This window comes from Apium graveolens, chromosome 4 (genome assembly GCF_009905375.1).
Source record: "Apium graveolens cultivar Ventura chromosome 4, ASM990537v1, whole genome shotgun sequence".
Lineage (NCBI taxonomy): Eukaryota > Viridiplantae > Streptophyta > Magnoliopsida > Apiales > Apiaceae > Apium > Apium graveolens.
Window position 1 is genome coordinate 312439397 of NC_133650.1, and position 72089 is coordinate 312511485.

Below are 72089 nucleotides of genomic sequence, written 5' to 3' on the forward strand. Positions count from 1 at the left end.
ATTTGGCTCAGGAATGTCTTAAGTTAGATAACAGGCAAGTACATTGGTCCTGTAACTATTTACATCGACAACAAATCAGCCATAGACTTGGCAAGGAATCCGGTCTTTCATGGACGCAGTAAACATATCGACATACATTACCATTTTATAAGACAATGCGTAGAACGAGGAGAGGTGGTACTCAAGCATGTTAGCAGCGAAGGACAGAGAGCTGATGTTCTAACTAAAGCCCTGGTTATAGTCAAGTTTGAACGAATGCGAAGTTTGTTGGGAATCAAGAATTTGTCAGAATATAATTCAGATTAGGGGGGAGAAATGTTGATTGTTAATCTGAATTATATTATAAATGGCTGTTTATTTTGTCTGATTTTCTTAGCACTAGTATTGGTCGTGCGTGACTGGGTCAAGTCAGTAGTTGAGTAGTTGTAGGATCGAGTTTAGTGGGTGAGGTGCAGTAGGAGTCTGTTACTTCTGTTCATGTTTCTTAGTATATGCACGTTTATGTAAGTCAGTATATATTTGATATTAAGCAATGAATAAACATCAGCGAGTTTGTCGTGCATGAGTTGTTTCTTCTCTGAACAGTTTATATTAAAACACATAACATATATATATAATCTGTGAGTAAGAATCCTAGATTCTTATATATAGCGCCCCCTAGTTTGTATCTGCAGGTTTTAAGTGCCCCCCAGGGAAATGCCAAAATCAAAAACTGGGGTTGACTTGATGAACTGTTCCTCGGATAATAGTCTTTATGAAGAAGGTGAGAAAGTTTGGGCTTCTTATAGTGACAAATGGTATGAGGCCAAGGTAAAACTTTGTATATTATCATGCATTTTGATGCATTTTAAAAATGAGATTTCTTGTGTCAAGTCTCATTTCCATTAATTTGTAGAAATAACTGTAAAATGGCTTTTCCTCTCTTTGTATCTTTGACATTCTTTGTGGCCATTTTTTCACAACAAAATGGGTAAAATCATGTTTCTTAATTTCTTTTATAGGTGTTCATGGTTGTTGAATCTAGCATGACAGCAAAGAGATATTTGGTTCATTATCCTGTGAGTATATTGTTGAGAGATTCACGATGCTTTAATAATGGGTTCTCTCTCTTTTAACAAGCAATAACTTATATAACTTTGGAAGTTTAATAGTCATAATCAAAATTTATTGATTTGGTCCCTTTATATGTGCAGGGTTGGAATAAAAGGCGAGTACATATATGTGGAAGCATGCTCCCTTGTCAAACATTGAATCTTGTTGAATTGTGTTTTTTAAGATTTTTTAATGGTGATTGTGTTTGTATATAACTTAAAAGAGTTGCACAATAAAAGAGCAGTGCAACCCATTTTTTGTCACTGGCAAGACATGGCTACTCGTCTTATATACTCAAACATTAAAAAACCTATTTACATAACATATGGGATGAATGGATTGGAACTGATCGTCTGATGATTGGCTAAGAACACTAAGTCTGGCCATAAGGGAAAAGCCAAGCAATCTAATGAAGATATTCAAAATCAGTTGGCTACGAACACTAAGTCTGGCGATAAGGGAAAAGCAAAGGAGTCTGAAGGTTAGAACTATTTGATATTTCATACATTTATACAATAAAATATATGTTACAAGAGTTCTCAATTTTAACTTATAACACGATCAAGTAGCTTGTGGGGATTAAATTTTGTTTTTCTTTTTTCAGAAATCTTGTTAGCCGAGGAGAATATGAATATTGAAATTCCAAGAATGCTAAAGAAACAACTAGTGGATGATTCTGAATTTGTAACTCGCCTAGGCAAGGTATTTCAGTCTTTCACTTTATAAATTTTAGATGTTTTTCAATTTAATCTCTGGGTTCAAGGTTCAATGAAATAGTGTTGTCGCTATTTTCATTTTTAGCATTCTCTAATGTGATAATGTTAATTATGGTATTGAATTGTCCTGTGTCGCCTAGCAGCTTGTTAAGCTTCCTCGCACCCCAAATGTCGATGACATATTGAAGAAGTACTTTAGGTTCAAAGTGAAAAAGAATAACATGTAAGTTGGTGTTCTATATTTGATGTTCCCTATATGTTTTTAAATTCCTGATGCCAGATTACCTAATTAAGTATTTGTATTTTCCTTTTTGGTTACCGTCATATAATATTTAAATGTCTTTCATGTAGCATTTTTTGTGCTAATGTGGATGCTGTAGTCATCCATCTTCTGACATGCTTTCTGGTAATAGGTTGAGAGATGAAATACAAGAAATCTTATACAGGATACGTTATTACTTTGACAAAGCACTTCCTACAATGCTACTGTACAGTAACGAGCGCAAACAATACGAAGCATTGAGTGCAGAGAACATCCCTCCTTCAGTAGCATATGGAGCTGAACATTTATTGCGTCTCTTTGGTATGATTGACTAGTGTTAGAGATGTTTATTAATTCAATTATTTAAGTAGATTTTATATTACATTCTTTTCATAACAGGATTTAATTTGATAGTATTAGAGTATTAGCATGCATATAATGTGATTACCGCATAATTTCTCACATGTTTCTATTTTGATTCTATCATCAAATTTTAAATTCTTTTATCTTATTAGAACAATTACCATAGTTATGCCACAATATTCTTTTTTTTGTTAATTTGATTACATTCTCCAATTATAGTAATGTTACCGGAGATCCTACAAGATGTAAATATTGAAGAAGAAATGCGGATGAAGCTCGAACATGAGATACTGGGCTTGATAAAGTATGTTTTTTCCTTCAAACTACTATGCAAATTTTTTTTTATATATTTCTGTGGTTATATATCTAGTACTTAACCATGTTGTTATGCAGGTTTTTGCAGGAAAATCAAAGTACTTTTTTCCTTTATACCTACCAGACCCCTGAAGATCTGGATCCAGAGAAGAAATAATGATCTAAAGCTATATCACGGCTATCTGGATGATCGGAAGGTTGATAGTTTGTTGGTGGTTCAGATCCTGCTTAGGTTAGATTTATATCCAGGGCGGGCCTAAAGAGTTTTACACTTTTTTGAATTACTATACCCTGGCCTATGTCATTATATATCCCATGTGTAAATGTTTTTAATAGGCTAAATTATCATTGAACTCATGACCAACATGCATCTAGGTCATTAAACTCAAAAAACTTGCTAACTGATCAATGTACTAGAATTAACTTGCTATTTAGTCCTTAAACATTAAACTTTTTGGGCAAAGGTTAACTCAAAAGAAGGAAAATCGACCAATGTGGGTTGGTACTTGGTTGGTTATGATTATAATTGCGATCGACCAACCATGTTGGATGGTTATATTCGATTGGAAATGAGGATAAAAATCAAAGGATACAGGATTATCATATTTGTGATGGTCTCTTATAGCCCATATTTCTTGTAGTGTTGCCGTAGATTATAAAAAAATATGTTATTAAAAAGCGAAAAAATAAAATTTGGTTCAGAAACTTGTTGAATTGGAAATAGAAGCCGCCAAATTTTCTACTGAAGCCTGTTATCTGAAAATTACTATTACCCAAAAGATACCTTTAAACAACACACCCAATACATATTATACCTCTTTCTCCATCCTTGAAACTCCGTAATAGGTAAACTCGAAGTTGAAGTTGGATTTAAAGCTTTCGTCTTTGGATCTGAATTTAGTTCGTTTCAAGCTTTTATGACATTTGTTTATAGTATGAATTCAATATCTTATTTGTATAATTATTAGTTTAATATTTGTAAACCCTCGATATTTGGGGATTCTTAATTATTTCAATAATTTTAAAATTCATAATTAATATTTGGAATTCACAATATATGTTAAATATGTCTCTTTGACATTATTTACGTCTTCTCACTTTTGTGTGTTTAATTGGGTTCTTATTTTTTTTTGTTAAATTATGTCTCCTTGTATGTGTATTTCAAATTCCGTGTTTTGTGGGTTTGTATTTCAATTGATTATAGTATGTTTGTTGGTTAGCTTAAGGAATTAGTTTATGTATATTTATTTGAGTTATTTTTCCGATTTTGTATTGTTATATGGTTAGTGGTGGAAGTTCACATGAATTCATCACATGATGATTCTGAATTGGGGTCTTTGCTTTTCTAGCATATATAAAAAAACACACAAAAATAAAAAGTAATGTCGTACCACTTTGGCTAAAATATAACATATCAGAATTAAATGTGTTGATTTTTCATATTTTAAAAACATGTCATACCAATTTGTCTCTAATTTCGGCGGAGATTTGCTGCCGAGAGTGCGTTGTCAGCATATGAATTACGATAGATTGCATTCTCCTTTTCAAGTGTCTATTATTAAAAAAATGAAATTCTTGACTCAAATTGTACTTAAAGGTACCAAAAAAATTGAAGTAAATGGTTACTCGACTTTAAGTCTACTTTATATATGCATGTTTATTAAGAGTACCCGAATTCCTTCATCTTCCCGATACTTCATCCATAACTTAGAATCATCAAATGAAATTTTATCCGACATGTTTTAATACTCGTCAGTGGCATATTTTTTGTACTGATTCTTCTTCACACGGGACTTTTGCACTCTCGAACAAGTATTAAATACTCCTTTTTATCCACTTGTTGCAGTGTTCAGGAATATCGTACCTTTCCTATAATGTGTCAAACATAAAATACATTATTTTGAAGCAAATATGAATAAAAAGGAATAGATTTTGGTAATAAAGTTTACTAGAACATAAAATTTCTGATACCTAGCTCTGGATCGTTTATATATCTCACAACCCTAAAGAGGGAAGGCGCATACATATTCGTATCGATTAATATGGTTATTTTTCGCATGTAGTAAGCAGTAGACAAAAATGAATTCATTATTTTAAATGAAATCATCCTTATAACCTCATACTAATTATACATCATAATCTTAGAGAACATTATTTTATAATGCTATCATACACAATAAGATTTAAATCAGAATTTTTACCTTTTACAATAGCTTTCTGGTCACCGGAAGTCTCAACTCACCCTTGCCCTATTATCCATAACGCTCTCCAAGCTCCTTTGGATATTCTTTGGCTGGATGCAGGAGTCCTCACACGGTCTCTTCCATATTCCTATTCTTCAAGGTATTATTTTTCTGAATCAATCCTGATTGTATATAATACATATAAAATAATCTTTTCTACTATTATGATATATTCTTAGTAGAGTTTATAGAGAGTGAAGAAGTTTAGCCAGACATATTCAAAGAGAGAGAGAATTGAACTTCAGAAATTTTCAGATATCCTTTACATTTCATGCATGGACTTATTTATAGTAGTCCTTCTATATGGTTACAGATTACCGGGATAACCGGTTTCTTTTACATAATTACTAATAATTCTTTTTTGCAGGTTTTTTCCAGGAATCTTTTACTTTCTTTGTCTGCCATTTCTTTGTCTGCCATTTCTTCTTTTGTCGTCTCTTCATATTTTCTTCATCTTTATCTTCTGTGTCTTCCATGATATCTTGCAGGATCTGTCATCTTTTCCAGGAAATCTGCTTTTTCTTTTCTTCTTTCTCCATTTTTGTCATTTTGCCTTGATATTTTTGTTGAAGGGAATCTCCTGGTAATATAACTTTTTTATATTTTTGGTTTTCACCATTCAATTTACAGTGTTTTGGTGTATCACACCATTTTTGTATCATGCAAAGGGATCAGAATTCCCTTTGTCATCATCTTTTAGACTGATAATAGGTCTCTTTCGAGGACCTGTTATTCTTTGATAATATTCAGTAGTATGTTTTGCATGATTATATTTCAGGTTTTCTATTTTATCAAGCATTATCTCTAATGCCATAGTACTTGAATTTTGTATAATATTATCATAATATAAGGTTATTATACTTTCGGTGAAACCTCCACCATGGCTTTCAGAAATGATTATAGCTTTCCGAGCTCGTAGTATATCTTGTATTTTGGACCTGAGGGTAGCTAGTCCAATGGCTCATTTTTCACATAACCATTCCTGGAATTTGTTAATATCACAGGGATTTGGCAATTTTAAGCTTTTGGTTTCTCCCACAATATCTGCCATATTCCTTCCCAATTTAAATAGTTGACATATTATTATGGGTTTTCCAACTAGATCTGTTGATGCATCAAAAACTTGTATTCCGTATGAGCCTGCTCCCATTTCCCGTACCATAGCTTCCACGGATTTGACAATTATACTTGGTAGCTTTGATATACAATACATGGTTTCATTTATTAAGATCTTGTCAACAAAACCATGTATAAATAGGTTATAGACTATGTCGGGTTTTGCATTTTCACAACAAATATATCTGGGATATTTTGTAGATTTTGTCAGTCTGTAAATATCAGGGTTAGATTTATAATCATAATATTTCATCATTTGCTCATATTTTTTCACTATCTCAGGTGAGTGTTTCAGCTTATCACTCATTGATAAATTTGACAGAGTAGTTGATATATTGGTTGAAGGTGATGGCATGGTTGCAAGCTTTGATGAAAATGTCATAGGTTTTATTGTAGGGATTGCAACTAAAGCTTGTAGAGTTGTTTTGTCTTTTATAGCTTCCATAATTTGTTTCAGAAAATGTTGGTTCTCCTGAACTAGGGTTTCTATCTCCTTTTGGAGTTTGGTGATTTTCTCATTATTGGTTGATATATGAGAAGTGACATCAGTGATATATTTCTCAAAATTTTCCATCTTTTGTTATCCTGCTAAGAACAACAGACAATTAAATTTTCCCTTTACAAAAACAAAATGCATGACATTCAATGGCATTTAATTTTCTAATAATTGATATTAATAATTCATCAATATACCTTCTATTAGGAGTGAAATAATAACCAATGTATTTTTCTATTTCTAGAAATCCTTTATATGCTTCTTCTAGTTTTTCTAGTATTATTTTCATCTAATCCTTCGAGAGCAAATTTTTTTATAAATTCTACAGCTTCTGAAGTAGTAGTCCATATTATTAAAGATCCCGATATTATTTTCCATGGTTGAGCTTGTCTTCTTGTATATTCTATTTTCATTATTTATTTTCTCAGTTAAGATAGTCAGCTAACATATTTTTTGTTCCTGATATATTTTTTATTACAAAATCATAACAACAGAAAAAAGATTGCCATTTTCTTCTTTTATTTAATTCTGGTAATAATTCTATTTTATTAGTAATAAAGGCTTTTACTTGAGTATTATCTGTTCTTACTACAAATTTAACAGGCAATAAATGATAATGAAACTTCTTAATCCCATATTTTACACCTAATAGTTCTTTTTCATTTATGTGGTAGTTTGATTCATTAGGTTTCCAAGTTCCTCCTGCATATCCACATATATGTGGCTTTTCTTTATCTATGTCATCCTTCTCATATGCTATTAGGACTGCTCCCCATCCTATATTGCTAGCATCAGTATATAATTCTAAATGATCCGTTTCTATGGGTATTCTATGTTTTGGTAAATCTTTCACCTTTTCCTTAAGAATTTTTATACAGTTTTCATGTTCTTTTGTCCATTCAAAAGGTTTATTTTTTGTTAGTTCCTGTAATGGTTTTCTTAATTTAGGTAACTGTTGTACCTCTTTTTTATTTTCTAATTTATCCTTAAAATTTATAATCTTTGTTACTATATGATCTTGTAATTGTATACATTCTTTATCTATTTTGTATCCTAAATATTCTATCTTATTCTTGAAGATTCCAGATTTCTTTTCAGACAATAATATTACATGCCGATTTATTGTTTTTATAAATTGCTCTAAATGTTTTATTTAGCTTTATTCTCATGTTTTTTGCTATTACATCTAATTCTTTCTTTTGTTCATTAAATCCTGATACCATAGTTCTATGTGCATTAGATTTTTCCCATCTATATGAAGCTAAAACTTCCTTTTTTACTAGACATAGATTTGCTCCCCTATCTATAAATATTTTTTGTTTTAGTAATTTATATTTTGTATATTCTACATCTGCTTCTATGTATATTGCTACCATTCCTCTCAATTGCTTTCACTAGATGATTCATAATTTATAAAGTTTATTTCATTATCAGTTTCACTAACATAAAACTCTTGATATTCATACCATCTATTGTCATCTTCTTTAATTTGTTCTATTTCCATTATAAATTGTGATGTATTTATATATTTTACTTTCTTTTCTTTCAGTTTAGGACATTTATTAGCATAATGTCCTTTTTCATTACAATTCCAACATTTACATTCACTTATATCTTTCTTTTTAAAAGGTTTTCTTTTAAACTTTCTCTTATTTTTATATCTTCTCCTATTTTCTGGTGTATTTTTAAATTTCTTAAATCTTTTTCTCTTATATCTGTTATATTTATAAGAATAATTATTTCTATTTTGTTTACTTCTATACTTATCATATGATTTTTTCTTATTATACCTCTTCTTATAGTTCCTATAGGGTTTTTTATCTTCACATCCAAATACTAGTCTTCTTTCAGTGAATCCACATATTTCTCTTAATCCTAGTTTTTTATCCTTTTTAACCTTCTGTTGTACCCTATATTCTTCACATTTTCTGATTAGATATCCTCTCAGTACTCTTATTCTTTCACCGAGAGTGTTCTCACGAGGTTCTAACTTATTATATTCCTTAGTTATCTCAGTATTATAAGGTTCTGGTAAATGATCATAATATAATTGTTGATATATATGTCCTTCTTCGGGTAAGAATCTAGATTCATAAAAGAATTTAGTAAAACTTATAGTATATTCTGGTAACTTGTTAATTTTACAGCATTTCATGTTATTTAGATTCATTATTATTTCTATTTTTCTTTCTATTAGAACTTGGTCTCTAGCTACTATCCAAGGTTCTCCTAAGAATTCTCTTTTTAATATCATATCAAATATTTGTAACATTGATTTCCAATCCGTTGCATACCTTAGTAATTCAGTTTTTAACTGATATTCTATGGATTCTATCCAATATGCTACCTTTCCAATTAACATTTTTGAGATCAAGTTATAAGTATATTCTAACTCATCTGTATGAGTGGAGTTCATTAATGCTATATACATTCCTAAATTCCAATCAGTTATTCTCCTACTAATTTCTTGTTCTTCATATACATTATCTAAGTCTAAAAAGTATCCATTTAAGTTTACGGCTTGTGACATTGATCCTATGAATTCTTTAAATTCATTATGTTGTCCTATTGGTATGTGTTTTGGTATCGTGTTCCTATATCTTGTTATAACTTCCATATTATGGTCGGTTACTTCTTCTTCTGGATAGTTATCCATCTCCTCATTTTTTATTCCTTCAGTTTCTATATCAGTATAATTATCTTTATCTTCTTGGTCACTATTCGATTCTTGTTTTATTACTGCATTTATATTTTTCATTCTTTCTAAAGCTTCTATTATATTTTTATTTTCTATTTCTATTTCAGAATTTTCCTCATAACTACTGTTATATTCTTCTATTATATTCACCGTTTTTCCTAAATTATCTTGTTCCGATTCACTAGTACTTGTATTATTATTTGTAGACACGGTTGTATCCTTTTTTTTCCTTTTAACTTATTTAATTGCTTTTTCAATATTTCTATTTCTTTTTTTATTTTCTTCTGTTTTTTCATTTAATTCCTTTTTTGCTTGTCTTAAATCTCTTTTTACCTCTTTTAGTTCCTTTTTAGTTTCTTTATATTTATTTTTATATTTTTATATTTTTCTAACCATTCTTTATTAGTATTTAATCGTAGTTTTTTATTCTCCGTTCTTATTTCTTCTACTTATCCTTTTGTTGTTCTAATTTTGACTTTAAATATTCTATCACAGTTGTATCAATCTTAAACTCAGCTTTACTTTCACTAGTTGTTTCCTTTTTTAATGGTTCATACTTATATTTTTCTCTTTCTAAAATTTCTTTTCCATGATTCTTTAAAAATGTTATCACATTATATTCTTTTTGTTCTTTAGTTTCCATTAGAACTTTCCTTTTTTACTAAGTTGTCCCAAATTATCTAATACTTTTCCTATTGGTTGAGATATATTAGGTTTCATTTTACTTATATCTATCGTCATTGGCTCATTAACTCTTCTCCATGCATTTATGGCTTTTAGTTCTGACTTATTTGTAATTTCTTTTTCTGGTATAATTTCTTATTTTCCTTCTTCTAATTTTATTAACTTGTCTAGTATCATTTTTAAAGTAGGTATTTCAGAATTATTCCATAAGCTTGTTAACTCTTCTCTTATTATTTGTCTCAAATTTTCTTCATTATCTTGTTTTTCTATCAATCTCATTATTGCATTTATTTTTCTTTAACTATTATTTCTTCCCATAATTTTTTTATAAATTCTGAGTCTGACATTTTATTATTTGTTGATTCGCTTCTTCCAACCATTTCCAACATCTATCCAATATTTACTAGTATTTTTACTATGTTCTTCTAATTTCTTAATATCATTTTCTAACTTTGTTTGTCTTTCCTTATATTCTAAGTATTTTATTTGTGAATCTATTTCGCTTTCTAACATACTCTGTATCTTCTTTAACTTTTCTTTCTTATTCCTTAATTTTTCTTGTATATTCATAGTTTTTCTATAAATATTTCTTTTCCTTGATCTACTATTTTTATTCCATTAGTATTAATTTTATAATTTATCATTTTTAAGAAGTCGCTCCCTAATAATAATTCACTCGAACTATCATATTCTATTACTCCTATATTTATATTATATTCCAAGTCTAATATTTTAAATTTTAAATTAGTACATTTAGTAATAAATATTTCTCTATCATTTTCTGCATATCTGTAAGTCTGAGGTTCTATCCATTTACAATTTTCTTCATTTACCTTGCTTATATGAATAAAACTTTTGGTAGCTCCTGTATTAATTTCTGCTATACAGTCTCTTGTTATTGTTTCATCAAATATTATTATTTTTATTTTCAAACTATCAGTATCTATCTTTATTAAATTTATCTTTCTACTCGTCATACTCATTGATCTAATTAATCTTAAAGGATTTTGTTCTTTTCTAAAACTTAATTTGGATCCTTCTAATATTGGTTTAATTCTCTGCTTTGGAATCATTTGTCTATTACTAAAATCTATTGTAATTTCTTCTAGGATTGTTATTTGAGATTCTTCTTTATGTTCAATTTTTTCTAATATATCATTATATAACTTTGGTACTATTATTCCTAATTCCGTTTGTTTCTTTACGTGATGGTTTCCAGTCATAGCATAAACCATTTTGGTTTCTATACTAATAACTTTACTTCTTTTTTGCATTTTTATTCTATCTAACTTATAGTATAATGTTAAAGATCTTTCTTTATTTTCATCCCTTAGTGATATACTGAAATCGGGTTGTATTATAAATTTTAATTTCTGATATATCAAGTTTCCTTTTATTACCGCTATTAATGAATCTTGTATATTTCCTATTATTCTATCATCCAATACATATATCTGTATACGAGTATCAATATTTTTCTGAAAATATGCTTTTATTGTAAATTCTATTGCTCCAAAAAATATATATATTTTTAGTTTATTTGCTTCCTTTTGTTGTAATTTGGATAATTCTCTTTTTATTAATCCATTTGTTATTAAATTTATTCTTGTTTTTCCATTTATTGTATCTATATTTATTACATTCTCATGTTTTTGGGCTATATACCTAACTTCCTTATTTCTTTCAAAATATGATGTCTTGAATATCTTTTTTATTGTTAATTCTTCTGTTTCACTTTGAATTTGATTATATATATCTGGTTTAAAACTTAGAGTTTGTGATGTTCCTCCTTCGTATTCATCCATTTGATAATATATATCTTATTTTTCACTTATTTCTTCTAATGACATTTTATCCATCTATATTTTATCCTGTTATATTATTTGTTAAAATTATTCTTTTAAGTCCTTGTATTCTTAGTTTATTATTTCTAAATGTTATTATCATATTTCCAAGTTGTTGGTAAATTCTCATAATTTCTTCATTATTCTCTCTTGTCCATGTTATTTTATTTTTTCTTTCTAGTAATTTTTCCAGATCTATTTGCATTTGGATCTGTCCAATTCATTTTTTAATTTTTTTTTCTTAAATCGTCTATTAATCTATATTATTCAGTTAATACTTCTTTTAAGTCTTTTATTTCGATTTCTAAATTAGTTTCTTTAATAAATTTTTCTCGTTTTAATAAAAGTTTTTCTTCCTCTAGTCTCCTAATTTTTTCATCTCTTTCTTCCAACATTGTTTGTAACATAGCTATAATATCTAATTTTTCATTTATTATTTGCATGCTTATCTTACAACTTTCAATATGTTGATTTATTAGCCTGTTATATGTTGGTTCTTTATCAGCTATATACTGAATTGATCGTATCCTTAAATCTTCCATAAGTCAGATTAATTGTCTGTATAAAATTTTCTTACACATCTGTTGTGTTGCTTTGTTTTCTACTATAAATAAAATTAATAGAGTTGCTATTATTTTAGATTTATATTCTTTATTCCTTTCTCTATTTATTTTTGCTGGAGGTCTCATTTAACCTTAAATTTTATTTCATTTTCACTATTCATGTACTTTTTACTATTCATTAGTTACTATTCACTGTCTACTATTTACGGCTACTTTTGCTACAATGTTTTTACTGTTCATCTCCCGCCTATTACTAGCTCTGATACCAATTTCTGATACCTAGCTCTGGATCGTTTATATATTTTTAGTTCTTCTAGAATAACATGCAGTGGACATGAGTAAGAGACACATGATCCTTAACTAGCATCCGCAAAAAATTTCTTATCTCTCGTCTAGGCTTCTGCATTTATTCAATTTAATCACCACCTTTTTATTAGAGAGCTCTTTACCTAATTATGATCAACTTTCGCAGGGTAGAGCTCCTCTTCCACATCTGTTATATCTGCATCTTCCTCCTATGTAGTTTTTATGCCTTCTGAAAGGCCTATTCTTGATCCACCAGTCATCCCCCCGAGAGGCTGTAAAGAAGGTATATCGGCTCAGTATTCAGACATATAAAAGAAGTCATGAACTCCAGAAAGGAGGGAACTGAAAGAAAGATACGTGCACATGGTACTGCTACTTTAAAGCCTAGGGCTAATAACAAACTCCTACCATGAACTTTTAACATTTTGACACTCCTCTAAATATTTTAGGAGCTGTCCAGGTATAAAAGATGTAGAAATTTTTTAGGAGCTATACTCTAAATTATCATACAATTTGGAATTCATGTGTAAATATACAGTACGTGTTCAACTTCTTCTTAATTATCATTTAAAGTAGACTAACCACTTTTAATATACAGTACGTGCTCAACTTCAAGGTTTTGCTCATGACCTTCACGTAAAGCCACAAAAGCAGTAACTGAACCACTTTTAATATTGCCACGTTATTTTTACAACTTACTACATGTTAGCTTTAAAAGGTTTCCTGAAGGTGAACTCTTCACTTCCTTATTTGTAGAAGTGTATATTTACTTGCTTTCTTAGCTATAGCTGGCACATGGTTCTTCTCAACTTGGGAAGGAGTTCTGAGACCAGATTTTATCTTCTTTATCTTGGCAGACTTAATACAAAAAATTAAAATCTTAAGTGATTACATACATTACTATTATTTTATCCTAATAAAAAATAGTAACCAAACTGATCACATGATTACTTGTTTTTAGTCACATAATTTTATGGGAATTACTGATTATCTAATTAGTTTATTAACCATTTTACATTCTTTTTTTTCCATGAATTTCTATAAATAATTTTCTTAATTTCTATCTCAATTTTATTACCATATAATAATTATAACAAGATGCATTATAATTGCAGATCAGTGAACACGATGTACTGTCGATGAATCATTGTTGAGAATTATCAATACAAAGTTCTTGATCCTACTTAGTGCTTCTATTCACAATAGTTTCACTCTTTTTTTTGCACCCGAATTATCAATTTCTTGTGAATGCTTCTTATTGAGTAATTTTGACATCAAAGTTTTAATTTTTTATTGTTTTATTTTCAACTAAACCTCTCATTGTACAGTAGAGGGTAGTACAATTTTGAACAAAAAACAAAGAGTTTAAAAGTATTTTTTTACTCTCGCTACAATCAAAGTTTCCTTTTTTTTTGTTGGCTACAAGAGTTGAGTGTTTGGCCTCACATATGTGTAGGAGTCAGAATGTCATAATCAGTGTATTAATTGAGTTGCAATTAAGGTATGAATTGATTGTATTTTTCTTTTGAATTATTTTGTCAAATAAAATTATTTCTCGAAATTATTTGATTAGTTATTTGACCAAAAGATTTCAATTAGTGTCTTGATTGAAGGCTAATGTTATATCTTTTATAGATGACTTATTTGATGACATATATTTTGGCCTTTTACATGCCACTTTGTTGGTTCTTTTTGTTAGACTTTATTTTATTTCTTTGTTTTTATGAATTGTATGTACATTCGTTTGTTATAATAAATTAATATTTATCACGTTTAATTTTCTCTCATTTTTAACATATTCTCCTTATTTTATTTTAATTTTTTAATTTGTTGTTGTTTTCACGATACTTGAAAGAGATTTAATTGGTGTTCTCTTATCAGATTTTAAAACACAATGCTCGCTTTTCAAATTAATTTAACAACAATTTTGGTGACATGAAGGAATTCTCGTAACTTTTGGAAGACACTAGTTTTATTCTTAATTTTAGTATAGAATGTAATGTATAGGGGCACCCTTTTTCCCCCTAGTTTTTTCACGGGGTTTCACTTTTGAGGGGCTCAAAAAGATTTTTAGTGTGTTATTTTAGACATTCAATTAGATGATATATTTTTATCAATGAGGAAAATTGTTTCTCTAGAATTTATTCTCGATTTTTTATCGCTAAAAATATTTCCTAGCATATTTTCTAGCAAATAAAAAAATATAATATGCGAGTTTAAATGGAATAAATGTATAGTATGTGTCTAGGTGCCCGAACATTGAAAATGTTGAAAGTTTTGATTTTTGGTCATAATTTTTATATTTATAACTAACCAATTATCTTTTCAGGTAAAACACATTATATTTTCTATTTTTCTCAACTAAAACAACTCATTTTACGAAAATACCTGTTTTATATTTTTTAATTTAACTTTGATGATTAGTTAAGTTGAAATTTATAACTTGTGGTATAACTAGTATAAATATTTTCAAGACCCTTGAACATAATTTATATATTTTTTAATTTTCATATTTTTTTCCCATAAAAAAAGAGCTCTAATTTTTTTTTCAATCTCCTCTTTAAAGTATTAAAAAAAATAGAAGCATTCTTTTTTGAAAAATGAACAAAATATTGTATAAATTGTAAGAATTATAAAAGGACACGATTGTTCAGCTAAGGACGCGACTAGTGAGAAAAGTTTCAGTTAACATGTATGCGTGTCAACTAGGTCATAATAAACTCTCACTATATAAGAACCTTTCAATCGTGTATTCTCTAAGACATTGCCGCAAACAACTTAGTATTCTTATATATAGCGCCCCCTAGTTTGTATCTGCAGGTTTTAAGTGCCCCCCAGGGAAATGCCAAAATCAAAAACTGGGGTTGACTTGATGAACTGTTCCTCGGATAATAGTCTTTATGAAGAAGGTGAGAAAGTTTGGGCTTCTTATAGTGACAAATGGTATGAGGCCAAGGTAAAACTTTGTATATTATCATGCATTTTGATGCATTTTAAAAATTTGATTTCTTGTGTCAAGTCTCATTTCCATTAATTTGTAGAAATAACTGTAAAATGGCTTTTCCTCTCTTTGTATCTTTGACATTCTTTGTGGCCGTTTTTTTCACAACAAAATGGGTAAAATCATGTTTCTTAATTTCTTTTATAGGTGTTGACGGTTGTTGAATCTAGCATGACAGCAAAGAGATATTTGGTTCATTATCCTGTGAGTATATTGTTGAGAGATTCACGATGCTTTAATAATGGGTTCTCTCTCTTTTAACAAGCAATAACTTATATAACTTTGGAAGTTTAATAGTCATAATCAAAATTTATTGATTTGGTCCCTTTATATGTGCAGGGTTGGAATAAAAGGTGAGTACATATATGTGGAAGCATGCTCCCTTGTCAAACATTGAATCTTGTTGAATTGTGTTTTTTAAGATTTTTTAATGGTGATTGTGTTTGTATACATCTTAAAAAAGTTGCACAATAAAAGAGCAGTGCAACCCATTTTTTGTCACTGGCAAGACATGGCTACTCGTCCTATATACTCAAACATTAAAAAACCTATTTACATAACAGATGGGATGAATGGCTGGGAACTGATCGTCTGATGAAGTTTACTGATGTAAATATTAAAAAACCTATTTATAGTAAAGTTACCGGAGATCCTACAAGATGTAAATATTGAAGAAGAAATGCGGATGAAGCTCGAACATGAGATACTGGGCTTGATAAAGTATGTTTTTTCCTTCAAACTACTATGTAAAAATTTTTGTTATATATTTTTGTGGTTATATATCTAGTACTTAACCATGCTGTTATGCAGGTTTTTGCAGGAAAATCAAAGTACTTTTTTCCTTTCTACCTACCAGACACCTGAAGATCTGGATGCAGAGAAGAAATAATGATCTAAAGCTATATCAGGGCTATCTGGTTGATCGGAAGGTTGATAGTTTGTTGGTGGTTCAGATCCTGCTTAGGTTAGATTTATATCGAGGGCGGGCCTAAAGAGTTTTACACTTTTTTGTATTACTATACCCTGGCCTATGTCATTATATATCCCATTTGTAAATGTTTTTAATAGGCTAAATTATCATTGAACTCATGACTAACATGCATCTAGGTCATTAAACTCAAAAAACTTGCTAACTGATCAATGTACTAGAATTAACTTGCTATTTAGTCATTAAACATTAAACTTTTTGCACAAAGGTTAACTCAAAAGAAGGAAAATCGACCAATGTGGGTTGGTACTTGGTTGGTTATGATTATAATTGCGATCGACCAACCATGTTGGATGGTTATATTCGGTTGGAAATGAGGATAAAAATCAAAGGATACAGGATTATCATATTTGTGATGGTCTCTTATAGCCCATATTTCTTGTAGTGTTGTCGTAGATTATAAAAAAATATGTTATTAAAAAGCGAAAAAATAAAATTTGGTTCAGAAACTTGTTGAATTAGAAATAGAAGCCGCCAAATTTTCTACTGAAGCCTGTTATCTGAAAATTACTATTACCCAAAAGATACCTTTAAACAACACACCCAATACATATTATACCTCTTTCTCCATCCTTGAAACTCCGTAATAGGTAAACTCGAAGTTGAAGTTGGATTTAAAGCTTTCGTCTTTGGATCTGAATTTAGTTCGTTTCAAGCTTTTATGATATTTGTTTATAGTATGAATTCAATATCTTATTTGTATAATTATTAGTTTAATATTTGTAAACCCTCGATTTATGCCAAGAATGACGACACTGGAGACAAGCAAGGCGAAAAGTGGTTCATTTGGACTGAATTACCCAATGCTGACGAAAGAAAATTACACAGCTTGGGCGATGAAAATGATGGTGTTCATGCAGGCGCATGGGGTGTGGGAGGCTGTGGAACCCAGCGATCCCAAAGCAGAGAAAGATGAAAAAATGGATAAGGTAGCCTTGGCCATGCTATACCAATCCCAGAGGAGATGCTACTCTCACTTGCAGCAAAAAGGACCTCCAAGGAAGCATGGGATGCTCTTAAAATAATGTGTCAAGGAGCCGATCGAGTGAAGGCAGCAAGGGTACAAACGATGAAGGCAGAGTTTGAAACACTCAGTATGAAAGATAGCGAACAAATTGATGACTATTGTATAAAATTAAATGGACTGGTCACTAATATAAGAGCACTGGGTGAAGAAGTAACTGAATCATATGTCGTTAACAAATTGTTGAGATCAGTTCCAGCAAAATTCCTCCAGATCGCGTCCACCATTGAACAGTTCGGAAACCTGGACACAATGTTTGTAGAGGAAGCTGTTGCTTCTCTGAAGGCGCATGAAGAAAGGGTGAAAGGAAAATCAGAAACGGGTAGAGGAGAACTACTACTTACAGAAGAGGAATGGAATAAAAAAGAAGGTGAAGATAAGAAGCTGTTACTTACCAAGGAAGAATGACAAAGACGGACAAACAACAATGAGACAGGTGGAAGTCAGAGATGGAGGGGAGGAAGAGATAAGAGCAGAATTCAGTGCTATAACTGTGGCATCTATGGACATTTCGCAGCTAAGTGTCGCAGACCAAGGAAAAATAAAGAAACAAGGCAAGAGGTGAACATGACGCGTGTGGAAGACGAAGAACCAGCCTTATTACTTGCCAAACATGACAAAGAAGAAGGGGACGTAATGTTGTTAAACGAAAAACAAGTAACGCCTGCACTCTTGACAGAATATGATCGAAAACAAGCTGAATCCAACTTGTGGTATCTCGACAATGGAGCAAGCAATCATATGATGGGTTACAAATCAAAATTTTCAGAATTAAATGAAGAAATCACTGGCCTTGTGCGTTTTGGAGACGGCTCAATGGTGCAAATCAAAGGAAAAGGTTCAATTACTTTCCGGTGCAAAAATGGAGAGGAACACATCTTACATGAGGTATATTATATTCCTGATCTTTGCAGTAATATTATTAGCTTGGGACAATTATCTGAAAGGGGAAATAAGGTAGTACTAAAAGGTGATTATTTGTGGGTTTTTGATAAATGTGAGAAACTCCTTATGAAAGTGAAAAGGTCTCCAAATAGATTATATAAGTTGTTGATGTAATCTGTTAAACCAAAATGCTTATTGTCGAGTACAGACGAGATTGCAAACCTGTGGCACTTACGCCTTGGGCACGTAAACTACAGGGCTATGATGTTGATATCAAAAGACCATATGGTAAGAGGAATGCCGAGAATTAATCTGTGCAAAAATGTGTGTGATGGCTATTTAATGGGAAAGCAGGAAAGAAAACAATTCCCATCCCAAAGCAGTTACTTTGCAACACATATTTTGGATTTAGTCCATGGAGATCTTTGTGGGCCTATAACACCAAAAACTGCTTCTGGAAACAAATACTTCTTTTTACTTGTTGATGATTACAGCAGATACATGTGGGTGTATTTGTTAAAAGGCAAGGATGATGCACTAAATGCATTCAAGAATTTCTGTGATATGGTGGGAAACAAGCCGGGTAAGAAAGTGAAGGTTTTCAGAACTGATCGTGGAGGTGAATTCTGTTGAAATGAATTCAAAGCTTACTGTGAAGGAAATGGGATCGAGAGACACTACACTGCACCTTATACGCCCCAGCAGAATGGGATTGTTGAAAGACGTAACAGAACTGTAGTGGAGATGGCTCGCAGCTGCATGAAGGAGATGAATATTCCCTCGAAATTGTGGGGTGAGGCGATTAGACATGCAGTGTACTTGTTAAATAGGTTACCCACTCAAGCATTGTCTGGACAGACTCCATTTGAAGCATGGTTCGAGGAAAAGCCAAACATTGGACATGTCCGTGTGTTTGGGTGTATCGTTCATATGAAGGTACCAAGCATTCATACCGGAAAGCTAGACGACAGGAGTATGAAGATGGTTAATTTGGGGAAGGAGCCCAGAACTAAAGCCTATCGTCTATACGATCCAGTGAAAAATAAGGTTCATGTAAGCAGGGATGTGGTATTTGAAAAAGACAAAAGGTGGGCATGGAGCGATCAAGGTGAATTCTCCCGTGACAATGTAGAATCAAACGTATTTGATGTCCCAGAGATGAATGGAGCCAGTAAAGAAACCACACACGAATCAGATACAGAGGAGAGTACTGAGAATGATCATGATGTTAGCCACACACCGGAGCAGTCAGATGCAGAAACTAGTACAGAACATGACTCGAACCAAAGCTCTACACCAGTACTAAATACACCAGTGTCAAGTCCCTCAGCTGCAGAAGTCAACAGTAAGAATTATGATGGAAGTGAGCCTCCAAGAAAATTCAGAAGTATAGCAGATTTATATAACAACACAAAGCTCGTCGAACTAGACGAAGAGCTGCTCTTGATGGGGGTTGATGAGCCTACAAGTTACAAGCAGGCAAACAAGGAAGCGGAGTGGAAAGCAGCCATGATGCAAGAAATGGAATCCATAGAAAGAAATAAAACTTGGCATTTGACTGAACTTCCTAAGGGACATAAAGCTATCGATCGTAAAAGGATTTACAAGCTCAAACGGGATGCTGATGGAAATATTGTAAAACACAAAGCAAGGCTCGTCGCGAGAGGTTATGTTCAAGAACAAAGAGTTGACTTCGATGAAATTTTCGATCCTGTAACACGCATTGAAACAGTTCGTCTCTTACTAGCTTTGGCTGCCTGGAACAGTTGGAAAGTACATCATCTAGATGTTAAAACGGCTTTCTTGAATGGGGAGATACACGAGGAAGTGTATGTAAGTCAGCCAGAGGGATTTGAACGAAAAGGAAAGGAACATCTTATCTACAAATTGGCCAAAGCATTGTATGGCCTAAGACAAGCAACCCGTGCCTGGTATGCAAAGCTTAACGAGTGTCTTGAAAGCTTAGACTTTGTAAGATGTCCATATGAACACGCTGTCTACACAAGAAAGAACGGTGATGATGTGATTATTGTCGGAGTATACGTGGATGATCTTTTCATTACAAGTTCATAGGCAACAGTTGTTGAAGATTTCAAGAAGCAGATGAGTAGCAGATTCGAAATGACAGATTTGGGAGAGCTGAGCTATTACTTGGGGATAGAGGTTCAACAAGGAAATGGATTTACAGAGCTTAAGCAAGCTGATTATGCGAGAAAGATTCTTGATAAGGCTGGTATGGCAAGTTGTAACGCCTCAAAATATCCCATGGATCCAAGTTTACAAATGAGTAAAGATGAAGGTGGGAAAATAGTGAATGCCACTGATTATAAGAGCCTGGTCGGGTGCTTGAGATGCCTGGTTCATACCAGGCCGGACATCTCCTACGCTGTAGGAATAGCTAGTAGGTATATGGAACAACCTACGGTTCTTTACTTGGATGCTGTGAAACGTATCATTAGATACATAAAAGGCACGATTCACTACGGGTTAGTATATTCGAAAGGCAGCGGAAATCATTTACTAACAGGGTTCTCAGACAGTGATTTGGCAGGCCATGTGGATGATAGGAAAAGCACAAGTGGCATGGTGTTCTATCTAAACAAAAGCATGATTACTTGGGTATCGCAAAAGCAAAGGTGCGTGGCCTTGTCGTCATGTGAAGCAGAGTTCATGGCTGCTACAGCGACTGCATGTTAGGGTATTTGGCTCAGGAATGTCTTAAGTCAGATAACAGGCAAGTACATTGGTCCTGTAACTATTTACATCGACAAAAAATCAGCCATAGACTTGGCAAGGAATCCGGTCTTTCATGGACGCAGTAAACATATCGACATACGTTACCATTTTATAAGATAATGCATAGAACGAGGAGAGGTGGTACTCAAGCATGTTAGCAGCGAAGGACAGAGAGCTGATGTTCTAACTAAAGCCCTGGTGACAGTCAAGTTTGAACGAATGCGAAGTTTGTTGGGAATCAAGAATTTGTCAGAATATAATTCAGATTAATGGGGAGAAATGTTGATTGTTAATCTGAATTATATTATAAATGGCTGTTTATTTTGTCTGATTTTCTTAGCACTAGTACTGGTCGTGTGTGACTGGGTCAAGTCAGTAGTTGAGTAGTTGTAGGATCGAGTTTAGTGGGTGAGGTGCAGTAGGAGTCTGTTACTTCTGTTCCTGTTTCTTAGCATATGCACGTTTATGTAAGTCAGTATATATTTGATATTAAGCAATGAATAAACAGCAGCGAGTTTGTCGTGCATGAGTTGTTTCTTCTCTGAACAGTTTATATTAAAACACATACATATATATATAATCTGTTAGTAAGAATCCTAGATTCTTATATATAGCGCCCCCTAGTTTGTATCTGCAGGTTTTAAGTGCCCCCTAGGGAAATGCCAAAATCAAAAACTGGGGTTGACTTGATGAACTGTTCCTCGGATAATAGTCTTTATGAAGAAGGTGAGAAAGTTTGGGCTTCTTATAGTGACAAATGGTATGAGGCCAAGGTAAAACTTTGTATATTATCATGCATTTTGATGCATTTTAAAAATTTGATTTCTTGTGTCAAGTCTCATTTCCATTAATTTGTAGAAATAACTGTAAAATGGCTTTTCCTCTCTTTGTATCTTTGACATTCTTTGTGGCCGTTTTTTCACAACAAAATGGGTAAAATCATGTTTCTTAATTTCTTTTATAGGTGTTGACGGTTGTTGAATCTAGCATGACAGCGAAGAGATATTTGGTTCATTATCCTGTGAGTATATTGTTGAGAGATTCACGATGCTTTAATAATGGGTTCTCTCTCTTTTAACAAGCAATAACTTATATAACTTTGGAAGTTTAATAGTCATAATCAAAATTTATTGATTTGGTCCCTTTATATGTGCAGGGTTGGAATAAAAGGTGAGTACATATATGTGGAAGCATGCTCCCTTGTCAAACATTGAATCTTGTTGAATTATGTTTTTTAAGATTTTTTAATGGTGATTGTGTTTGTATACAACTTAAAAGAGTTGCACAATAAAAGAGCAGTGCAACCCATTTTTTGTCACTGGCAGGACATGGCTACTCGTCCTATATACTCAAACATTAAAAAACCTATTTACATAACAGATGGGATGAATGGCTGGGAACTGATCGTCTCATGATTGGCTAAGAACACTAAGTCTGGCCATAAGGGAAAAGCCAAGCAATCTAATGAAGATATTCAAAATCAGTTGGCTACGAACAGTAAGTCTGGCGATAATGGAAAAACAAAGGAGTCTGAAGGTTAGAACTATTTGATATTTCATACATTTATATAATAAAATATATGTTACAAGAGTTCTCAATTTTAACTTATAACACGATCAAGTAGCTTGTGGGGATTAAATTTTGTTTTTCTTTTTTCAGAAATCTTGTTAGCCAAGGAGAATATGAATATTGAAATTCCAAGAATGCTAAAGAAACAACTAGTGGATGATTCTGAATTTGTAACCCGCCTAGGCAAGGTATTTCAGTCTTTCACTTTATAAATTTTAGATGTTTTTCAATTTAATCTCTGGGTTCAAGGTTCAATGAAATAGTGTTGTCGCTATTTTCATTTTTAGCATTCTCTAATGTGATAATGTTAATTATGGTATTGAATTATCCTGTGTTGCCTAGCAGCTTGTTAAGCTTCCTCGCACCCCAAATGTCGATGACATATTGAAGAAGTACTTTAGGTTCAAAGTGAAAAAGAATAACATGTAAGTTGGTGTTCTATATTTGATGTTCCCTATATGTTTTTAAATTCCTGATGCCAGATTACCTAATTAAGTATTTGTATTTTCCTTTTTGGTTACCGTCATATAATTTTTAAATGTCTTTCATGTAGCATTTTTTGTGCTAATGTGGATGCTGTAGTCATCCATCTTCTGACATGCTTTCTGGTAATAGGTTGAGAGATGAAAAACAAGAAATCTTATACGGGATACGTTATTACTTTGACAAAGCACTTCCTACAATGCTACTGTACAATAACGAGCGCAAACAAAAAGAAGCATTGAGTGCAGAGAACATCCCTCCTTCAGTAGCATATGGAGCTGAACATTTATTGCGTCTCTTTGGTATGATTGACTAGTGTTAGAGATGTTTATTAATTCAATTATTTAAGTAGATTTTATCTTACATTCTTTTCATAACAGGATTTAATTTGATAGTATTAGAGTATTAGCATGCATATAATGTGATTACGGCATAATTTCTCACATGTTTCTGTTTTGATTCTATCATCAAATTTTAAATTCTTTTATCTTATTAGAACAATTACCATATTTATGCCATAATATTCTTTTTTTTTGTTAATTTGATTACATTCTCCAATTATAGTAAAGTTACCGGAGATCCTACAAGATGTAAATATTGAAGAAGAAATGCGGATGAAGCTCGAACATGAGATACTGGGCTTGATAAAGTATGTTTTTTCCTTCAAACTACTATGCAAAATTTTTTTATATATTTCTGTGGTTATATATCTAGTACTTAACCATGCTGTTATGCAGGTTTTTGCAGGAAAATCAAAGTACTTTTTTCCTTTCTACCTACCAGACCCCTGAAGATCTGGATGCAGAGAAGAAATAATGATCTAAAGCGATATCACGACTATCTGGCTGATCGGAAGGTTGATAGTTTGTTGGTGGTTCAGATCCTGCTTAGGTTAGATTTATATCCAGGGTGGGCCTAGAGAGTTTTACACTTTTTTGTATTACTATACCCTGGCCTATGTCATTATATATCCCATGTGTAAATGTTTTTAATAGGCTAAATTATCATTGAACTCATGACCAACATGCATCTAGGTCATTAAACTCAAAAAACTTGCTAACTGATCAATGTACTAGAATTAACTTGATATTTAGTCATTAAACATTAAACTTTTTGCGCAAAGGTTAACTCAAAAGAAGGAAAATCGACCAACGTGGGTTGGTACTTGGTTGGTTATGATTATAATTGCGATCGACCAACCATGTTGGATGGTTATATTCGGTTGGAAATGAGGATAAAAATCAAAGGATACACGACTATCATATTTGTGATGGTCTCTTATAGCCCATATTTCTTGTAGTGTTGCCGTAGATTATAAAAAAATATGTTATTAAAAAGCGAAAAAATAAAATTTGGTTCAGAAACTTGTTGAATTGGAAATAGAAGCCGCCAAATTTTCTACTGAAGCCTGTTATCTGAAAATTACTATTACCCAAAAGATACCTTTAAACAACACACCCAATACATATTATACCTCTTTCTCCATCCTTGAAACTCCGTAATAGGTAAACTCGAAGTTGAAGTTGGATTTAAAGCTTTCGTCTTTGGATCTGAATTTAGTTCGTTTCAAGCTTTTATGACATTTGTTTATAGTATGAATTCAATATCTTATTTGTATAATTATTAGTTTATTATTTGTAAACCCTCGATTTTTGGGGATTCTTAATTATTTCAATAATTTTAAAATTCATAATTAATATTTGGAATTCACAATATATGTTAAATATGTCTCTTTGACATTATTTACGACTTCTCACTTTTGTGTGTTTAATTGGGTTCTTATTTTTTTTTGTTAAATTATGTCTCCTTGTATGTGTATTTCAAATTCCGTGTTTTATGGGTTTGTATTTCAATTGATTATAGTATGTTTGTTGGTTAGCTTAAGGAATTAGTTTATGTATATTTATTTGAGTTATTTTTCCGATTTTGTATTGTTATATGGTTAGTGGTGGAAGTTCACATGAATTCATCACATGATGATTCTGAATTGGGGTCTTTGCTTTTCTAGCATATATAAAAAAAACACACAAAAATAAAAAGTAATGTCGTACCACTTTGGCTAAAATATAACATATCAGAATTAAATGTGTTGATTTTTCATATTTTAAAAACATGTCATACCAATTTGTCTCTAATTTCGGCGGAGATTTGCTGCCGAGAGTGCGTTGTCAGCATATGAATTACGATAGATTGCATTCTCCTTTTCAAGTGTCTATTATTAAAAAAATGAAATTCTTGACTCAAATTGTACTTAAAGGTACCAAAAAAATTGAAGTAAATGGTTACTCGACTTTAAGTCTACTTTATATATGCATGTTTATTAAGAGTACCCGAACTCCTTCATCTTCCCGATACTTCATCCATAACTTAGAATCATCAAATGAAATTTTATCCGGCATGTTTTAATACTCATCAGTGGCATATTTTTTGTACTGATTCTTCTTCACACGGGACTTTTGCACTCTCGAACAAGTATTAAATACTCCTTTTTATCCACTTGTTGCAGTGTTCAGGAATATCGTACCTTTCCTATAATGTGTCAAACATAAAATACATTATTTTGAAGCAAATATGAATAAAAAGGAATAGATTTTGGTAATAAAGTTTACCAGAACATAAAATTTCTGATACCTAGCTCTGGATCGTTTATATATCTCACAACCCTAAAGAGGGAAGGCGCATACATATTCGTATCGATTAATATGGTTATTTTTCGCATGTAGTAAGCAGTAGACAAAAACGAATTCATTATTTTAAATGAAATCATCCCTATAACCTCATACTAATTATACATCATAATCTTAGAGAACATTATTTTATAATACTATCATACACAATAAGATTTAAATCAGAATTTTTACCTTTTACAATAGCTTTCTAGTCACCGGAAGTCTCAACTCACCCTTGCCCTATTATCCATAACGCTCTCCAAGCTCCTTTGGATATTCTTTGGCTGGATGCAGGAGTCCTCACACGGTCTCTTCCATATTGCTATTCTCCAAGGTATTATTTTTCTGAATCAATCCTGATTGTATATAATACATATAAAATAATCTTTTCTACTATTATGATATATTCTTAGTAGAGTTTATAGAGAGTGAAGAAGTTTAGCCAGACATATTCAAGGAGAGAGAGAGAATTGAACTTCAGAAATTTTCAGATATCCTTTACATTTCATGCATGGACTTATTTATAGTAGTCCTTCTATATGGTTACAGATTACCGGGATAACCGGTTTCTTTTACATAATTACTAATAATTCTTTTTTGCAGGTTCTTTCCAGGAATCTTTTATTTTCTTTGTCTGCCATTTCTTTGTCTACCATTTCTTCTTTTGTCGTCTCTTCATATTTTCTTCATCTTTATCTTCTGTGTCTTCCATGATATCTTGCAGGATCTGTCATCTTTTCCAGGAAATCTGCTTTTTCTTTTCTTCTTTCTCCATTTTTGTCATTTTGCCTTGATATTTTTGTTGAAGGGAATCTCCTGGTAATATAACTTTTTCATATTTTTGGGTTTCACCATTCAATTTACAGTGTTTTAGTGTATCACACCATTTTTGTATCATGCAAAGGGATCAAAATTCCCTTTGTCATCATCTTTTAGACTGATAATAGGTCTCTTTCGAGGACCTGTTATTCTTTGATAATATTCAGTAGTATGTTTTGCATGATTATATTTCAAGTTTTCTATTTTATCAAGCATTATCTCTAATGCCATAGTACCTGAATTTTGTATAATATTATCATAATATAAGGTTATTATACTTTCGGTGAAACCTCCACCATGGCTTTCAGAAATGATTATAGCTTTCCGAGCTCGTAGTATATCTTGTATTTTGGACCTGAGGGTAGCTAGTCCAATGGCTCATTTTTCACATAACCATTCCTGGAATTTGTTAATATCACAGGGATTTGGCAATTTCAAGCTTTTGGTTTCTCCCACAATATCTGCCATATTCCTTCCCAATTTAAATAGTTGACATATTATTATGGGTTTTCCAACTAGATCAGTTGATACATCAAAAACTTGTATTCCGTATGAGCCTGCTCCCATTTCCCGTACCATAGCTTCCACGGATTTGACAATTATACTTGGTAGCTTTGATATACAATACATGGTTTCATTTGTTAAGATCTTGTCAACAAAACCATGTATAAAGAGGTTATAGACTATGTCAGGTTTTGCATTTTCACAACAAATATATCTGGGATATTTTGTAGATTTTGTCAGTCTGTAAATATCAGGGTTAGATTTATAATCATAATATTTCATCATTTGCTCATATGTTTTCACTATCTCAGGTGAGTGTTTCAGCTTATCACTCATTGATAAATTTGACAGAGTAGTTGATATGTTGGTTGAAGTTGATGGCATGGTTGCAAGCTTTGATGAAAATGTCATAGGTTTTATTGTAGGGATTGCAACTAAAGCTCGTAGAGTTGTTTTGTCTTTTATAGCTTCCATAATTTGTTTCAGAAAATGTTGGTTCTCCTGAACCAGGGTTTCTATCTCCGTTTGGAGTTTGGTGATTTTCTCATTATTGGTTGATATATGAGAAGTGACATCAGTGATATATTTCTCAAAATTTTCCATCTTTTGTTATCCTGCTAAGAACAACAGACAATTAAATTTTCCCTTTACAAAAACAAAATGCATGACATTCAATGGCATTTAATTTTCAAATAATTGATATTAATATTCATCAATATACCTTCTATTAGGAGTGAAATAATAACCAATGTGTTTTTCTATTTCTAGAAATCCTTTATATGCTTCTTCTAGTTTTTCTGTATTATTTTCATCTAATCCTTCGAGAGCAAATTTTTTTATAAATTCTACAGCTTCTGAAGTAGTAGTCCATATTATTAAAGATCCCGATATTATTTTCCATGGTTGAGCTTGTCTTCTTGTATATTCTATTTTCATTGTTTATTTTCTCTGCTAAGATAGTCAGCTAAAACATTTTTTGTTCCTCCTATATTTTTTATTACAAAATCATAACAACAGAAAAAAGATTGCCATTTTCTTCTTTTATTTAATTCTGGTAATAATTCTATTTTATTAGTAATAAAGGCTTTTACTTGAGTATTATCTGTTCTTACTACAAATTGAACAGGCAATAAATGATAATGAAACTTCTTAATCCCATATTTTACAGCTAATAGTTCTTTTTCATTTATGTGGTAGTTTGATTCATTAGGTTTCCAAGTTCCTCGTGCATATCCACATATATGTGGCCTTTCTTTATGTATGTCATCCTTCTCATATGCTATTAGGACTGCTCCCCATCCTATATCGCTAGCATCAGTATATAATTCTAAATGATGTGTTTCTATGGGTATTCTCTGTTTTGGTAAATCTTTCACCTTTTCCTTAAGAATTTTTATACAGTTTTCATGTTCTTTTGTCCATTCAAAAGGTTTATTTTTTGTTAGTTCCTGTAATGGTTTTCTTAATTTAGGTAAGTCTTTAATATGATCTGAGGCATAATTTACTATTCCTAAAAACTGTTGTACCTCTTTTTTATTTTCTAATTTATCCTTAAAATTTATAATCTTTGTTACTATATGATCTTGTAATTGTATACCTTCTTTATCTATTTTGTATCCTAAATATTCTATCTTATTCTTAAAGATTTCAGATTTCTTTTCAGACAATAATATTCCATGCCGGTTTATTGTTTTTATAAATTGCTCTAAATGTTTTATTTAGCTTTATTCTCATGTTTTTTGCTATTACATCTAATTCTTTCTTTTGTTCATTAAATCCTGATACCCTAGTTCTATGTGCATTAGATTTTTCCCATCTATATGAAGCTAAAACTTCCTTTTTTACTAGACATAGATCTGCTCCACTATCTATAAATATTTTTTGTTTTAGGAATTTATATTTTTTATATTCTACATCTGCTTCTATGTATATTGCTACCATTCCTCTCAATTGCTTTCACTAGATGATTCATAATTTATAAAGTTTATTTCATTATCAGTTTCACTAACATAAAACTCTTCATATTCATACCATCTATTGTCATCTTCTTTAATTTATTCTATTTCCATTATAAATTGTGATGTATTTATATATTTTACTTTCTTTTCTTTCAGTTTAGGACATTTATTAGCATAATGTCCTTTTTCATTGCAATTCCAACATTTACATTCACTTATATCTTTCTTTTTAAAAGGTTTTCTTCTAAACTTTCTCTTATTTTTATATCTTCTCCTATTTTCTCGTGTATTTCTAAATTTCCTAAATCTTTTTCTCTTATATCTGTTATATTTATAAGGATTATTTCTATTTTATTTGCTTCTATACTTATCATATGATTTTTTCTTATTATACCTCTTCTTATAGTTCCTATAGGGTTTTTTATCTTCACATCCAAATAGTAGTCTTCTTTCAGTGAATCCACATATTTCTCTTAATCCTAGTTTTTTTTATACTTTTTAACCTTGTGTTGTACCCTATATTCTTCACATTTTCTCACTAGATATCCTCTTAGTACTCTTATTCTTTCACCCAGAGTGTTCTCACGAGGTTCTAACTTATTATATTCCTTAGTTATCTCAGTATTATAAGGTTCTGGTAAATGATCTTAATATAATTATTGATATATATGTCCTTCTTCGGGTAAGAATCTAGCTTCATAAAAGAATTTAGTAAAACTTATAGTATATTCTGATAACTTGTTAATTTTACAGCATTTCATGTTATTTAGATTCATTATTATTTCTATTTTTCTTTTTATTAGAACTTGGTCTCTATCTACTATCCAAGGATCTCCTAAGAATTCTCTTTTTAATATCATATCAAATATTTGTAACATTGATTTCCAATCCGTTGCATACCTTAGTACTTCAGTTTTTAAGTGATATTCTATGGATTCTATCCAATATGCTACCTTTCCAATTAACGTTTTTGAGATCAAGTTATAAGTATATTCTAACTCATCTGTATGAGTGGAGTTCATTAATGCTATATACATTCCTAAATTCCAATCAGTTATTCTCCTACTAATTTCTTGTTCTTCATATACATTATCTAAGTCTAAAAAGTATCCATTTAAGTTTACGCCTTGTGAGATTGATCCTATGAATTCTTTAAATTCATTATGTTGTCCTATTGGTATGTGTTTTGGTATCGTGTCCCTATATCTTGTTATAACTTCCATATTATGGTCGGTTACTTCTTCTTCTGGGTAGTTATCCATCTCCTCATTTTTTATTCCTTCAGTTTCTATATCAGTATAATTATCTTTATCTTCTTGGTCACTATTCGATTCTTGTTTTATTACTGCATTTATATTTTTCATTCTTTCTAAAGCTTCTATTATATTTTTATTTTCTATTTCTATTTCAGAATTTTCCTCATAACTACTGTTATATTCTTCTATTATATTCACCGTTTTTCCTAAATTATATTGTTCCGATTCACTAGTACTTGTATTATTATTTGTAGACACGGTACTAGAAACTTCACTTGTATCCTTTTTTTTCCTTTTAACTTATTTAATTGCTTTTTCAATATTTCTATTTCTTTTTTTAATTTCTTCTGTTTTTTCATTTAATTCCTTTTTTATTTGTCTTAAATCTCTTTTTACCTCTTTTAGTTCTTTTTTAGTTTCTTTATATTTATTTTTATATTTTTTATATTTTTCTAACCATTCTTCATTAGTATTTAATCGTAGTTTTTTATTCTCCGTTCTTATTTCTTCTACTTCATCCTTTTATTGTTCTAATTTTGACTTTAAATATTCTATCACAGTTGTATCAATCTTAAACTCAGCTTTACTTTCACTAGTTGTTTCCTTTTTTAATGGTTCATACTTATATTTTTCTCTTTCTAAAATTTCTTTTCCATGATTCTTTAAAAATGTTATCACATTATATTCTTTTTGTTCTTTAGTTTCCATTAGAACTTTCCTTTTTTACTAAGTTGTCCCAAATTATGTAATACTTTTCCTATTGGTTCAGATATATTAGGTTTCATTTTACTTATATCTATCATCATTCGCTTATTAACTCTCTTTTAGTTCTGACTTATTTGTAATTTCTTTTTTTGGTATAATTTCTTGTTTTCCTTCTTCTAATTTTATTAACTTGTCTAGTATCATTTTTAAAGTAGGTATTTCAGAATTATTCCATAAGCTTGTTAACTCTTCTCCTTTTATTTGTCTCAAATTTTCTTGATTATCTTGTTTTTCTATCAATCTCATTATTGCATTTAGTTTTTCTTTAACTATTATTTCTTCACATAAATGTTTTATAAATTCTGAGTCTGACATTTTATTATTTGTTGATTCGCTTCTTCCAACCATTTCCAACATCTATCCAATATTTACTAGTATTTTTACTATGTTCTTCTAATTTCTTAATATCAATTTCTAACTTTGTTTGTCTTTCCTTATATTCTAAGTATTTTATTTGTGAATCTATTTCGCTTTCTAACATACTCTGTATCTTCTTTAACTTTTCTTTCTTATTCCTTAATTTTTCTTGTATATTCATAGTTTTTCTATAAATATTTCTTTTCCTTGATCTACTATTTTTATTCCATTATTATTTATTTTATAATTTATCATTTTTAAGAAGTCGCTCCCTAATAATAATTCAATCGAACTATCATATTCTATTACTCCTATATTTATATTATATTCCAAGTCAAATATTTTAAATTTTAAATTAGTACATTTAGTAATAAATATTTCTCTATCATTTTCTGCATATCTGTAAGTTTGAGGTTCTATCCATTTATAATTTTCTTCATTTACCTTGCTTATATGAATAAAACTTTTGGTAGCTCCTGTATTAATTTCTGCTATACAGTCTCTTGTTATTGTTTCGTCAAATATTATTATTTTTATTTTCAAACTATCAGTATCTATCTTTATTAAATCTATCTTTCTATTCGTCATACTCATTGATCTAATTAATCTTATAGGATTTTGTTCTTTTCTAAAACTTAATCTGGATCCTTCTAATATTGGTTTAATTCTCTGCTTTGGAATCATTTGTCTATTACTAAAATCTATTGTAATTTCTTCTGGGATGGTTATTTGAGATTCTTCTTTATGTTCAATTTTTTCTAATATATCATTATATAACTTTTGTACTATTATTCCTAATTCCGTTTGTTTCTGTACGTGATGGTTTCCAGTCATAGCATAAACCATTTTGGTTTCTATACTAATAACTTTACTTCCTTTTTGCATTTTTATTCCATTTAACTTATAGTATAATGTTAAAGATCTTTCTTTATTTTCATCCCATAGTGATATACTGATATCGGGTTGTATTATAAATTTTAATTTCTGATATATCAAGTTTCCTTTTATTACCGCTATTAATGAATCTTGTATATTTCCTATTATTCTATCATCCAATACATATATCTGTATAGGAGTATCGATATTTTTCTGAAAATATGCTTTTATTGTAAATTCTATTGCTCCAAAATATATATATTTTTAGTTTATTTGCTTCCTTTTATTTTAATTTGGATAATTCTCTTTTTATTAATCCATTCGTTATTAAATTTATTCTTGTTTTTCCATTTATTGTTTCTATATTTATTACATTCTCATGTTTTTGGGCTATATACCTAACTTCCTTATTTCTTTCAAAATATGATGTCTTGAATATCTTTTTTATTGTTAATTCTTCTGTTTCACTTTGAATTTGATTATATATATATCTGGTTTAAAACTTAGGGTTTGTGATGTTGCTCCTTCGTATTCATCCATTTGATAATATATATCTTGTTTTTCACTTATTTATTCTAATGACATTTTATCCATCTATATTTTATCCAGTTATATTATTTGTTAAAATTATTCTTTTAAGTCCTTGTATTCTTAGTTTATTATTTCTAAATGTTATTATCATATTTCCAAGTTGTTGGTAAATTCTCATAATTTCTTCGTTATTCTCTCTTGTCCATGTTATTTTATTTTTTCTTTCTAATAATTTTTCCAGATCTATTTCTAATTTTTCTTGATTTTTTATTAATTGCTTTAGTTTTCTATTATTTCTAGTTATTGCATTTGGATCTGTCCAATTCTTTTTTAATTTTTTGTCTTAAATCGTCTATTAATCTATATTGTTCAGTTAATACTTCTTTTAAGTCTTTTATTTCGATTTCTAAATTAGTTTCTTTTATAAAATTTTCTCGTTTTAATAAAAGTTTTTCTTCCTCTAGTCTCCTAATTTTTTCATCTATTTCTTCCAACATTGTTTGTAACATAGCTATAATATCTAATTTTTCATTTATTATTTGCTTGCTTATCTTACAACTTTCAATATGTTGATTTATTAGCCTGTTATATGTTGGTTCTTTATCAGCTATATACTGAATTGATCGTATCCTTAAATCTTCCATAAGTCAGATTAATTATCTGTATAAAATTTTCTTACACATCTGTTGTGTTGCTTTGTTTTCTACTATAAATAAAATTAATAGAGTTGCTATTATTTTAGATTTATATTCTTTATTCCTTTCCCTATTTATTCTTGCTGGAGGTCGCAATAGTAATTTTATTTCATTTTCACTATTCATGTACTTTTTACTATTCATTAGTTACTATTCACTGTCTACTATTCACGACTACTTTTGCTACAGTGTTTTTATTGTTCATCTCCCGCCTATTACTAGCTCTGATACCAATTTCTGATACCTAGCTCTGGATCGTTTATATATTTTTTGTTCTTCTAGAATAACATGCAGAGGACATGAGTAAGAGACACATGATCCTTAACTAGCATCCGCAGAAAATTTCTTATCTCTCGTCTAGGATTCTGCATTTATTCAATTTAATCACCACCTTTTTATTAGAGAGCTCTTTACCTAATTATGATCAACTTTCGCAGGGTAGAGCTCCTCTACCACATCTGTTATATCTGCATCTTCCTCCTATGTAGTTTCTATGCCTTCTGAAAGGCCTATTCTTGATCCACCAGTCATCCCCCCGAGAGGCTGTAAAGAAGGTATATCGGCTTAGTATTCAGACATATAAAAGAAGTCATGAACTCCAGAAAGGAGGGAACCGAAAGAAAGATACGTGCACATGGTACTGCTACTTTAAAGCCTAGGGCTAATAACAAACTCCTACCACGAACTTTTAACATTTTGACACTCCTCTAAATTTTTTAGGAGCTGTCCAGGTATAAAAGATGTAGAAATTTTTTAGGAGCTATACTCTAAATTATCATACAATTTGGAATTCATGTGTAAATATAGAGTACCTGTTCAACTTCTTCTTAATTATCATTTAAAGTAGACTAACCAGTATCCTCAACCCTTGGATCAACTTCAAGGTTTTGCTCATGACCTTCCCGTAAAGCCACAAAAGAAGTAACTGAACCACTTTCAATATTGCCATGTTATTTTTACAACTTACTACATGTCGGCTTTAAAAGGTTTCGTGAAGGTGAACTCTTCACTTCCTTATTTGTAGAAGTGTAGATTTACTTGCTTTCTTCGCTATAGCTGGCACATGGTTCTTCTCAACTTAGGAAGGAGTTCTGAGACCAGATTTTATCTTCTTTATCTTGGCAGACTTAATACAAAAAATTAAAATCTTAACTGATTACATACATTACTATTATTTTATCCTAATAAAAAATAGTAACCAAACTGATCACATGATTACTTGTTTTTAGTCACATAATTTTATGGGAATTAATGATTATCTAATTAGTTTATTAACCATTTTACATTCTTTTTTTTCCATGAATTTCTATAAATAATTTTCTTAATTTCTATCTCAATTTTATTACCATATAATAATTATAATAAAATGCATTATAATTGCAGATCAGTGAACACGATGTACTGTCGATGAATCATTGTTGAGAATTATCAATACAAAGTTCTTGTCCCTACTTAGTGCTTCTATTCACAATAGTTTCACTCCTTTTTTTGCACCCGAATTATCAATTTCTTGTGAATGCTTCTTATTGAGTAATTTTGACATCAAAGTTTTAATTTTTTGTTGTTTTATTTTCAACTAAACCTCTCAAGTAGAGGGTAGTACAATTTTGAACAAAAAACAAAGAGTTTAAAAGTATTTTTTTACTCTTGCTACAATCAAAGTTTCCTCTTTTTTTGTTGGCAACAAGAGTTGAGTGTTTGGCCTGACATATGAGTCAGGAGTCAGAATGTCATAATCAGTATATTAATTGAGTTGCAATTAAGGTATGAATTGATTGTATTTTTCTTTTGAATTATTTTGTCAAATAAAATTATTCCTCGAAATTATTAGATTAGTTATTTGACCAAAAGATTTCAATTAGTGTCTTGATTGAAGGCTAATGTTATATCTTTTATAGATGACTTATTTGATGACATATATTTTGGCCTTTTACATGCCACTTTGTTGGTTCTTTTTGTTAGACTTTATTTTATATCTTTGTTTTTATGAATTGTATGTACATTCATTCATTATAATAAATTAATATTTATCACGTTTAATTTTCTCTCATTTTTAACATATTCTCCTTATTTTATTTTAATTTTTTAATTTGTTGTTGTTTTCACGATACTTGAAAGAGATTTAATTGGTGTTCTCTTATCAGATTTTAAAACACAATGCTCACTTTTCAAATTAATTTAACTACAATTTTGGTGACATGAAGGAATTCTGGTAACTTTTGGAAGACACTAGTTTTATTCTTAATTTTAGTATAGAATGTAATGTATAGGGGCACTCTTTTCCCCCCTAGTTTTTTCATGCGGTTTCACTTTTGAGGGGTTCAAAAAGATTTTTAGTGTGTTATTTTAGACATTCAATTAGATGATATATTTTTATCAATGAGGAAATTGTTTCTCTAGATTTTATTCTCGATTTTTTATAGCTAAAAATATTTCCTAGCATATTTTCTAGCAAATAAAAAAATATAATATGCGAGTTTAAATGGAATAAATGTATAGTATGTGTCTAGGTGACCAAACATTGAAAACGTTGAAAGTTTTGATTTTTGGTCATAATTTTTATATTTATAACTAACCAATTATCTTTTCACGTAAAACACATTATGTTTTCTAATTTTCTCAACTAAAACACCTCATTTTAAGAAAGTACCTGTTTTGTATTTTTTAATTTAACTTTGATGATTAGTTAGGTTAAAATTTATAACTTGTGGTATAACTAGTATAAATATTTTCAAGACACTTGAACATAATTTACATATTTTTTTCCCATAAAAAAAGAGCTCTAATTTTTTTTCAATCTCTTCTTTAAAGTATTAAAAAAATAGAAGCATTCTTTTTTGAAAAATGAACAAAATATTGTATAAATTGTAAGAATTGTAAAAGGACACGACTGTTCAGCTAACGAAGCCACTAGTGGCCGTTTTTTCACAAAAAAATGGGTAAAATCATGTTTCTTAATTTCTTTTATAGGTGTTGACCGTTGTTATATCTAGCATGACAGCAAAGAGATATTTGGTTCATTATCCTGTGAGTATATTGTTGAGAGATTCACGATGCTTTAATAATGGGTTCTCTCTCTTTTAACAAGCAATAACTTATACAACTTTGGAAGTTTAATAGTCATAATCAAAATTTATTGATTTAGTCCCTTTATATGTGCAGGGTTGGAATAAAAGGTGAGTACATATATGTGGAAGCATGCTCCCTTGTCAAACATTGAATCTTGTTGAATTGTGTTTTTTAAGATTTTTTAATGGTGATTGTGTTTGTATACATATTAAAAGAGTTGCACAATAAAAGAGCAGTGCAACCCATTTTTTGTCACTGGCAAGACATGGTTAATGGTCCTATAAACTCAAACATTAAAAAACCTATATACATAACAGATGGGATGAATGGCTGGGAACTGATGAAGTTTACTGATGAGAATATTCAAATTCAGTTGGCTAAGAACACTAAGTCTGGCCATAAGGGAAAAGCCAAGCAATCTAATGAAGATATTCAAAATCAGTTGGCTACGAACACTAAGTCTGGCGATAAGGGAAAAGCAAAGGACTCTGATGGTTAGAACTATTTTATATTTCATACGTTTATACAATAAAATATATGTTACAAGAGTTCTCAATTTTAACTTATAACACGATCAAGTAGCTCGCGGGGATTAAATTTTGTTTTTCTTTTTTCAGAAATCTTGTTAGGCGAGGAGAATATGAATATTGAAATTCCAAGAATGCTAAAGAAACAACTAGTGGATGATTCTGAATTTGTAACCCGCCTAGGCAAGGTATTTCAGTCTTTCACTTTATAAATTTTAGATGTTTTTCAATTTAATCTCTCGGTTCAAGGTTCAATGAAATAGTGTTGTCGCTATTTTCATTTTTAGCATTCTCTAATGTGATAATGTTAATTATGGTATTGAATTGTCCTGTCGCCTCGCAGCTTATTAAGCTTCCTCGCACCCCAAATGTCGATGACATATTGAAGAAGTACTTTAGCTTCAAAGTGAAAAAGAATAACATGTAAGTTGGTGTTCTATATTTGATGTTCCCTATATGTTTTTAAATTCCTGATTCCAGATTACCTAATTAAGTATTTGTATTTTCCATTTTGGTTACCGTCATATAATTTTTAAATGTCTTTCATGTAGCATTTTTTGTGATAATGTGGATGCTGTAGTCATCCATCTTCTGACATGCTTTCTGGTAATAGGTTGAGAGATGAAATACAAGAAATCTTATACGGGATACGTTATTACTTTGACAAAGCACTTCCTACAATGCTACTGTACAATAACGAGCGCAAACAATACGAAACATTGAGTGCAGAGAACATCCCTCCTTCAGTAGCATATGGAGCTGAACATTTATTGCGTCTCTTTGGTATGATTGACTAGTGTTAGAGATGTTTATTAAAACAATTATTTAAGTAGATTTTATCTTACATTCTTTTCATAACAGGATTTAATTTGATAGTATTAGAGTATTAGCATGCATATAATGTGATTACGGCATAATTTCTCACATGTTTCTGTTTTGATTCTATCATCAAATGTTTAAATTCTTTTATCTTATTAGAACAATTACCATATTTATGCCACAATATTCTTTTTTTTTGTTAATTTGATTACATTCTCCAATTATAGTTAAGTTACCGGAGATCCTACAAGATGTAAATATTGAAGAAGAAATGCGGATGAAGCTCGAACATGAGATACTGGGCTTGATAAAGTATGTTTTTTACTTCAAACTACTATGCAAAAATTTTTGTTTTATACTTCTGTGGTTATATATCTAGTACTTAACCATGCTATTATGAAGGTTTTTGCAGGAAAATTAAAGTACTTTTTTCCTTTCTACCTACCAGACCCCTGAAGATCTGGATGCAGAGAAGAAATAATGATCTAAAGCTATATCACGGCTATCTGGCTGATCGGAAGGTTGATAGTTTGTTGGTGGTTCAGATCATGCTTAGGTTAGATTTATATCCAGGGCGGGCCTAAAGAGTTTTACACTTTTTTGTATTACTATACCCTGGCCTATGTCATTATATATCCCATGTATAAATGTTTTTAATAGGCTAAATTATCATTGAACTCATGACCAACATGCATCTAGGTCATTAAACTCAAAAAACTTGCTAACTGATCAATGTACTAGAATTAACTTGCTATTTAGTTATTAAACATTAAACTTTTTGCACAAAGGTTAACTCAAAAGAAGGAAAATCGACCAATGTGGGTTGGCACTTGGTTGGTTATGATTATAATTGTGATCGACCAACCATGTTGGATGGTTATATTTGGTTGGAAATGAGGATAAAAATCAAAGGATACAGGATTATCATATTTGTGATGGTCTTTTATAGCCCATATTTCTTGTAGTGTTGCCGTAGATTATAAAAAAATATGTTATTAAAAAGCGAAAAAATAAAATTTGGTTCAGAAACTTGTTGAATTGGAAATAGAAGCCGCCAAATTTTCTACTGAAGCCTGTTATCTGAAAATTACTATTACCCAAAAGATACCTTTAAACAACACACCCAATACATATTATACCTCTTTCTCCATCCTTGAAACTCCGTAATAGGTAAACTCGAAATTGAAGTTGGATTTAAAGCTTTCGTCTTTGGATCTGAATTAAGTTCGTTTCAAGCTTTTATGACATTTGTTTATAGTATGAATTCAATATCTTATTTGTATAATTATTAGTTTAATATTTGTAAACCCTCGATTTTTGGGGATTCTTAATTATTTCAATAATTTTAAAATTCGTAATTAATATTTGGAATTCACAATATATGTTAAATATGTCTCTTTGACATTATTTACGTCTTCTCACTTTTGTGTGTTTAATTGGGTTCTTATTTTTTTTTGTTAAATTATGTCTCCTTGTATGTGTATTTCAAATTCCGTGTTTTATGGGTTTGTATTTCAATTGATTATAGTATGTTTGTTGGTTAGCTTAAGGAATTAGTTTATGTATATTTATTTGAGTTATTTTTCCGATTTTGTATTGTTATATGGTTAATGGTGGAAGTTCACATGAATTCATCACATGATGATTCTGAATTGGGGTCTTTGCTTTTCTAGCATATATAAAAAAACACACAAAAATAAAAAGTAATGTCGTACCACTTTGGCTAAAATATAACATATCAGAATTAAATGTGTTGATTTTTCATATTTTAAAAACATGTCATACCAATTTGTCTCTAATTTCAGCGGAGATTTGCTGACGAGAGTGCGTTGTCAGCATATGAATTACGATAGACTGCATTCTCCTTTTCAAGTGTCTATTATTAAAAAAAATAAATTCTTGACTCAAATTGTACTTAGAGGTACCAAAAAAATTGAAGTAAATGGTTACTCGACTTTAAGTCTACTTTATATATGCATGTTTATTAAGAGTACCCGAACTCCTTCATCTTCCCGATACTTCATCCATAACTTAGAATCATCAAATGAAATTTTATCTGGCATGTTTTAATACTCGTCAGTGGCATATTTTTTGTACTGATTCTTCTTCACACGGGACTTTTGCACTCTCGAACAAGTATTAAATACTCCTTTTTATCCACTTGTTGCAGTGTTCAGGAATATCGTACCTTTCCTATAATGTGTCAAACATAAAATACATTATTTTGAAGCAAATATGAATAAAAAGGAATAGATTTTGGTAATAAAGTTTACTAGAACATAAAATTTCTGATACCTAGCTCTGGATCGTTTATATATCTCACAACCCTAAAGAGGGAAGGTGCATACATATTCGTATCGATTAATATAATTATTTTTCGCATGTAGTAAGCAGTAGACAAAAACGAATTCATTATTTTAAATGAAATCATCCCTATAACCTCATACTAATTATACATCATAATCTTAGAGAACATTATTTTATAATGCTATCATACACAATAAGATTTAAATCAGAATTTTTACCTTTTACAATAGCTTTCTGGTCACCGGAAGTCTCAACTCACCCTTGCCCTATTATCCATAACGCTCTCCAAGCTCCTTTGGATATTCTTTGGCTGGATGCAGGAGTCCTCACACGGTCTCTTCCATATTGCTATTCTTCAAGGTATTATTTTTCTGAATCAATCCTGATTGTATATAATACATATAAAATAATCTTTTCTACTATTATGATATATTCTTAGTAGAGTTTGTAGAGAGTGAAGAAGTTTAGCCAGACATATTCAAAGAGAGAGAGAATTGAACTTCAGAAATTTTCAGATATCCTTTATAGTAGTCCTTCTATATGGTTACAGATTACCGGGATAACCGGTTTCTTTTACATAATTACTAATAATTCTTTTTTGCAGGTTTTTTCCAGGAATCTTTTATTTTCTTTGTCTGCCATTTCTTCTTTTGTCGTCTCTTCATATTTTCTTCATCTTTATCTTCTGTGTCTTCCATGATATCTTGCAGGATCTGTCATCTTTTCCAGGGAATCTGCTTTTTCTTTTCTTCTTTCTCCATTTTTGTCATTTTGCCTTGATATTTTTGTTGAAGGGAATCTCCTGGTAATATAACTTTTTCATATTTTTTGGTTTTCACCATTCAATTTACAGTGTTTTGGTGTATCACACCATTTTTGTATCATGCAAAGGGATCATAATTCCCTTTGTCATCATCTTTTAGACTTATAATAGGTCTCTTTCGAGGACCTGTTATTCTTTGATAATATTCAGTAGTATGTTTTGCATGATTATATTTCAGGTTTTCTATTTTATCAAGCATTATCTCTAATGCCATAGTACCTGAATTTTGTATAATATTATCATAATATAAGATTATTATACTTTCGGTGAAACCTCCACCATGGCTTTCAGAAATGATTATAGCTTTCCGAGCTCGTAGTATATCTTGTATTTTGGACCTGAGGGTAGCTAGTCCAATGGCTCGTTTTTCACATAACCATTCCTGGAATTTGTTAATATCACAGGGATTTGGCAATTTCAAGCTTTTGGTTTCTCCCACAATATCTGCCATATTCCTTCCCAATTTAAATAGTTGACATATTATTATGGGTTTTCCAACTAGATCAGTTGATGCATCAAAAACTTGTATTCCGTATGAGCCTGCTCCCATTTCCCGTACCATAGCTTCCACGGATTTGACAATTATACTTGGTAGCTTTGATATACAATACATGGTTTCATTTGTTAAGATCTTGTCAACAAAACCATGTATAAACAGGTTATAGACTATGTCAGGTTTTGCATTTTCACAACAAATATATCTGGGATATTTTGTAGATTTTGTCAGTATGCAAATATCAGGGTTAGATTTATAATCATAATATTTCATCATTTGCTCATATGTAATCACTATCTCAGGTGAGTGTTTCAGCTTATCACTTATTGATAAATTTGACAGAGTAGTTGATATGTTGGTTGAAGGTGATGGCATGGTTGCAAGCTTTGATGAAAATGTCATAGGTTTTATTGTAGGGATTGCAACTGAAGCTTGTAGAGTTGTTTTGTCTTTTATAGCTTCCATAATTTGTTTCAGAAAATGTTGGTTCTCCTGAACCAGGGTTTCTATCTCCTTTTGGAGTTTGGTGATTTTCTCGTTATTGGTTGATATATGAGAAGTGACATCAGTGATATATTTCTCAAAATTTTTTATCTTTTGTTATCCTGCTAAGAACAACAGACAATTAAATTTTCCCTTTACAAAAACAAAATGCATGACATTCAATGACATTTAATTTTCTAATAATTGATATTAATAATTCATCAATATACCTTCTATTAGGAGTAAAATAATAACCAATGTGTTTTTCTATTTCTAGAAATCCTTTATATGCTTCTTCTACTTTTTCTGTATTATTTTCATCTAATCCTTCGAGAGCAAAATTTTTTATAAATTCTACAGCTTCTGAAGTAGTAGTCCATATTATTAAAGATCCCGATATTATTTTCCATGGTTGAGCTTGTCTTCTTGTATATTCTATTTTCATTGTTTATTTTCTCTGTTAAGATAGTCAGCTAACACATTTTTTGTTCCTGATATATTTTTTATTACAAAATCATAACAACAGAAAAAAGATTGCCATTTTCTTCTTTTATTTAATTCTGGTAATAATTCTATTTGTTTAGTAATAAAGGCTTTTACTTGAGTATTATCTGTTCTTACTACAAATTTAACAGGCAATAAATGATAATGAAACTTCTTAATCCCATATTTTACAGCTAATAGTTCATTTTCATTTATGTGGTAGTTTGATTCATTAGGTTTCCAAGTTCCTCCTGCATATCCACATATATGTGGCTTTTCTTTATCTATGTCATCCTTCTCATATGCTATTAGACTGTTCCCCATCCTATATTGCTAGCATCAGTATATAATTCTAAATGATCTGTTTCTATGGGTATTCTATGTTTTGGTAAATCTTTCACCTTTTTCTTAAGAATTTTTATACAGTTTTCATGTTCTTTTGTCCATTCAAAACGTTTATTTTTTGTTAGTTCCTGTAATGGTTCTCTTAATTTAGGTAAGTCTTTAATATGATCTGAGTCATAATTTACTATTCCTAAAAACTGTTGTACCTCTTTTTTATTTTCTAATTTTTCCTTAAAATTTACAATCTTTGTTACTATATGATCTTGTAATTGTATACATTCTTTATCTATTTTGTATCTTAAATATTCTATCTTTTCTTAAAGATTTCAGATTTCATTTCAGACAATAATATTCCATGCCGGTTTATTGTTTTTATAAATTGCTCTAAGTGTTTTATTTAGCTTTATTCTCATGTTTTTTGCTATTACATCTAATTCTTTCTTTTGTTCATTAAATCCTGATACCCTAGTTCTATGTGCATTAGATTTTTCCCATCTATATGAAGCTAAAACTTCCTTTTTTACTAGACATAGATTTGCTCCACTATCTATAAATATTTTTTGTTTTTGGAATTTATATTTTTTATATTCTACATCTGCTTCTATATATATTGCTACCATTACTCTCAATTGCTTTCACTAGATGATTCATAATTTATAAAGTTTATTTCATTATCAGTTTCACTAACATAAAACTCTTCATATTCATACCATCTATTGTCATCTTCTTTAACTTGTTCTATTTCCATTATAAATTGTGATGTATTTATATATTTTACTTTCTTTTCTTTTAGTTTAGGACATTTATTAGGATAATGTCCTTTTTCATTGCAATTCCAACATTTACATTCACTTATATCTTTCTTTTTAAAAGGTTTTCTTCTAAACTTTCTCTTATTTTTATATCTTCTCCTATTTTCTCGTGTATTTCTAAATTTCTTAAATCTTTTTCTCTTATATCTGTTTTATTTATAAGGATAATTATTTCTATTTTGTTTGCTTCTATACTTATCATATGATTTTTTCTTATTATACCTCTTCTTATAGTTCCTATAGGGTTTTTTATCTTCACATCCAAATACTAGTCTTCTTTCAGTGAATCCACATATTTCTCTTAATCCTAGTTTTTTTATCCTTTTTAACCTTCTGTTGTACCCTATATTCTTCACATTTTCTCATTAGATATCCTCTTAGTACTCTTATTCTTTCACCCAGAGTGTTCTCACGAGGTTCTAACTTATTATATTCCTTAGTTATCTCAGTATTATAAGGTTCTGGTAAATGATCATAATATAATTATTGATATATATGTCCTTCTTCGGGTAAGAATCTAGCTTCATAAAAGAATTTAGTAAAACTTATAGTATATTCTGGTAACTTGTTAATTTTACAGCAGTTCATGTTATTTAGATTCATTATTATTTCTATTTTTCTTTCTATTAGAACTTGGTCTCTAGCTACTATCCAAGGTTCTCCTAAGAATTCTCTTTTTAATATCATATCAAATATTTGTAACATTGATTTCCAATCCGTTACATACCTTAGTACTTCAGTTTTTAACTGATATTCTATGGATTCTATCCAATATGCTACCTTTCCAATTAACATTTTTGAGATCAAGTTATAAGTGTATTCTAACTCATCTGTATGAGTGGAGTTCATTAATGCTATATACATTCCTAAATTCCAATCAGTTATTCTCCTACTAATTTCTTGTTCTTCATATACATTATCTAAGTCTGAAAAGTATCCATTTAAGTTTGCGCCTTGTGACATTGATCCTATGAATTCTTTAAATTCATTATGTTGTCGTATTGGTATGTGTTTTGGTATAGTGTTCCTATATCTTGTTATAACTTCCATATTATGGTCGGTTACTTCTTCTTCTGGGTAGTTATCCATCTCCTCATTTTTTATTCCTTCAGTTTCTATATCAGTATAATTATCTTTATCTTCTTGGTCACTATTCGATTCTTGTTTTATTACTGCATTTATATTTTTCATTCTTTCTAAAGCTTCTATTATATTTTTATTTTCTATTTCTATTTCAGAATTTTCCTCATAACTACTGTTATATTCTTCTATTATATTCACCGTTTTTCCTAAATTATCTTGTTTCGATTCACTAGTACTTGTATTATTATTTGTAGACACGGTACTAGAAACTTCACTTGTATCCTTTTTTTTCCTTTTAACTTATTTAATTGCTTTTTCAATATTTCTATTTCTTTTTTTATTTTCTTCTGTTTTTTCATTTAATTCCTTTTTTGCTTGTCTTAAATCTCTTTTTACCTCTTTTAGTTCCTTTTTAGTTTCTTTATATTTATTTTTATATTTTTCTAACCATTCTTCATTAGTATTTAATTGTAGTTTTTTATTCTCCGTTCTTATTTCTTCTACTTCTTCCTTTTGTTGTTCTAATTTTGACTTTAAATATTCCATCACAGTTGTATCAATCTTAAACTCAGCTTTACTTTCACTAGTTGTTTCCTTTTTTAATGGTTCATACTTATATTTTTCTCTTTCTAAAATTTCTTTTCCATGATTCTTTAAAAATGTTATCACATTATATTCTTTTTGTTCTTTAGTTTCCATTAGAACTTTCCTTTTTTACTAAGTTGTCCCAAATTATCTAATATTTTTCCTATTGGTTCAGATATATTAGCTTTCATTTTACTTATATATATCATCATTGGCTCATTAACTCTTCTCCATGCATTTATGGCTTTTAGTTCTGACTTATTTATAATTTCTTTTTCTGGTATAATTTCTTATTTTCCTTCTTCTAATTTTATTAACTTGTCTAGTATCATTTTTAAAGTAGGTGTTTCAGAATTATTTCATAAGCTTGTTAACTCTTCTCTTATTATTTGTCTCAAATTTTCTTGATTATCTTGTTTTTCTATCAATCTCATTATTGCATTTAGTTTTTCTTTAACTATTATTTCTTCCCATAATTTTTTTATAAATTTTGAGTCTGACATTTTATTATTTGTTGATTCGCTTCTTCCAACCATTTCCAACATCTATCCAATATTTACTAGTATTTTTACTATGTTCTTCTAATTTCTTAATATCATTTTCTAACTTTGTTTGTCTTTCCTTATATTCTAAGTATTTTATTTGTGAATCTATTTCACTTTCTAACATACTCTGTATCTTCTTTAACTTTTCTTTCTTATTCCTTAATTTTTCTTGTATATTCATAGTTTTTCTATAAATATTTCTTTTCCTTGATCTACTATTTTTATTCCATTATTATTTATTTTATAATTTATCATTTTTAAGAAGTCGCTCCCTAATAATAATTCACTCGAACTATCATATTCTATTACTCCTATATTTATATTATATTCCAAGTCTAATATTTTAAATTTTAAATTAGTACATTTAGTAATAAATATTTCTCTATCATTTTCTACATATCTGTAAGTCTGAGGTTCCATCCATTTACAATTTTCTTCATTTACCTTGCTTATATGAATAAAACTTTTGGTAGCTCCTGTATTAATTTCTGTTATACAGTCTCTTGTTATTGTTTCATCAAATATTATTATTTTTATTTTCAAACTATCAGTATCTATCTTTATTAAATTTATCTTTCTACTCGTCATACTCATTGATCTAATTAATCTTATAGGATTTTGTTCTTTTCTAAAACTTAATCTGGATCCTTCTAATATTGGTTTAATTCTCTGCTTTGGAATCATTTGTCTATTACTAAAATCTATTGTAATTTCTTCTGGGATTGTTATTTGAGATTCTTCTTTATGTTCAATTTTTTCTAATATATCATTATATAACTTTGGTACTATTATTCCTAATTCCGTTTGTTTCTTTACGTGACGGTTTCCAGTCATAGCATAAACCATTTTGGTTTCTATACTAATAACTTTACTTCTTTTTTGCATTTTTATTCCATCTAACTTATAGTATAATGTTAAAGATCTTTCTTTATTTTCATCCCTTAGTGATATACTGAAATCGGGTTGTATTATAAATTTTAATTTCTGATATATCAAGTTTCCTTTTATTACCGCTATTAATCAATCTTGTATATTTCCTATTATTCTATCATCCAATACATATATCTGTATAGGATTATCGATATTTTTCTGAAAATATGCTTTTATTGTAAATTCTATTGCTCCAAAAAATATATATTTTTAGTTTATTTGCTTCCTTTTGTTTTAATTTGGATAATTCTCTTTTTATTAATCCATTCGTTATTAAATTTATTCTTGTTTTTCCATTTATTGTATCTATATTTATTACATTCTCATATTTTTGGGCTATATACCTAACTTCCTTATTTCTTTCAAAATATGATGTCTTGAATATCTTTTTTATTGTTAATTCTTCTGTTTCACTTTGAATTTGATTATATATATCTGGTTTAAAACTTAGGGTTTGTGATGTTCCTCCTTCGTATTCATCCATTTGATAATATATATCTTGTTTTTCACTTATTTCTTATAATGACTTTTATATTATTGTATCTATATTTTATCCAGTTATATTATTTGTTAAAATTATTCTTTTAAGTCTTTGTATTCTTAGTTTATTATTTCTAAATGTTATTATCATATTTCCAAGTTGTTGGTAAATTCTCATAATTTCTTCGTTATTCTCTCTTGTCCATGTTATTTTATTTTTTCTTTCTAGTAATTTTTTCAGATCTATTTCTAATTTTTCTTGATTTTTTATTAATTGCTTTAGTTTTCTATTATTTCTAGTTATTGCATTTGGATCTGTCCAATTCATTTTTTAATTTTTTTTGTCTTAAATCGTCTATTAATCTATATTATTCAGTTAATACTTCTTTTAAGTCTTTTATTTCGATTTCTAAATTAGTTTCTTTAATAAATTTTTCTCGTTTTAATAAAAGTTTTTCTTCCTCTAGTCTCCTAATTTTTTCATCTCTTTCTTCCAACATTGTTTGTAACATAGCTATAATATCTAATTTTTCATTTATTATTTGCATGCTTATCTTACAACTTTCAATATGTTGATTTATTAGCGTGTTATATGTTGGTTCTTTGTCAGCTATATACTGAATTGATCGTATCCTTAAATCTTCCATAAGTCAGATTAATTGTCTGTATAAAATTTTCTTACACATCTGTTGTGCTGCTTTGTTTTCTACTATAAATAAAATTAATAGAGTTGCTATTATTTTAGATACCTATTAGCCTATTACTAGCTCTGATACCAATTTCTGATACCTATTTGCCATGTTACTAGCTTTGATACCAATTTCTGATACCTAGCTCTGGATCGTTTATATATTTTTAGTTCTTCTAGAATAACATGCAGTGGACATGAGTAAGAGACACATGATCCTTAACTAGCATCCGCAGAAAATTTCTTATCTCTCGTCTAGGCTTCTGCATTTATTCAATTTAATCACCACCTTTTTATTAGAGAGCTCTTTACCTAATTATGATCAACTTTCGCAGGGTAGAGCTCCTCTTCCACATCTGTTATATCTGCATCTTCCTCCTATGTAGTTTCTATGCCTTCTGAAAGGCCTATTCTTGATCCACCAGTCATCCCCCCGAAAGGCTATAAAGAAGGTATATCGGCTCAGTATTCAGACATATAAAAGAAGTCATGAACTCCAGAAAGGAGGGAACTGAAAGAAAGATACGTGCACATGGTACTGCTACTTTAAAGCCTAGGGCTAATAACAAACTCCTACCACGAAATTTTAACATTTTGACACTCCTCTAAATATTTTAGGAGCTGTCCAGGTATAAAAGATGTAGAAATTTTTTAGGAGCTATACTCTAAATTATCATACAATTTGGAATTCATGTGTAAATATACAGTACCTGTTCAACTTCTTCTTAATTATCATTTAAAGTAGACTAACCAGTATCCTCAACTCTTGGATCAACTTCAAGGTTTTGCTCATGACCTTCCCGTAAAGCCACAAAAGCAGTAACTGAACCACTTTTAATATTGCCACGTTATTTTTACAACTTACTACATGTAGGCTTTAAAAGGTTTCGTGAAGGTGAACTCTTCACTTCCTTATTTGTAGAAGTGTATATTTACTTGCTTTCTTCGCTATAGCTGGCACATGGTTCTTCTCAACTTGGGAAGGAGTTCTGAGACCAGATTTTATCTTCTTTATCTTGGCAGACTTAATACAAAAAATTAAAATCTTAACTGATTACATACATTCCTATTATTTTATCCTAATAAAAAATAGTAACCAAACTGATCACATGATTACTTGTTTTTAGTCACATAATTTTATGGGAATTACTGAGTATCTAATTAGTTTATTAACCATTTTACATTCTTTTTTTCCATGAATTTCTATAAATAATTTTCTTAATTTCTATCTCAATTTTATTACCATATAATAATTATAACAAGATGCATTATAATTGCAGATCAGTGAACACGATGTACTGTCGATGAATCATTGTTGAGAATTATCAATACAAAGTTCTGGACCCTACTTAGTGCTTCTATTCACAATAGTTTCACTCTTTTTTTTGCACCCGAATTATCAATTTCTTGTGAATGCTTCTTATTGAGTAATTTTGACATCAAAGTTTTAATTTTTTGTTGTTTTATTTTCAACTAAACCTGTCATTGTACAGTAGAGGGTAGTACAATTTTGAACAAAAAACAAAGAGTTTAAAAGTATTTTTTTACTCTTGCTACAATCAAAATTTCCTCTTTTTTTTGTCGGCTACAAGAGTTGAGTGTTTGGCGTGACATATGAGTCAGGAGTCAGAATGTCATAATCAGTGTATTAATTGAGTTGCAATTAAGGTATGAATTGATTGTATTTTTCTTTTGAATTATTTTGTCAAATAAAATTATTTCTCGAAATTATTTGATTAGTTATTTGACCAAAAGATTTCAATTAGTGTCTTGATTGAAGGCTAATATTATATCTTTTATAGATGACTTATTTGATGACATATATTTTGGCCTTTTACATGCCACTTTGTTGGTTCTTTTTGTTAGAATTTATTTTATTTCTTTGTTTTTATGAATTGTATATACATTCATTTGTTATAATAAATTAATATTTATCACGTTTAATTTTCTCTCATTTTTAACATATTCTCCTTATTTTATTTTAATTTTTTAATTTGTTGTTGTTTTCACGATACTTGAAAGAGATTTAATTGGTGTTCTCTTATCAGATTTTAAAACACAATGCTCGCTTTTCAAATTAATTTAACAACAATTTTGGTGACATGAAAGAATTCTCGTAACTTTTGGAAGACACTAGTTTTATTCTTAATTTTACTATAGAATGTAATGTATAGGGACACTCTTTTTCCCCCAAGTTTTTTCATGGGGTTTCACTTTTGAGGGGCTCAAAAAGATTTTTAGTGTGTTATTTTAGACATTCAATTAGATGATATATTTTTATCAATGAGGAAAATTGTTTCTATAGATTTTATTCTCGATTTTTTATCGCTAAAAATATTTCCTAGCATATTTTCTAGCAAATAAAAAAATATAATATGCGAGTTTAAATGGAATAAATGTATAGTATGTGTCTAGGTGCCCGAACATTGAAAACGTTGAAAGTTTTGATTTTTGGTCATAATTTTTATATTTATAACTAACCAATTATCGTTTCACGTAAAACACATTATATTTTCTATTTTTCTCAACTAAAACAACTCATTTTACGAAAATACATGTTTTGTATTTTTTAATTTAACTTTGATGATTAGTTAAGTTGAAATTTTTAACTTGTGGTATAACTAGTATAAATATTTTCAAGACCCTTGAACATAATTTACATATTTTTTAATTTTCATATTTTTTTCCCATAAAAAAGAGCTCTAATTTTTTTTTTCAATCTCCTCTTTAAAGTATTAAAAAAATAGAAGCATTCTTTTTTGAAAAATGAACAAAATATTGTATAAACTGTAAGAATTGTAAAAGGACACGACTGTTCAGCTAAGGACGCGACTAGTGAGAAAAGTTTCAGTTAACATGTATGCGTGTCAACTAGGTCATAATAAACTCTCACTATATAAGAACCTTTCAATGGTGTATTCTCTAAGCCATTGCCGCAAACAACTTAGTATTCTTATATATAGCGCCCCCTAGTTTGTATCTGCAGGTTTTAGGTGCCCCCCAGGGAAATGCCAAAATCAAAAACTGGGGTTGACTTGATGAACTGTTCCTCGGATAATAGTTTTATGAAGTAGACTGACCAGTATCCTCAACCCTTGGATCCACTTCTAGGTTGTGCTCATGACGTTCCCGTAAAGCCACAACTGCAGTAACTGAACCACTTTTAATATTGCCACGTTATTTTTACAACGTATTTCCTTATTTGTTGAAGTGTAGATTTACTTGCTTTCTTAGCGATAGCTATCTTGGCAGACTTAATACAAAAAATTAAAATCTTAACTGATTACATACATTACTATTATTTTATTCTAATAAAAAATAGTAACCAAACTGATCACATGATTACTTGTTTTTAGTCACATGATTTTATGGGCATTGGTGATTTTCTAATTAGTTTATTAACCATATTACATTCTTTTTTGTCCATGAATTTCTATAAATAATTTTCTTAATTTCTATCTCAATTTTATTACCATATAATAATTATAATAAAATGCATTATAATTGCGAATCAGTGAACACTATGTACTGTCGATGAATCATTGTTGAGAATTATCAATACAAAGTTCTCCACCCTAGTTAGTGCTTCTATTCACAATAGTTTCACTCTTTTTTTTTGCACCCCAATTATCAATTTCTTGTGAATGCTTCTTATTGAGTAATTTTGACATCAAAGTTTTAATTATTTGTTGTTTTATTTTCAACGAAACCTCTCATTATACAGTAGAGGGTAGTACAATTTTGAACAAAAAACAAAGAGTTTAAAGATTTCAAAAAAAAACAAAGAGTTTAAAAGTATTTTTTTGACTCTTGCATGCATACAATCAAAGTTTCCTCTTTTTTTGTCGGCTACAAGAGTTAAGTGTTTGGCCTGACATATGAGTCAGGAGTCAGAATGTCATAATTAGTGAATTAATTGAGTTGCAATTAAGGTATGAATTGATTGTATTTTTCTTTTGAATTATTTTGTCAAATAAAATTATTTCTCGAAATTATTAGATTAGTTATTTGACCAAAAGATTTCAATTAGTTTCTTGATTGAAGGCTAATGTTATATCTTTTATAGATGACTTATTTGATGACATATATTTTGGCCTTTTACATGCCACTTTGTTGGTTCTTTTTTTTAGACTTTATTTTATTTCTTTGTTTTTATGAATTGTATGTACATTCGTTTGTTATAATAAATTAATATTTATCAGTTTAATTTTCTCTCATTTTTAACATATTCACCTTATTTTATTTTATTTATTTATTTTGTTGTTATTTTCACGATACTTGAAAGAGATTTAATTGGTGTTCTCTTATCAGATTTTAAGACACAATGCTCGCTTTTCAAATTAATTTAACTACAATTTTGGTGACATGAAGGAATTCTCGTAACTTTTGGAAGACACTAGTTTTATTCTTAATTTTAGTATAGAATGTAATGTTTAGGGGCACTCTTTTTCCCCTAGTTTTTTCATGGGGTTTCACTTTTGAGGGGCTCAAAAAGATTTTTAGTGTGTTATTTTAGACATTCAATTAGATGATATATTTTTATCAATGAGGAAAATTGTTTCTGTAGATTTTATTATCGCTAAAAATATTTCCTAGCATATTTTCTAGCAAATAAAAAAAAATAATATGCGAGTTTAAATGGAATAAATGTATAGTATGTGTGTAGGTGCCCGAACATTGAAAACGTTGAAAGTTTTAATTTTTGGTCATAATTTTTATATTTATAACTAACCAATTATCTTTTCAGGTAAAACACATTATATTTTCTATTTTTCTCAACTAAAACAACTCATTTTACGAAAATACCTGTTTTATATTTTTTAATTCAACTTTGATGATTAGTTAAGTTGAAATTTATAACTTGTGGTATAACTAGTATAAATATTTTCAAGACCCTTGAACATAATTTACATATTTTTTAATTTTCATATTTTTTCCCATAAAAAAAGAGCTATAATTTTTTTTTCAATCTCCTCTTTAAAGTATTAAAAAAAATAGAAGCATTCTTTTTTGAAAAATGAACAAAATATTGTATAAATTGTAAGAATTGTAAAAGGACACGACTGTTCAGCTAAGGACGCGACTAGTGAGAAAAGTTTCAGTTAACATGTATGCGTGTCAACTAGGTCATAATAAACTCTCACTATATAAGAACCTTTCAATCGTGTATTCTCTAAGCCATTGCCGCAAACAACTTAGTATTCTTATATATAGCGCCCCCTAGTTTGTATCTGCAGGTTTTAAGTGCCCCCCAGGGAAATGCCAAAATCAAAAACTGGGGTTGACTTGATGAACTGTTCCTCGGATAATAGTCTTTATGAAGAAGGTGAGAAAGTTTGGGCTTCTTATAGTGACAAATGGTATGAGGCCAAGGTAAAACTTTGTATATTATCATGCATTTTGATGCATTTTAAAAATTTGATTTCTTGTGTCAAGTCTCATTTCCATTAATTTGTAGAAATAACTGTAAAATGGCTTTTCCTCTCTTTGTATCTTTGACATTCTTTGTGGCCGTTTTTTCACAACAAAATGGGTAAAATCATGTTTCTTAATTTCTTTTATAGGTGTTGACGGTTGTTGAATCTAGCATGACAGCAAAGAGATATTTGGTTCATTATCCTGTGAGTATATTGTTGAGAGATTCACGATGCTTTAATAATGGGTTCTCTCTCTTTTAACAAGCAATAACTTATATAACTTTGGAAGTTTAATAGTCATAATCAAAATTTATTGATTTGGTCCCTTCATATGTGCAGGGTTGGAATAAAAGGTGAGTACATATATGTGGAAGCATGCTCCCTTGTCAAACATTGAATCTTGTTGAATTGTGTTTTTTAAGATTTTTTAATGGTGATTGTGTTTGTATACATCTTAAAAAAGTTGCACAATAAAAGAGCAGTGCAACCCATTTTTTGTCAGTGGCAAGACATGGCTACTCGTCCTATATACTCAAACATTAAAAAACCTATTTACATAACAGATGGGATGAATGGCTGGGAACTGATTGTCTGATGAAGTTTACTGATGAGAATATTCAAATTCAGTTGGCTAAGAACACTAAGTCTGGCCATAAGGGAAAAGCCAAGCAATCTAATGAAGATATTCAAAATCAGTTGGCAACGAACACTAAGTCTGGCGATAAGGGAAAAGCAAAGGAGTCTGATGGTTAGAACTATTTGATATTTCATACATTTATACAATAAAATATATGTTACAAGAGTTCTCAATTTTAACTTATAACACGATCAAGTAGCTTGTGGGGATTACATTTTGTTTTTCTTTTTTCAGAAATCTTGTTAGCCGAGGAGAATATGAATATTGAAATTCTAAGAATGCTAAAGAAACAACTAGTGGATGATTCTGAATTTGTAACCCGCCTAGGCAAGGTATTTCAGTCTTTCACTTATAAATTTTAGATGTTTTTCAATTTAATCTCTGCGTTCAAGGTTCAATGAAATAGTGTTGTCGCTATTTTCATTTTTAGCATTCTCTAATGTGATGATGTTAATTATGGTATTGAATTGTCCTGTGTCGCCTAGCAGCTTGTTAAGCTTCCTCGCACCCCAAATGTCGATGACATATTGAAGAAGTACTTTAGGTTCAAAGTGAAAAAGAATAACATGTAAGTTGGTGTTCTATATTTGATGTTCCCTATATGTTTTTAAATTCCTGATGCCAGATTACCTAATTAAGTATTTGTATTTTCCTTTTTGGTTACCGTCATATAATTTTTAAATGTCTTTCATGTAGCATTTTTTGTGCTAATGTGGATGCTGTAGTCATCCATCTTCTGACATGCTTTCTGGTAATAGGTTGAGAGATGAAATACAAGAAATCTTATAGGGGATACGTTATTACTTTGACAAAGCACTTCCTACAATGCTACTGTACAATAACGAGCGCAAACAATACGAAGCATTGAGTGCAGAGAACATCCCTCCTTCAGTAGCATATGGAGCTGAACATTTATTGCGTCTCTTTGGTATGCTTGACTAGTGTTAGTGATGTTTATTAATTCAATTATTTAAGTAGATTTTATGGTACATTCTTTTCATAACGGGATTTAATTTGATAGTATTAGAGTATTAGCATGCATATAATGTGATTACGGAATAATTTCTCACATGTTTCTGTTTTGATTCTATCATCAAATGTTTAAATTCTTTTATCTTATTAGAACAATTACCATATTTATGCCACAATATTCTTTTTTTTTGTTAATTTGATTACATTCTCCAATTATAGTTAAGTTATCGGAGATCCTACAAGATGTAAATATTGAAGAAGAAATGCGGATGAAGCTCGAACATGAGATACTGAGCTTGATAAAATATGTTTTTTCCTTCAAACTACTGTGCAAAAATTTTTGTTATATATTTCTGTGGTTATAAATCTAGTACTTAACCATGCTGTTATGCAGGTTTTTGCAGGAAAATCAAAGTTCTTTTTTCCTTTCTACTTCCCAGACTCCTGAAGATTTGGATGCAGAGAAGAAATAATGATCTAAAGCTATATCACGGCTATCTGGCTGATCGGAAGGTTGATAGTTTTTGGTGGTTCAGATCCCGCTTAGGTTAGATTTATATCCAGGGCGGGCCTAGAGAGTTTTACACTTTTTTGTATTACTATACCCTGGCCTATGTCATTATATATCCCATGTGTAAATGTTTTTAATAGGCTAAATTATCATTGAACACATGACCAACATGCATCTAGGTCATTAAACTCAAAAAAACTTGGTAACTCATCAATTTACTAGAATTAACTTGCTATTTAGTCATTAAACATTAAACTATTTGCACAAAGGTTAACTCAAAAGAAGGAAAATCGACCAACGTGGGTTGGTACTTGGTTGGTTATGATTATAATTGCGATCGACCAACCATGTTGGATGGTTATATTCGGTTGGAAATGAGGATAAAAATCAAAGGATACAGGACTATCATATTTGTGATGGTCTCTTATAGCCCATATTTCTTGTAGTGTTGCCGTAGATTATAAAAAAAATATGTTATTAAAAAGCGAAAAAATAAAATTTGGTTCAGAAACTTGTTGAATTGGAAATAGAAGCCGCCAAATTTTCTACTGAAGCCTGTTATCTGAAAATTACTATTACCCAAAAGATACCTTTAAACAACACACCCAATACATATTATACCTCTTTCTCCATCCTTGAAACTCCGTAATAGGTAAACTCGAAGTTGAAGTTGGATTTAAAGCTTTCGTCTTTGGATCTGAATTTAGTTCATTTCAAGCTTTTATGACATATGTTTATAGTATGAATTCAATATCTTATTTGTATAATTATTAGTTTAATATTTGTAAACCCTCGATTTTTGGGGATTCTTAATTATTTCAATAATTTTAAAATTCGTAATTAATATTTGGAATTCACAATATATGTTAAATATGTCTCTTTGACATTATTTACGTCTTCTCACTTTTGTGTGTTTAATTGGGTTCTTATTTTTTTTTGTTAAATTATGTCTCCTTGTATGTGTATTTCAAATTCCGTGTTTTATGGGTTTGTATTTCAATTGATTATAGTAAGTTTGTTGGTTAGCTTAAGGAATTAGTTTATGTATATTTATTTGAGTTATTTTTCCGATTTTGTATTGTTATATGGTTAGTGGTGGAAGTTCACATGAATTCATCACATGATGATTCTGAATTGGGGTCTTTGCTTTTCTAGCATATATAAAAAAACACACAAAAATAAAAAGTAATGTCGTACCACTTTGGCTAAAATATAACATATCAGAATTAAATATGTTGATTTTTCATATTTTAAAACCATGTCATACCAATTTGTCTCTAATTTCAGCGGAGATTTGCGGCCGAGAGTGCGTGGTCAGCATATGAATTACGATAGACTGCATTCTCCTTTTCAAGTGTCTATTATTAAAAAATGAAATTCTTGACTCAAATTGTACTTAGAGGTACCAAAAAAATTGAAGTAAATGGTTACTCGACTTTAAGTCTACTTTATATATGCATGTTTATTAAGAGTACCCGAACTCCTTCATCTTCCCGATACTTCATCCATAACTTAGAATCATCAAATGAAATTTTATCCAGCATGTTTTCAATCTTTTCCTCGTCAGTGGCATATTTTTTGTACCGATTCTTCTTCATACGGGACTTTTGCACTCTCGAACAAGTATTAAATACTCCTTTTTATCCACTTGTTGCAGTGTTCAGGAATATCGTACCTTTCCTATAATGTGTCAAACATAAAATACATTATTTTGAAGCAAACATATGAATAAAAAGGAATAGATTTTGGTAATAAAGGTTACCAGAACATAATGCAACATTTTGTTCTTTAGTTCTTCTAGAATAACATGCAGTGGACATGAGTAAGAGACACATGATCCTTAACTAGCATCCGCAGAAAATTTCTTATCTCTCATCTAGGCTTCTGCATTTATTCAATTTAATCACCACCTTTTTATTAGAGAGCTCTTTACCTAATTATGATCAACTTTTGCAGGGTAGAGCTCCCCTTCCTTATCTGTTATATCTGCATCTTCCATGAAATGCCTATTCTTGATCCACCAGTCATCCCCCCAACAGGCTATAAAGAAGGTATATGGGCTCAATATTTGGACATATAAAAGAAGTCGTGAACCCGAGAAAGGAGGGAACTCAAAGAAAGATACGTGCACATGGTAGTGCTACTTTAAAGCCTAGGGCTAATAACGAACTCCTACCACGAACTTTTAATATTTTGACACTCCTTTAAATTTTTTAGGAGTTGTCCAGGTATAAAAGATGTAGAAATTTTTTAGGAGCTATACTCTAAATTATCGTACAACTGGGAATTCATGTGTAAATATACCGTATCTGTTCAACTTCTTCTTAATTATCATTTAAAGTAGAGTTTCCTCAACCCTTGGATCAACTTCTAGGTTTTGCTCATGACGTTCCGGTAAAGCCACAACAGCAGTAACTGAACCGCTTTTAATATTGCCACGTTATTTTTACAACTTACTACATGTCAGCTTTAAAAGGTTCCGTGAAGGTGAACTCTTCACTTCCTTATTTGTTGAAGTATAGATTTACTTGCTTTCTTAGCGATCTTGGCAGACTTAATACAAAAAATTAAAATCTTAACTGATTACATACATTACTATTATTTTATTCTAATAAAAAATAGTAACCAAACTGATCACATGATTACTTGTTTTTAGCTTGTGGGGATTACATTTTGTTTTTCTTTTTTCAGAAATCTTGTTAACCGAGGAGAATATGAATATTGAAATTCCAAGAATGCTAAAGAAATCTTGTTAACCGAGGAGAATGATTCTGAATTTGTAACCCGCCTAGGCAAGGTATTTCAGTCTTTCACTTTATAAATTTTAGATGTTTTTCAATTTAATCTCTGGGTTCAAGGTTCGATAAAATAGTGTTGTCGCTATTTTCATTTTTAGCATTCTCTAATGTGATAATGTTAATTATGGTATTGAATTGTCCTGTGTCGCCTAGCAGCTTGTTAAGCTTCCTCGCACCCCAAATGTCGATGACATATTGAAGAAGTACTTTAGGTTCAAAGTGAAAAAGAATAACATGTAAGTTGGTGTTCTATATTTGATGTTCCCTATATGTTTTTAAATTCCTGATGCGAGATTACCTAACTAAGTATTTGTATTTTCCTTTTTGGTTACCGTCATATAATTTTTAAATGTCTTTCATGTAGCATTTTTTGTGCTAATGTGGATGCTGTAGTCATCCATCTTCTGACATGCTTTCTGGTAATAGGTTGAGAGATAAAATATAAGAAATCTTATACGGGATACGTTATTACTTTGACAAAGCACTTCCTACAATGCTACTGTACAATAACGAGCGCAAACAATACGAAGCATTGAGTGCAGAGAACATCCCTCCTTCATCCCTCCTTCAGTAGCATATGGAGCTGAACATTTATTGCGTCTCTTTGGTATGCTTGACTAGTGTTAGTGATGTTTATTAATTCAATTATTTAAGTACATTTTATCTTACATTCTTTTCATAACGAGATTTAATTTGATAGTATTAGAGTATTAGCATGCATATAATGTGATTACGGCATAATTTCTCACATGTTTCTGTTTTGATTCTATCATCAAATGTTTAAATTCTTTTATCTTATTAGAACAATTACCGTATTTATGCCACAATATTCTTTTTTTTTATTAATTTGATTACATTCTCCAATTATAGTTAAGTTACCGGAGATCCTACAAGATATAAATATTGAAGAAGAAATGCGGATGAAGCTCGAACATGAGATACTGGGCTTGATAAAGTATGTTTTTTCCTTCAAACTACTGTGCAAAAATTTTTGTTATATATTTCTGTGGTTATAAATCTAGTACTTAACCATGCTGTTATGCAGGTTTTTGCAGGAAAATCAAAGTACTTTTTTCCTTTCTACTTACCAGACCCCTGAAGATCTGGATGCAGAGAAGAAATAATGATCTAAAGCTATATCACGGCTATCTGGCTGATCGGAAGGTTGATAGTTTGTTGGTGGTTCAGATCCCGCTTAGGTTAGATTTATATCCAGGGCGGGCCTAGAGAGTTTTATACTTTTTTGTATTACTATACCCTGGCCTATGTCATTATATATCGCATGTGTAAATGTTTTTAATAGGCTAAATTATCATTGAACTCATGACCAACATGCATCTAGGTCATTAAACTCAAAAAACTTGCTAACTGATCAATGTACTAGAATTAACTTGCTATTTAGTCATTAAACATTAAACTATTTGCACAAAGGTTAACTCAAAAGAAGGAAAATCGACCAACGTGGGTTGGTACTTGGTTGGTTATGATTATAATTACGATCGACCAACCATGTTGGATGGTTATATTCGGTTGGAAATGAGGATAAAAATCAAAGGATACAGGACTATCATATTTGTGATGGTCTCTTATAGCCCATATTTCTTGTAGTGTTGCCGTAGATTATAAAAAAAATATGTTATTAAAAAGCGAAAAAATAAAATTTGGTTCAGAAACTTGTTGAATTGGAAATAGAAGCCGCCAAATTTTCTACTGAAGCCTGTTATCTGAAAATTACTATTACCCAAAAGATACCTTTAAACAACACACCCAATACATATTATACCTCTTTCTCCATCCTTGAAACTCCGTAATAGGTAAACTCGAAGTTGAAGTTGGATTTAAAGCTTTCGTCTTTGGATCTGAATTTAGTTCATTTCAAGATTTTATGACAAATGTTTATAGTATGAATTCAATATCTTATTTATATAATTATTAGTTTAATATTTGTAAACCCTCGATTTTTGGGGATTCTTAATTATTTCAATAATTTTAAAATTCGTAATTAATATTTGGAATTCACAATATATGTTAAATATGTCTCTTTGACATTATTTACGTCTTCTCACTTTTGTGTGTTTAATTGGGTTCTTATTTTTTTTGTTAAATTATGTCTCCTTGTATGTGTATTTCAAATTCCGTGTTTTATGGGTTTGTATTTCAATTGATTATAGTAAGTTTGTTGGTTAGCTTAAGGAATTAGTTTATGTATATTTATTTGAGTTATTTTTCCGATTTTGTATTGTTATATGGTTAGTGGTGGAAGTTCACATGAATTCATCACATGATGATTCTGAATTGGGGTCTTTGATTTTCTAGCATATATAAAAAACACACAAAAATAAAAAGTAATGTCGTACCACACGGGACTTTTGCACTCTCGAACAAGTATTAAATACTCCTTTTTATCCACTTGTTGCAGTGTTCAGGAATATCATACCTTTCCTATAATGTGTCAAACATAAAATACATTATTTTGAAGCAAACATATGAATAAAAAGGAATAGATTTTGGTAATAAAGGTTACCAGAACATAATGCAACATTTTGTTCTTTAGTTCTTCTAGAATAACATGCAGTGGACATGAGTAAGAGACACATGATCCTTAACTAGCATCCACATAAAATTTCTTATCTCTCGTCTAGGCTTCTGCATTTATTCAATTTAATCACCACCTTTTTATTAAAGAGCTCTTTACCTAATTATGATCAACTTTCGCAGGGTAGAGCTCCCCTTCCGTATCTGTTATATCTGCATCTTCCCTGAAAAGCCTATTCTTGATCCACCAGTCATCCCCCCAAGAGGCTGTAAAGAAGGTATATTGGCTCAATATTTGGACATATAAAAGAAGTCGTGAACCCTAGAAAGGAGGGAACTCAAAGAAAGATACGTGCACAAGGTACTGCTACTTTAAAGCCTAGGGCTAATAACAAACTCCTACCACGAACTTTTAACATTTTGACACTCCTTCTTAATTATCATTTAAAGTAGACTGACCACTATTCTCAACCCTTCGATCAACTTCTAAGTTTTGCTCATGACGTTCCCGTAAAGCCACAAAAGCCCACTTTTAATATTGCCACGTTATTTTTACAACTTACTACATGTCGGCTTTAAAAGGTTCCGTGAAAGTGAACTCTTCACTTCCTTATTTGTTGAAGTGTAGATTTACTTGCTTTCTTAGCGATAGCTATCTTGGCAGACTTAATACAAAAAATTAAAATCTTAACTGATTACATACATTACTATTATTTTATTTTAATAAAAAATAGTAACCAAACTGATCACATGATTACTTGTTTTTAGTCACATGATTTTATGGGCATTACTGATTATCTAATTAGTTTATTAACCATATTACATTCTTTTTTGTCCATGAATTTCTATAAATAATTTTCTTAATTTCTATCTCAATTTTATTACCATATAATAATTATAACAAAATGCATTATAATTGCAGATGAGTGAACACGATGTACTGTCGATGAATCATTGTTGAGAATTATCAATACAAAGTTCTCGACCCTCACTTTCTTTTTAGATTAGTTATTTGACCAAAATATTTCAATTAGTGTCTTGATTGAAGGCTAATGTTATATCTTTTATATGACTTATTTGATGACATATATTTTGGCCTTTTACATGCCACTTTGTTGGTTCTTTTTGTTAGACTTTATTTTATTTCTTTGTTTTTATGAATTGTATGTACATTCGTTTGTTATAATAAATTAATATTTATCACGTTTAATTTTCTCTCATTTTTAACATATTCTCCTTATTTTATTTTATTTTATTTATTTAATTTGTTGTTGTTTTCACGATACTTGAAAGAGATTTAATTGGTGTTCTCTTATCAGATTTTAAAACACAATGCTCGCTTTTCAAATTAATTTAACTACAATTTTGGTGTCATGAAGGAATTCTCGTAACTTTTGGAAGACACTAGTTTTATTCTTAATTATAGTATAGAATGTAATGTATAGGGGCACTCTTTTCCCCCCTAGTTTTTTCATGGGGTTTCACTTTTGAGGGGTTCAAAAAGATTTTTAGTGTGTTATTTTAGACATTCAATTGGATGATATATTTTTATCAATGAGGAAAATTGTTTCTCTAGATTTTATTCTCGATTTTTTATCGCTAAAAATATTTCCTAGAAAATAAAAAATATAATATGCGAGTTTAAATGGAATAAATGTATAGTATGTGTCTAGGTGCCCGAACATTGAAAACGTTGAAAGTTTTAATTTTTGGTCATAATTTTTATATTTATAACTAACCAATTATCTTTTCAGGTAAAACACATTATATTTTCTATTTTTCTCAACTAAAACACCTCTTTTTACGAAAATACCTATTTTGTATTTTTTAATTTAACTTTGATGATTAGTTAAGCTGAAATTTATAACTTGTGGTATAACTAGTATAAATATTTTCAAGACACTTGAACATAATTTACATATTTTTTAATTTTCATATTTTTTCCCATAAAAAAAGAGCTCTAATTTTTTTTTTCAATCTCCTCTTTAAAGTATTAAAAAAAATAGAAGCATTCTTTTTTGAAAAATGAACAAAATATTGTATAAATTGTAAGAATTGTAAAAGGACACGACTGTTCTGCTAAGGACGCGACTAGTGAGAAAAGTTTCAGTTAACATGTATGCGTGTCAACTAGGTCATAATAAACTCTCACTATATAAGAACCTTTCAATCTGTATTCTCTATGCCATTGCCACAAACAACTTAGTATTCTTTGTTGGTTGTTAATCTGAATTATATTATAAATGGCTATTTATTTTGTCTGATTTTCTTAGCACTAGTACTGGTCGTGTGTGACTCGGTCAAGTCAGTAGTTGAGTAGTTGTAGGATCGAGTTTAGTGGGTGAGGTGTAGTAGGAGTCTGTTACTTCTGTTCCTGTTTCTTAGCATATGCACGTTTATGTAAGTCAGTATATATTTGATATTAAGCAATGAATAAACAGCAGCGAGTTTATCGTGCATGAGTTGTTTCTTCTCTGAACAGTTTATATTAAAACACATAATATATATATAATCTGTGAGTAAGAATCCTAGAATTGGTATCAGAGCCTGGTGAGAAGGTGAATGCCAAAGTACATGCCAAGAATGACGACACTGGAGACAAGCAAGGCGAAAAGTGGTTCATTTGGACTGAATTACCCAATGCTGATGAAAGAAAATTACACAGCTTGGGCGATGAAAATGATGGTGTTCATGTAGGCGCATGGGGTGTGGGAGGCTGTGGAACCCAGCGATCCCAAAGCAGCGAAAGATGAAAAAATGGATAAGGTAGCCTTGGCCATGATATACCAAGGCATACCAGAGGAGATGCTACTCTCACTTGCAGCAAAAAGGACCTCCAAGGAAGCATGGGATGCTCTTAAAATAATGTGTCAAGGAGCCGATCGAGTGAAGGCAGCAAGGGTACAAACGATGAAGGCAGAGTTTGAAACACTCAGTATGAAAGATAGCGAACAAATTGATGACTATTGTATGAAATTAAATGGGCTGGTCACTAATATAAGAGCACTGGGTGAAGAAGTAACTGAATTATATGTCGTTAAAAAATTGTTGAGATCAGTTCCAGCAAAATTCCTCCAGATCGCGTCCACCATTGAACAATTCGGAAACCTGGACACAATGTCTATAGAGGAAGCTGTTGCTTCTCTGAAGGCGCATGAAGAAAGGGTAAAAGGAAAATCAGAAACGGGTAGAGGACAACTGCTACTTACAGAAGAGGAATGGAATAAAAGAGAATGTGAAGATAAGAAGTTGTTACTGACCAAGGAAGAATGACAAAGACGGACAAACAACAATGATACAGGTGGAAGTCAGAGACGGAGGGGAGGAAGAGATAAGAGCAGAATTCAGTGCTATAACTGTGGCATCTATGGACATTTCGCAGCTGAGTGTCACAGACCAAGGAAAAATAAAGAAACAAGGCAAGAGGTGAACATGACGCGTATGGAAGACGAAGAACCAGCCTTATTACTTTCCAAACATGACAAAGAAGAAGGGGACGTAATGTTGTTAAACGAAAAACAAGTAACGCATGCACTCTTGACAGAATATGATCGAAAACAAGCTGAATCCAACTTGTGGTATCTCGACAATGGAGCAAGCAATCATATGACGGGTTATAAATCAAAATTTTCAGAATTAAATGAAGAAATCACTGGCCTTGTGCGTTTTGGATACGACTCAACGGTGCAAATCAAAGGAAAAGGTTCAATTACTTTCCGGTGCAAAAATGGAGAGGAACGCATCTTATATGAGGTATATTATATTCCTGATCTTTGCAGTAATATTATTAGCTTGGGACAATTATCTGAAAGGGGAAATAAGGTAGTACTAAAAGGTGATTATTTATGGGTTTTTGATAAATGTGAGAAACTCCTTATGAAAGTGAAAAGGTCTCCAAACAGATTATATAAGTTGTTGGTGGAATCTGTTAAACCAAAATGCTTACTGTCGAGTACAGACGAGATTGCACACATGTGGCACTTACGCCTTGGGCACGTAAACTACAGGGCTATGATGTTGATGTCAAAAGACCATATGGTAAGAGGAATGCCGAGAATTAATCTGTGCAAAAATGTGTGTCATGGCTGTTTAATGGGAAAGCAGGCAAGAAAACAATTCCCATCCCAAAGCAGTTACTGTGCAACACATATTTTGGATTTAGTCCATGGAGATCTTTGTGGGCCTATAACACCACAAACTGCTTCTGGAAACAAATACTTCTTTTTACTTGTTGATGATTACAGCAGATACATGTGGGTGTATTTGTTAAAAGGCAAGGATGACACACTAAATGCATTCAAGAATTTCTGTGCTATGGTGGGAAATAAGCCGGGTAAGAAAGTAAAGGTTTTCAGAACTGATCGCGGAGGTGAATTCTGTTTAAATGAATTCAAAGCTTACTGTGAAGGAAATGGGATCGAGAGACACTACACTGCACCTTATACGCCCCAGCAGAATGGGATTGTTGAAAGACGTAACAGAATTGTAGTGGAGATGGCTCGCAGCTGCATGAAGGAGATGAATATTCCCTCGAAATTGTGGGGTGAGGCGATTAGACATGCAGTGTACTTGTTAAACAGGTTACCCACTCGAGCATTGTCTGGACAGACTCCATTTGAAGCATAGTTCGAGGAAAAGCCAAACATTGGACATGTCCGTGTGTTTGGGTGTATCGTTCATATGAAGGTACCAAGCATTCATACCGGAAAGCTAGACGACAGGAGTATGAAGGTGGTTAATTTGGGGAAGGAGCCCGGAACTAAAGCCTATCGTCTATACGATCCAGTGAAAAATAAGGTTCATGTAAGCAGGGATGTGGTATTTGAAGAAGACAAAAGGTGGGCATGGAGCGATCAAGGTGAATTCTCCCGCGACAATGTAGAATCAAACGTATTTGATGTCCCAGAGATGAATGGAGCCAGTAAAGAAACCATACACGAATCAGATGCAGAGGAGAGTACTGAGAATGATCATGATGTTAGCCACACACCGGAGCAGTCAGATGGAGAAACCAGTACAGAACATGACTCGAACCAAAGCTCTACACCAGTACTAAATACACCAGTGTCAAGTCCCTCAACTGCCGAAGTCAACAGTGAGAATTATGATGGAAGTGAGCCTCCAAGAAAATTCAGAAGTATAGCAGATATATATAACAACACAGAGCTCGTCGAACTAGACGAAGAGCTGCTCTTGATGGGGGTTGATGATCCTACAAGTTACAAGCAGGCAAACAAGGAAGCGGAGTGGAAAGCAGCCATGATGCAAGAAATGGAATCCATAGAAAGAAATAAAACTTGGCATTTGACTGAACTTCCTAAGGGACATAAAGCTATCGGTCTTAAATGGATTTACAAGCTCAAACGAGATGCTGATGGAAATATTGTAAAACACAAAGCAAGGCTCGTCGCGAGAGGTTATGTTCAAGAACAAGGAGTTGACTTCGATGAAATTTTCGCTCCTGTAACACGCATTGAAATAGTTCGTCTCTTACTAGCTTTGGCAACCTGGAATAGTTGGAAAGTACATCATCTAGATGTTAAAACGGCTTTCTTGAATGGGGAGATACACGAGGAAGTGTATGTAAGTCAGCCAGAGGGATTTGAATGAAAAGGAAAGGAACATCTTGTCTACAAATTGGCCAAAGCATTGTATGGCCTAAGACAAGCACCCCGTGCCTGGTATGCAAAGCATAACGAGTGTCTTGAAAGCTTAGACTTTGTAAGATGTCCATATGAACACGCTGTCTACACAAGAAAAAATGGTGATGATGTGATTATTGTCGGAGTATACGTGGATGATCTTTTGATTACAAGTTCAAAGGCAACAGTTGTTGAAGATTTCAAGAAGCAGATGAGTAGCAGATTCGAAATGACAGATTTGGGAGAGCTGAGCTATTACTTGGGGATAGAGGTTCAACAAGGAAATGGATTTACAGAGCTTAAGCAAGCTGGATATGCGAGAAAGATTCTTAAAAAGGCTGGTATGGCAAGTTATAACGCCTCAAAATATCCCATGGATCCAAGTCTACAAATGAGTAAAGATGAAGGTGGGAAAATAGTGAATGCCACTGATTATAAGAGCCTGGTCGGGTGCTTGAGATACCTGGTTCACACCAGGCCGGACATCTCCTACGCTGTAGGAATAGCTAGTAGATATATCCCATGTGTAAATGTTTTTAATAGGCTAAATCATCACTGAACTCATGACCAACATGCATCTAGGTCATTAAACTCAAAAAACTTGCTAACTGATCAATGTACTAGAATTAACTTGATATTTAGTCATTAAACATTAAACTTTTTGCACAAAGGTTAACTCAAAACAAGGAAAATCGACGAACGTGGGTTGGTACTTGGTTGGTTATGATTATAATTGCGATTGACCAACCATGTTGGATGGTTATATTCGGTTGGAAATGAGGATAAAAATCAAAGGATACAGGACTATCATATTTGTGATGGTCTCTTATAGCCCATATTTCTTGTAGTGTTGCCGTAGATTATAAAAAAATATGTTATTAAAAAGCAAAAAAATAAAATTTGGTTCAGAAACTTGTAGAATTGGAAATAGAAGCCGCCAAATTTTCTACTGAATATCTAAAAATTACTATTACCCAAAAGATACCTTTAAACAACACACCCAATACATATTATACCTCTTTCTCCATCCTTGAAACTCCGTAATAGGTAAACTCGAAGTTGAAGTTGGATTTAAAGCTTTCGTCTTTGGATCTGAATTTAGTTCGTTTCAAGCTTTTATGACATTTGTTTATAGTATAAATTCAATATCTTATTTGTATAATTATTAGTTTAATATTTGTAAACCCTCGATTTTTGGGGATTCTTAATTATTTCAATAATTTTAAATTTCGTAATTAATATTTGGAATTCACAATATATGTTAAATATATCTCTTTGACATTATTTACGTCTTTTCACTTTTGTGTGTTTAATTGGGTTCTTATTTTTTTTTGTTAAATTATGTCTCCTTGTATGTGTGTTTCAAATTCCGTGTTTTATGGGTTTGTATTTCAATTGATTATAGTATGTTTGTTGGTTAGCTTAAGGAATTAGTTTATGTATATTTATTTGAGTTATTTTTCCGATTTTGTATTATTATATGGTTAGTGGTGGAAGTTCACATGAATTCATCACATGATGATTCTGAATTGGGGTCTTTGCTTTTCTAGCATATATAAAAAAACACACAAAAATAAAAAGTAATGTCGTACCACTTTGGCTAAAATATAACATATCAGAATTAAATGTGTTGATTTTTCATATTTTAAAAACATGTCATACCAGTTTGTCTCTAATTTTAGCGGAGATTTGCTGCCGAGAGTGCGTGGTCAGCATATGAATTACGATAGACTGCATTCTCCTTTTCAAGTGTCTATTATTAAAAAATGAAATTCTTGACTCAAATTGTACTTAGAGGTACCAAAAAAATTGAAGTAAATGGTTACTCAACTTTAAGTCTACTTTATATATGCATGTTTATTAAGAGTCCCCGAACTCCTTCATCTTCCCGATACTTCATCCATAACTTAGAATCATCAAATGAAATTTTATCCGGTATGGTTTCAATCCTTTCCTCGTCAGTGGCATATTTTTTGTACCGATTCTTCTTCACACGGGACTTTTGCACTCTCGAACAAGTATTAAATACTCCTTTTTATCCACTTGTTGTAGTGTTCAGGAATATCGTACCTTTCCTATAATGTGTCAAACATAAAATACATTATTTTGAAGCAAACATATGAATAAAAAGGAATAGATTTTGGTAATAAAGGTTACCAGAACATAATGCAACATTTTGTTCTTTAGTTCTTCTAGAATAACATGCAGTGGACATGAGTAAGAGACACATGATCCTTAACTAGCATCCACAGAAAATTTCTTATCTCTCATCTAGGCTTCTACATTTATTTAATTTAATCACCACCTTTTTATTAGAGAGCTCTTTACCTAATTATGATCAACTTTGGCACGGTAGAGCTCCCCTTCCGTATCTGTTATATCTGTATCTTCCCTGAAATGCCTATTCTTGATCCACCGGTCATCCCCCCAAGAGGCTGTAAAGAAGGTATCTTTCTTTGAGTTCCCTCCTTTCTGGGGTTCACGACTTCTTTTATATGTCAACTCAAAGAAAGATACGTGCACATGGTAGTGCTACTTTAAAGCCTAGGGCTAATAACGAACTCCTACCACGAACTTTTAACATTTTGACACTCCTTTAAATTTTTTAGGAGCTGTCCAGGTATAAAAGATGTAGAAATTTTTTAGGAGCTATACTCTAAATTATCGTACAACTGGGAATTCATGTGTAAATATACCGTATATGTTCAACTTCTTCTTAATTATCATTTAAAGTAGACTGACGAGTATCCTCAACCCTTGGATCAACTTCTAGGTTTTGCTCATGACGTTCCCATAAAGCCACAACACCAGAACCACTTTTAATATTGCCACATTATTTTTACAACTTACTACATGTCGGCTTTAAAAGGTTCCGTGAAGGTGAACTCTTCACTTCCTTATTTGTTGAAGTGTATATTTACTTGCTTTCTTAGCGATAGCTATCTTGGCAGACTTAATACAAAAAATTAAAATCTTAACTTTATATACATTACTATTATTTTATTCTAATAAAAAATAGTAACCAAACTGATCACATGATTACTTGTTTTTAGTCACATGATTCTATGGGCATTGGTGATTATCTAATTAGTTTATTAACCATATTACATTCTTTTTTGTCCATAAATTTCTATAAATAATTTTCTTAATTTCTATCTCAATTTTATTACCATATAATAATTATAACAAAATGCATTATAATTGCAGATCAGTGAACACTATGTACTGTCGATGAATCATTGTTGAGAATTATTAATACAAAGTTCTCGACCCTAGTTAGTGCTTCTATTCACAATAGTTTCACTCTTTTTTTTTGCACCCTAATTATCAATTTCTTGTGAATGCTTCTTATTGAGTAATTTTGACATCAAAGTTTTAATTATTTGTTGTTTTATTTTCAACTAAACCTCTCATTATACAGTAGAGGGTAGTACAATTTTGAACAAAAAACAAAGAGTTTAAAGATTTCAAAAAAAAACAAAGAGTTTAAAAGTATTTTTTTGACTCTTGCAGGCATACAATCAAAGTTTCCTCTTTTTTTGTCGGCTACAAGAGTTGAGTGTTTGGCCTGACATATGAGTCAGGAGTCAGACTGACATAATCAGTGAATTAATTGAGTTGCAATTAAGGTATGAATTGATTGTATTTTTCTTTTGAATTATTTTGTCAAATAAAATTATTTCTCGAAATTATTAGATTAGTTATTTGATCAAAAGATTTCAATTAGTGTCTTGATTGAAGGCTAATGTTATATCTTTTATAGATGACTTATTTGATGACATATATTTTGGCCTTTTACATGCCACTTTGTTGGTTCTTTTTGTTAGACTTTATTTTATTTCTTTGTTTTTATGAATTGTATGTCCATTTGTTTGTTATAATAAATTAATATTTATCACCTCTAATTTTCTCTCATTTTTAACATATTCTCCTTATTTTATTTTATTTATTTAATTTGTTGTTGTTTTCACGATATTTGAAAGAGATTTAATTGGTGTTCTCTTATGAGATTTTAAGACACAATGCTCGCTTTTCAAATTAATTTAACTACAATTTTGGTGACATGAAGGAATTCTCGTAACTATTTGGAAGACACTAGTTTTATTCTTAATTTTAGTATAGAATGTAATGTATAGGGGCACTCTTTTTCCCCTAGTTTTTTTATGGGGTTTCACTTTTGAGGGGTTCAAAAAGATTTTTAGTGTGTTATTTTAGACATTCAATTAGATGATATATTTTTATCAATGAGGAAAATTGTTTTTCTAGATTTTATTCTCGATTTTTTATCGCTAAAAATATTTTCTAGCATATTTTCTAGCAAATAAAAAATATAATATGCGAGTTTAAATGGAATAAATGTATAGTATGTGTCTAGGTGCCCCAACATTGAAAAGGTTGAAAGTTTTGATTTTTGGTCATAATTTTTATATTTATAACTAACCAATTATCTTTTCAGGTAAAACACATTATATTTTCTATTTTTCTCAACTAAAACACCTCATTTTACGAAAATACCTGTTTTGTATTTTTTAATTTAACTTTTATGATTAGTTAAGTTGAAATTTATAACTTGTGGTATAACTAGTATAAATATTTTCAAGACACTTGAACATAATTTACATATTTTTTAATTTTCATATTTTTTCCCATAAAAAAAGAGCTCTAATTTTTTTTTTCAATCTCCTCTTAAAGTATTAAAAAAAATAGAAGCATTCTTTTTTGAAAAATGAACAAAATATTGTATAAATTGTAAGAATTGTAAAAGGACACGATTGTTCAGCTAAGGACGCCACTAGTGAGAAAAGTTTCAGTTAACATGTATGCGTGTAAACTAGGTCATAATAAATTCTCACTATATAAGAACCTTTCAATCGTGTATTCTCTAAGCCATTGCCGCAAACAACTTAGTATTCTTATATATAGCGCCCCCTAGTTTGTATCTGGAGGTTTTAAGTGCCCCCCAGGGAAATGCCAAAATCAAAAACTGGGGTTGACTTGATGAACTGTTCCTCGGATAATAGTCTTTATGAAGAAGGTGAGAAAGTTTGGGCTTCTTATAGTGACAAATGGTATGAGGCCAAGGTAAACCTTTGTATATTATCATGCATTTTGATGCATTTTAAAAATTTGATTTCTTGTGTCAAGTCTCATTTCCATTAATTTGTAGAGATTCACGATGCTTTAATAATGGGTTCTCTCTTTTTTAACAAGCAATAACTTATACAACTTTGGAAGTTTAATAGTCATAATCAAAATTTATTGATTTGGTCCCTTTATATGTGCAGGGT

At 30.6% G+C, this 72089-nt stretch overlaps 3 protein-coding genes and 1 pseudogene across 3 annotated transcripts; all 4 read left to right on the forward strand.

The window, feature by feature from the left end:
* Window positions 1-696: 696 nt before the first annotated feature.
* LOC141720166 (protein MRG2-like) lies at window positions 697-2905 on the forward strand. The gene is made up of 8 exons (XM_074522522.1): window positions 697-810; window positions 1002-1058; window positions 1483-1573; window positions 1697-1794; window positions 1952-2031; window positions 2189-2391; window positions 2653-2737; window positions 2827-2905. The coding sequence occupies exons 1-8, from the start codon at window positions 697-699 to the stop codon at window positions 2903-2905; spliced, it is 807 nt and encodes a 268-aa protein (XP_074378623.1).
* Window positions 2906-21991: 19086 nt separating this feature from the next.
* LOC141720167 (protein MRG2-like) lies at window positions 21992-24200 on the forward strand. Its single transcript, XM_074522523.1, has 8 exons — window positions 21992-22105; window positions 22297-22394; window positions 22489-22502; window positions 22992-23089; window positions 23247-23326; window positions 23484-23686; window positions 23949-24033; window positions 24122-24200. Exons 1-8 carry the CDS (start codon window positions 21992-21994, stop codon window positions 24198-24200), a joined length of 771 nt encoding a protein of 256 aa, XP_074378624.1.
* Window positions 24201-37148: 12948 nt separating this feature from the next.
* LOC141720168 (protein MRG2-like) lies at window positions 37149-38813 on the forward strand. The gene is made up of 6 exons (XM_074522524.1): window positions 37149-37377; window positions 37501-37598; window positions 37754-37833; window positions 37991-38193; window positions 38457-38541; window positions 38642-38813. Exons 1-6 carry the CDS (start codon window positions 37149-37151, stop codon window positions 38811-38813), a joined length of 867 nt encoding a protein of 288 aa, XP_074378625.1.
* Window positions 38814-53548: 14735 nt separating this feature from the next.
* On the forward strand, window positions 53549-59807 carry LOC141720170 (protein MRG2-like; annotated as a pseudogene).
* Window positions 59808-72089: the final 12282 nt, after the last annotated feature.

Bases quoted from the DNA above. Each gene is read 5' to 3' on its own strand.
- LOC141720166 (XM_074522522.1), top strand. From the start codon at position 697: ATGCCAAAATCAAAAACTGGGGTTGACTTGATGAACTGTTCCTCGGAT. The intron at 1,574-1,696 runs GTTAGAACTATT...TTCTTTTTTCAG, and splicing joins AAAAGCAAAGGAGTCTGAAG to AAATCTTGTTAGCCGAGGAG. The intron at 2,738-2,826 runs GTATGTTTTTTC...GTTGTTATGCAG, and splicing joins GAGATACTGGGCTTGATAAA to GTTTTTGCAGGAAAATCAAA.
- LOC141720168 (XM_074522524.1), top strand. From the start codon at position 37,149: ATGGTTAATGGTCCTATAAACTCAAACATTAAAAAACCTATATACATA. The intron at 37,378-37,500 runs GTTAGAACTATT...TTCTTTTTTCAG, and splicing joins AAAAGCAAAGGACTCTGATG to AAATCTTGTTAGGCGAGGAG. The intron at 38,542-38,641 runs GTATGTTTTTTA...AGGTTTTTGCAG, and splicing joins GAGATACTGGGCTTGATAAA to GAAAATTAAAGTACTTTTTT.
- LOC141720167 (XM_074522523.1), top strand. From the start codon at position 21,992: ATGCCAAAATCAAAAACTGGGGTTGACTTGATGAACTGTTCCTCGGAT. The intron at 23,090-23,246 runs GTATTTCAGTCT...GTTGCCTAGCAG, and splicing joins TTGTAACCCGCCTAGGCAAG to CTTGTTAAGCTTCCTCGCAC. The intron at 23,327-23,483 runs GTAAGTTGGTGT...TGGATGCTGTAG, and splicing joins AAAGTGAAAAAGAATAACAT to TCATCCATCTTCTGACATGC.